Raw genomic sequence first — 57,819 nt, forward strand, 5'->3', positions numbered from 1 at the left:
AGTCAGTGTCATGGAATAGAAATGAAAATGATAAAGCGGATATGGGATTCCGTACAACGAAAGAGTCAATCATAAGTGCTTGTTCACGGCCGGCAGTGTTTAACGAAGATCTATATTTGGTGTGTACCCTGACTCTTGGTTCTATGTCCTGTGTATCTGGGTATACATGGCCGAAACCAGAGCCGGCATCTAAGGTTACCCCGACACCACCACGTGTACTTAGTATAGCTGGTAACACCGAAGGGGAGAAATCCTACCAATGTCCCAAACCGCTAATCACCACACAAAACGTACTCAACAAAGTGGAATCACTCACACAAAACTATTCTCCGTATACCTATCCTGATTAGTTTATGCAATATCATATTTATAACGTACTAATTGTATAAATGAACTATTTCTTAACCAGGTAGTTATATAGTTATGTATCAATAAAGAAATGATAATGATACATTGGAATTCAAACTTGACAATGCTTTCGTTCAAAAATGTAATTGGCCATTATCATCATGCTGCACACATGCATGTATCGAAAATTATCTCTGAAACAGGTAAATGTTAATGTATTCGAATTCTTTTAATGTACATAGTAAGGCGACATCAGTCAAAACATTACTTTCCCATCTTTAGTGTGTTATCACTTTATCTAATCAAGCGACAAACTCATAACATACAATTTACAGTATAACAGATCACATAGATTATGATGGTATACATGTATATAAAGAAAACATTTAAAGATTTCGTAACTCCGGTATCTAACCTTTAAAAATTAAATTCTTGGCAGCCTTCAGATGTACTGCAACATATCTAGTGCATTAAATATGGATTAATATATCTTAATCACAGCAAAAAAAATGTAGGACGTTTTTCACAGCAAAAAAAATGTAGGACGTTTTTCCCCCCGAGTCTATAATTTCATTAATTCATAAAATTTAAGACAAATAAAGGCAAACTTGACTTTCTTTTCTATGCATCTTACAGTGTTAACATCCACACCTAAATCTAATTTTGAGGGAAACAAGCTCATAAAAGGGCTTCAGTAATTCAATTACTTAATCAAAATTAACAGGGAAGCCAAGACAGCGTGTCCTGATTTGATTACATGATTCGAATCCAAATTTTTAGAAATTTGAACTTGAAAGACGGAACAATGAAGCCAAGCTAGTGACAAAACTGTGTCGGTATTCGACTAAGGTATGGTTACTCATTACCTATTCAAATGTATTTTGTATTTGGTAATTCCCTGATCAACGAAGAAACAACGACATTGTTAATGAATGACAGCAATATCATTTTAAATATAGTTTACTACTCGACTGTGCATTAAAGTAAATACAGATTCATAACTTTAAATAATCTAACTAAAAACTAATTCATCACTTATGATAATTCATCGATATATATCAAACTATTGTTTTGGGATTTTTTGTCTCATACTGACACAGCATGGCATATTATGTGTTTTATGTTTTTTCGTTTATTTTTCTTTTTGTGAGATGAAAATGTAATCTTAATGACTTTTCATATTTGTTTTTATGTCCCATGTATTTGTAAATATGTTATATGCAAAAATGGGGAAATAATTAGAAAAAAGATTATGAAAAAATGATTTAATCAACGCTGCTCTTCATATTTGCAATATCTGCGTATCTTATCAAATGAGCTGCAGTTATACACAAAATTAAAATACTTCCTATTGTTTTTTGTCATGTGGCAACGAAAACCGATCGATGGAAGGATTCCAAACTAATTGGCGACTTGATTTTGCCACTTTAATTCGGTATAAAGGAAACCAAGACAAATAATGATGATTAGATTTTCATCAATGATATTGTAGAATTGGGAAAAATGATTTTAGTTTGAATTATAATTACAGCGTATCAATTAATGTATGTCATTAAAGACTTTTGATTATGGCATGTATGGTCGGTGTTCCAAATATCACTCTAGATATCGAGAGGTCTGTGACGCCAAAACACTCTCGACGTTCTATCTATAGGTTTCCCAATGCTATGTTTGACAGCTAAGGCATTGAACCTTCTAAATTATGCCAATATATCACCGTATGAAAACATTTTTATATTAGCTTTATTAAATTGTGTACTCATTTCTTTACGGCGCTACCTTGTATTATCTGGTGTGAGACCTATCATATCTATTTGGATTTTGTTTGTTTTTACAGTGTTAATGTCCTTCTTATCCAAGGGGTCATTGGAATTGGTGTCAAAGATACACCCTAAAGCCACGGTCACACATTCACGGATAACCTCGTCGGATTAGCTACGGATACAATCCGGCATCATTCGTGGTATTCTGTAATGGTCCGCCGATTTCCGTATAGTAGCCGTTGTCTTCCGTAGTTACACTTGGAAGTATTTTCAGTTCCTTGGCAAATTTTGAACATGTTCAAAATTTGGCTACGGTTCAAGCAACCGTGGTATGTCCTTACTTAACCGTTTTGAAATGTACTGAACCGTATTACTCCCTATCACAACCGTATTAAACCGTACATATCAAGTATACAACGGTTTGTTACGGTTAACTACGTGTAAGTGCGGTTCAGCTACGTAATTGATAAGGAACGGTTTGTTGCGGATTGACACGACACAACGCAATACAGTTACGTTGCTTTACGGATAGGTCAGAATCAATCAGGATTGTCAAGGACAATAACGGTAAACTACATAAAATCACGATATAATACGGAATATTAGGATCTACCACGTTACCAGTACTGTCACAAGACTGGCAAGTTCAAACTAACACGATACCAAAAAGGCCTTGTATATATAGGGCCCATTTAGTGATGTGTCATGGCGTAAACGGATAAAAGTTTTGCACTCTAATGCACTTTCTTATATAAATCAAGGAGGAAATCTTTCAAACTTCTTTGAAGTCAAAAGAGGCTGTTGTCAGGGTGACCCTATTGCTCCCTATATATTTATTTTATGTGTCAAAATACTTGCGATTAGAATTAGAAAGAATAAGAATATCAAAGGTATAAATATAGAGAGTATTCCAATAGTTCTTTCCCAATATGCGGATTATATTTCCCTTATTTTAGATGGTAGGAAATATCTTTGAAGGAATCGGCGAACGAGCTTAATAACTTTTCAAAAATCTCTGGTCTGAAAATAAACAAAAGTAAAACACAAGTTGTGTGGATTGGTAGAAAAAAAATATAGTGATGATATATATTTCCTAGAATAGAATTTGCAATGGGGTATAACAACATGTACAGTTTTAGATATAGACTTTAGTGTTGATTTACATAGAATCCCCAGACTTAAATTTGATAAAAAATTTGTTAAACTTAAATCTTTGATAAATACCTGGAAGAGAAGACATCTCACACCTGTTGATTATTACATTATCAAGTCTCTTCTGATATCTCAATTTAATCACCTATTCATAACATTTACATTTACATTATAACTTTTTATGGAATGGTAAGTCTTAGAAGATAAAAAAGATATAACTATTAAAAGTTTTCATGTGGGTGGACTTAAAACGATTCATTTAGAATCTTTTATTGACTCCCTGAAACTAACATGGATACGTAGGTTGTACACATCAGAGGGAAATGGAGTTTGTATTTTAAAAGGTTTGGTAATGAAAACATTAGCGCATTGTGGTAGTGATTATATTTCAAAATGTCAACAAAACCTGTTTTGGAAAGATGTTTTCAAAAGTTGGTGTAAACTAACTATAAAGTCTGAAAACATTAGAAAGAAAAATGATAATGTTCTTAAAGTTCCTATTTGGCATAATGAATCAATAAAAATTAACAATAAAAGTTTTTTTTATAAAGAATGGTTTCAGAAGGGTGTTGTAGTCCTGAATGATATGATAAAAAATAGTGAAATTGGTGTGTTTTACAGTTTATAAGAGTTTAATCAGAAATTTAATATGCAGACAGATTTTCTTGCATATCAAGGTGTGATCAATGCCATTAAAAAAACTTTCTCATCAGATGAAATTTCCAACAGGATTTTAAATTACCCATTCATCCCAAAAAAACATAGAAATATTTGTTAATCATAAAAAAGGAGCAAGTGATTTTTATAAGATACTTTGCCAGAATACTACTGTTGCTACACGAAGAAAAAAAAATGGGATGATATTTTTGGTTTTGACAATCAAAAATGGAGACAAAAATACATTATGCCTTTTATCAGTACCAGAAGCACAAAATTGCAGTGGCTTCAGTATAGAATTAACCAGTATGTTTTAACCACAAATTCATATCTGTTTAAAATAGGCCTAGTAGACACTCCTTACAGTCATCAGTGTAAAACTGAAATTGAGACTAACAGTTCATACATTATGGGACTGTAAAAAGGTTCAGAATTTCCTATCAAAGTTTGAATTCATATTAGAGATGCTTTTAATTCCATTTACGTTTAATAAGGAATCTTTTATTTTTGGACTCTCTAACTGTAAAAATATACAGAAAATGTTGTCATTTTAGTACATGTACTAAAGCAATATATTTATATTGCTAGATGTCTCCAAAATGGTTTATCAATGAATGCGTTTAAAAATCTTTTGAAGGATATGTACAGGACTGAAAAATACATTGCAACCACCAAGGGTGAAACACATACTATGTAATTTGTCAATGAGTGGATAAAATGGGAAAGTTTTTTAGAATAATGTCACTTTTTAAACTTTTTCTCTTAATATACTTAATTTCCTTTTTGCATGATCTTTGTGTGGTATCTAATCTTTTAACATATGATTTTATAAATCTCATTGAGAATGATGAGCCTTGTCAGTCCATTGCCTCTTCTTCTTTCTCTCAGTTCTTTCTACTATTCTTCCTTTTTACTTAATCTCTTTTATTGCTTTTCTAAAAGAGTGCAACTTGCAAATTTTTGTCATTAATCGTTCAATTAAAACTAAAAAAATTACTATTATATTGTGTAGGGAATACCTGGTACTGTAAACCACTTTGTCTACACGGCAATTTTTTTTTCTCCTTTTCAGATATGAGATAATTCAGTCGAGTGATTATATATGTGTGAAAACACGCAATAACTAATTAATATATATAATGCATATATATATATATCTACAGAGAGAGTAAACTTTGTTTTTTCAATGAACACCTTGAGAGTGCCTTATATCTAGCAGCCCGTGTAAATAACTTGGTTTACAGTATTAGAGAAATTCAAAGTTTATAAATGAATATTACGATTTAAATAATGAATATTGAATATCATATGTAAATGCTTTTTGTACCCATGTAAAATCTCTTCAAAAATAAAACAATTACTCACAAAAAAAAACCCAGCTCCTTAACAGAGCAAAAAGACGTTTGATAGATCGTGAATCATAATTAGAAAAAAGTAAAATGGGTATATGTGAATGAGATATCTCAATTTTATTGAAACAATCGGTTTAAGAAGACATAGGTATTCCATATGTGATAAGTACAACCTTACAAATATCCTACATAGAAATTTCAGTTATATACACATGTGAAATTATTTATTTAATATTTGCTTCATTAATTGGACATTTTAATGTTCTTTCCCTCGTTTAGATTTCAGTATTGTGTTACTTAAGGGAAACGATTTTTAATGCCAAGTATGTCATTTATTGTCCGTGCACATTAACAATATGTTTTCACTTATGTTGTCAAATTGCCCACAACATTGACTACCCTCAGTATATTCGTGAAGACCCGTAGACACACTGTTGCAAAACCGTATTGGAACCGTATCGGACATTGAAAAATAGCTTTTTTCCGGGGCCATCCGTGAAATTAAATCCGTAGTGGCACCGTCGATATGATCCGTGAATGTGTGACCGGGGCATATAAAGGTATCACAAAGACTTAAACGGATAAGAAAGCAATGCAACAACAAATAATGACAACAGTTTCGAAAGGAACATATTCAGGCCACAAATGTTGCGAATGGTACGGAAATTTCATTTAAGTTATTAAGCTTAAGATAATGCCATACAATGAAGGTTTCTAGTTGTGGTAAATCTTAAAACAAGCTCAAAACGGATTGAAGCAATGTTCCTCAGGTGTGTTCCCTAGTTTGCGTGGTTTGACTTAGTGTATGATTATTCAACTCTTAACGGATATTTTTCCAGAACTTCAAAGAATGATCTCGCGCATGTCAGGCAAAGATAAATCTGTCTTTTAATACGAACAAAACAACTGTATTTAACCAATGTACGATTATGTAATTCAAATTAAGAAATAATTACATTAATATGCATTTTGGTTGAATTTATCGGTGCGAATTTTGTTTTTCAGGGGGGTGGGGTTATGGGGGAAGTATTCGTCCTATTTTATTCTGATCAACGTGTTGGACATCTAGCATTTATCGATTAATAAGATAATTAAATTACCCTGTAGGTAGTTGTATGTTTTACTATTGGTATGTTATATGTTATGATCTACCTTACTACTTGTTTCGAATGATGAATCCCAGTGTCAGCTTAAGACCCGACTAGTAATTGAAAATATACCTTATGAACATAGTTTTAATTCGATAGGTAAATGGCAAACTATTTACATGTTGCAATATAAAACAGTTCCGGAAGAGTTATCTCTCTTTATTTATGACCAAGCCATTATGAAAAAAGTGTAAAAATGAAATAAGTGTTATTTGAGAAAAGTTCACCCGGATGTCAGCACACAGTTGGTTTCATTGTGAGAATGAATTAGAGTACAAGTGGAAGCCTGTCTGAAAGGTTACTTCCTACTTCCGTCTGATATAACCCGGGTGGATATCAATTCATCGTTTAACTAGTACGCTAACAAGCTTTTTAGCGGTATAGCAGAAACTTCATTTATTTAACTGCACTGAATTACGTTTTCTTAAAAAATCCCGAGTTTTTCCGTTATTCTTTCTTGAGTGTTGTTGCCAAATATAGTGTTCCATAAGAAAGCTTTATTTATATACAATAACGATGCAGCCAAACCGATAGCTGCATATAGCACTCCTTATCTAATGATCACATTGCGATCATCCATCAAAAGTTTAGTTTGGCATAATGGATGATGATGGATTTAACATCAGAAACATTAAATTGTTCAGACGAGCTTCCTATCAAAACCATCGTCATTTAATCACATAAACTTGTTAATAAACAAATGTTTTAACAACAACTCGCACATATCTGCAGGAAAATGCAATCTTATAAACCACAATATACAAGAACGTTCTTTATTTGTGACAAAGTCTAAAACACGTCAACTGCAAAATGGAAGATGTTCGGCTGCGTTTTGGCCTTGAGGGTGAACGCCCATCGATATCAGAGTGTATATCAGATATTAATGAATGATCAGGCGGAAAGAAGAATCCCTTAAGCGTATTCATCCTTTTCCGCCTATCTAGATATATTGCACAAAGCAAAAGTGAAAACTGAAAGAGTAATTACGCCACAAGGAAAGGCAAAGATGATATATTGCATCTACGTCCTTGACCAAAGAAAGGAAGTGATACCTTATAGAACAGATTACCTGTCAGTAAAGGAACATATGAAAACTATCGGTGGTCTGGTGTTAGCAACAGTCCTGGCTTAATAATCACGTACACATATACTAGAATATTTTTTTTTAATTTTACTTACATGTATGTTCATTATGTTTTAGAATGATTACCTTGCATATATTTTCTATGTTACTTAAGCTTCAATCAAATTACTACACTGGATACCAAAAAGATCCTTTGCGACTCCTTATCTCTAAAAGAACATAACGGCCGTGTAGTCGCCAATTAACAACGACGTTTAATGAAACTCACGAACATTAATTTATTTTTATAATAAAACATCAGTCCCAATCCGGCAAGGTTTAAAAACATAGGTATGTGTCATCTTCTCTGTATTAATGTGTATGTATCTGATGGCCATTCTTGGTAATCGCACATACTTTTTTGTGCTGATATGATTTAGAATTTTATTATCATTTGTTATCATGTTTGATATGTAACTGCATTAATTATTCCCAGTCACCTCTTACAGATTTATCATGCACTTTTTGTTAGCCTCATATTGATATCGTTCGACGTGATTGGGTTTTTGTCACGGAGAAGTGTTACTTAAAGACGTCTTTTGGCAATTGCCGACAAGGTGTAAAGCTTTTTTATTCGTTATTAACCAATGAATCAAATAGTTTTGTGGTTATGACATTATAGGACATAAAGTAGGTCATGTTGACATTGTTTTCGAATTGGTATCTATGTTTAAGATATACATTACCTCAAATATATGGCTACCCCAAAACTATGAAATTGTCTTTTAGCCCACTTGTGAAGTATCAATAGGGAAGACCCTTTAGGCCCCTGGGCCTCTTAATTTTCAAGCTATTTTGTTCAAGCTACATTGTATGCAGGAATATATTTTGGATCTTTATAAAAAAAAAATGGTTTGAGATATGCACTTGAATTGAGTGACATTATGTAGATGCATTAAAAACAATGTTTAGACAACAAAATAGGTTGAAAATATCTTCCAACTTTTCATTTTCAATGTAGGGAAGCCACGATTAATAGTACCGTCCATGAAAATGTCAAGTCCGAACAGGTAAGAAAATTTACTCAACCAATTGTTTGCAGTTTGGTGTACCGTAATAGCATCCAATAAAATCCTGGCTCATGCCAACAATTGATCATAAACGGAGACATAGATACAAACGTGGTTGTTAGTTCTGCCGTGTACATTTCTCTACGAGTGTATCTAATGAATCAGGGTTGGCCGGAAAATAAACTACTTTAGAAGAAATCAATTTCATGAAATATGACGAATGTTATTGCGGGTGCAAAGCACCCAATCTCTCTCAGAAAATATTATTTACAACACATTTTCTTACTTGACGCGGGACATAAATTTGCCATGTACGATGCGTTTTCGTCACATAACTTCGTTTATACTGATTTTCATTTATATTTTTCTACATTCATTGATATTATTTTCCCTCTTAATAATCAACTAAAAGTTACAATGTGGGTACCTATTACCTGTGTAGGTCTTGACGTATGATGGAATGTTTCACTTCTGTAGGATGGATACATGCTGTGTCAGAATTGGTTCTTCTCGTTTTTATTGTTATCTAAAAAAGTTTCCAGTCTGTAGCGAATACTTGGTGAAACCTGTATACCATGTATCCCTTTTATTTCGTTTTTATTGTTATCTGAAAAAGCTTCCAGTCTGTAGCGAATACTTGGTGAAATCCTGTATACCATGTATCCCTTTTATTTCGTTTTTATTGTTATCTGAAAAAGCTTCCAGTCTGTAGCGAATACTTGGTGAAATCCTGTATACCATGTATCCCTTTTATTCCAGTCTGTAGCGAATACTTGGTGAAACCTGTATACCATGTATCCCTTTTATTTCGTTTTTATTGTTATCTGAAAAAGCTTCCAGTCTGTAGCGAATACTTGGTGAAATCCTGTATACCATGTATCCCTTTTATTTCGTTTTTATTGTTATCTGAAAAAGCTTCCAGTCTGTAGCGAATACTTGGTGAAACCTGTATACCATGTATCCCTTTTATTTCGTTTTTATTGTTATCTTAAAAAGCTTCCAGTCTGTAGCGAATAACTGGTCAGTTAGGACTATGGTTCCGGAAAATTATGATGATTAATGAAGAATATGATTTTTTAGTTGTGATTTGAAGATATTGTTTTGGATATATGGTAAGTTCTAAATATATTTAATTTCTCACAACACGTAACATATTACTCCCTAAACAAAAGATAAACCATTGCGTTATTCGTTTTGTTTTAAAAATTTGTTTGCAAACCACAAATGCAATTAATTGTATATTGATACAATTAAAGATTGAATTTTGCTTTGGTCGATTTCATGGGGCAATGAATTGAAATGAGTTGCTCTTGAAACAAATTGAATGAACTGCGACTCCTAAATGAAATATATGTTTTCATCGAGCTTAAATAGTTATATTTCTCTTTAATCATGTTAGTTTCTACTAGCTGTCAATCCTCATCATTTTCAATTATCCATTTTCCTTACAAATGATCTTATCATGCGTTCGTATAAGTCTATAAGAAATTTATGATATATGTGCTACATTATGTATTTAGTGAACATTGGTTAATATTTTAACTCAGTATTATTTAATTTGATATCCACAAACTTTTGTAACTTTATTTTCGTCTTGTGACATGATATTTTAAAGCTACATTTTGTACATATATATCTATTCACGTCTGGTTCAGTTAATTACTCTATATATCACATTTGGTTAATTGTAATTTATCCATTGTGTTTTATCACTCATCTACCCTTTGAAGTTATTTATCCAAACTGGTTTTACAAGTACTATGATACTTACGACTCGGACAAGTTAATTATCTCACCTGTCCGAGTACCGACCAGCCATAATAGAGTCATATACATGTCAGGTGTCGTCCATTGTATCAATTGTACATTTAATTACATGTCTCATATTCTGGAGTCAGTTAGGATCTAGAGCTCGGTCTCTGCAGTTCTATTTTCGGACACTCCGGAAATCGCCTACTGACTCATAGAAAAGTGATTTAATAAATACTTATTTGGACAACTATTCAACGTCTTTGGATTTTATACCGTGACAAGAAAAATATAGCGACTACCGGAAATTTCGTTGTGATATTAATACAGTCACACGTTATGTATCTTTTCGAATATCTAACATGCATTTAAATAATATAAATTAAATATTTATATTACATTCCAATTTACCATTACCGCTCAATGTTGCCTTGTTTTATATAGTCTTCTCGGTCTTTTTAACATTTATTAGAGTTACTTGTGAATGTTCTTGCTTATTTAGTCTCTTGATATGAGCTATCATACACTCAAAGTCTAACCGATTCGATAACATTACCGTAACAAGTAAATTTTACATAAAGTCAGACGTGTTATCTTAAATAACTATAAATTTAGCAGTTGTGGTGTCGTTTATCCAGGAGGCAACGTTGCAACTGAAGTCATCTCTCACTGGCTTCAGTGCTGTATAAATGGACATCTTAATGTACAGTAATCATAGTCACTCAGCAAACACCGACGTTACCAACAATCATTCAATCTTTCCTATAGAGAATTTTTTCAGAAAAGACCTAGACACAAAACAGAATGCGGATTATTTTTCAATATTCGATATTTGTATGATTGTAAGTAACGTTGTTGTCCATATCGAAGATTATCTGACATGATTGCCGTACCTTCGGCAACGAGGCCAGGGATGATATACCAGTCAACACATGATAAAGCCAGCAAAAGGCGTTTATTGTGCATTCAACCAATGAGAACAGATGTTTGACTTTTATTAAATTCAATTATTATTTCATTCAATCGATGATGACACACATGATATTTCTGATGTATCCAAAGACACATCATTGCAGTCTCACGACCAATTAAGCTGGCATGTTTTATATCTCTCTGCTAGTTTACTACATACGTATTTGTGTTTTCCACATTCAGCAAGTCCACAGATTACACATGTATTTGAGTCTCTCTTTCAGTACAAATAATCATGATACCAAATATGCCATTTAAGTGTAAAAATTGATGTTTACCGGGATTGCGCCGTAATATCGTTCTTGGACGTAAAAAATACGCCAAAAGGCGTCTATTATCGACTTCAGTTGGTATGTATTACTCTAAGATTATATCTAAGTAATCATCACAATTTTGATGGCTTGGAAATGAGATCAGTTAAAGAGGTAGGCATTTTTTTAATGAAGATAAACTAACAAGAAAATCCTATCAAGATATCAATATGATCTCAAAGATCTTGTTTTGTATTTGTGTTATAATTTCTATTACATTACATAGAGCACAAAATTATGATGAAGTATATTGACTTCGTGCTACGAATATCATCTCAACAAAAGCAATTGCGCAACCAATACTGTAAGCAAAACGTAAATACAAATAGCCATATGTATCCAGTGTGTGAAGGGCTTCGGAGCAAGGAGGGGTTGACAAAACTACCTGTACTTACATCTCAACAGAACATGATGATTCTAAATAATTGATTCTGTATATAACTTTGAACTTAGATTCTACCTACCATATCGTGTAAAAATGTCGTATTTACGCATGTTAAATGTATTTGTCCTTTTACACGGCCGCTAAGTCGTTAGTATATTTGAATTGTGGTGTCATCTGGAATGCGTTTGCATCATTCCGGGTGTTTTGCATACACACGTAGAGTGTGCCAGAGGAGCAAGTGACTTGGATGGATCCAATGGAATCACCAGATCGGGCTATATTACAGTTAAGGTATTTCAAGTTAACACTTAAATTGAAATGTTATGTCTGAAACCGCTCACAGTAAAATCTGAGCCGAAATCACGACACCATTTCTTTCAGGACGCATTGGACTAGTAACCGAGAGGTATGCATATATATAATATATTAATCTATAAACCTACGATACTCATAACACTTCAATCAATGAAAAAGCACAAAACCACTGACAGATATAAGCTCTAAACCTACTTATTCGTAGCGTTCATATTTTAGTGTGCATTTCGCGCTAAACCATGGCCATGAAATGTCAATCGGGTGATTGCTTTTCCCATGTATCTTTATAAGGCAATCATTGCGCTCAAGCTAAACGAATTGTTGCACTTATCTTTACAAAATTAATCTTTGGGCCAAAATATGTATATTGAACAACGCGCACATACCGTGCGGAGATATACTACACACAAATTGATAATAATCGTATTCCCTTACCTAAGATATACTACATTAACGGAGGAATATGATTTCTGTCTTCATTATGAGTGTAAAAGATAACTTTTTATGGATTAAAATGCTTACTTCCTTTCGATCTTTCACACTTATGTGTCACTTCAGATATTTAATCTACTTCTGTACCGTCTGCAATAAACTAGTACAGAGATATAATCTTTGGAGACATGATCTTATCATCGTGACAAAGATGCCGATGATTGAACAATGACTTAAAATGCGTGTATGTAAAATGTAAGTTCTGTATGTCTTCTTCACTTTTCTTCAGATTGTTGGTTTTGTTAAGCTTCACCATGTGATGTCACATCCGTAAGAAACTTGATTAACGATCCTCTCCTACTTTCCACAGTATTGGGAGATTTCAAACAAATCACAGTCATGAACGCAACACTCACATACGACGCCCCTTACCCGTAAGGTAGATATGTACCGAAATGCACTTCTCTTCGTTAGGGATACCTTGTTTAGCTTGGCTATGTTTTTTCGCTTAATTTTGTCTAGCTCCTTCACTTTCTCTCTCCAGTCATCGTTGTTGTCGACCAAGGCTCGCTCCGTATCTCTCTTCCCAAGAACGATGCTCCGGAACCTTGACCAGGGGTCTGCAATGGAGTAAAATGAGGATTCTATTTATATTTAGTAGGTTTTATTAAAATAACATAAATGTGAATAATGATATACGATAAAGTGTGCTGGACTGCAGAAAATGGTGAAATACTTTATTTACCTTTTATTGCTAAATAATATGTTCTTAGGATATATGTTAAAAATATTGCTTGTTCACAAGGGAATGTCGACAGCAGTTCCCTACACTAACTAAATACTGACTGTGTTTGGTATCTATAGCAAAACATCAAGAACACATAACCTAAGACGATTTACGAAGACAAACCATTTTTGGCAAGATTGTTATTTTTTCTTTATTTGTTTGGTCTTTGTTTATTATAAGCTTTCTCAACCGTGTTGAAGACCCTGGGTTAGTTTTTTTTTTTTTTTTTTTTGAGAAAAAATGTTGTAAAAAAAAGCATTGTTCCAGTTTTACACTCATCTCGTAAGAGCCAGGACGTTTGTCAGAATATAATGTGACCGAGTGGGGAGTATTGAGTTGCATCATCGGTAAAGTTTTTCATTGATGTAGTAATATAAATGAGCAAAAGTTCCTTCTAGTAAAATGTTATGATCATAAAATACACACGCAGTCACCGTTTCTTTATACATATCATACAAGTGCTGCCATCCTTAATTGATCGTTGTCATGTACGGAGAGTTGAGCAAAGTAATAACAAAATCAAATCAAATTCCATCATTAAATGACAACTTTTTGCAATTCATCGAAAAATGATTAAAAAGTAATATAGCATGTACCTTCCAGGACTTACTTAAAAGTAAGAAGATAATATGATGCATATCTAATTGCCCATGTTTATGAAAAGTTCAGTTTGAACAATTTGTGCCTTGAATGCAAATGTCAACAAAAACCGAAAACAACTTCTTCGGCCTAATAAGTATGTGTTGATGGTAAGTAAATAATTTTCTTTCATTCTCAATCAACTTATTTTTCGGAAAAATCCCAAAAGTCATCGTTTCTCTATCAAGGTAGATTTAGAAAAATTGCCCGCAAGAAAAATTACGTTAATTCACATTAATTTAAGAGAAATTTTCTCTTTGGTATTTCATCTCCTGCAGTGTAATTGAATCTGCTATCTCTGTCCTCCGAAAAATCACTAGCCTGCAGGTAATGTCATTTTAGAAACTCAATAGTCTATTTGACATCGTTCCATGAGAGATGATATGACAGAATCGATGGTTCATGAACAGTCAGTTGCCAGAGATAATAGCTACACAAAACTCTTACCGCTCTATAGACATACCGCGATAATAATGTTCTTACTAAACATTTATCACTTTTTTCTTGATTTAAAAACTTTCTTTTTACTATTTAGACATTCAGTCATGATAATAAGCATATTTTACTAGGGGTGTTTTTCTAAAAAAAAAAAAGGTTATCAGGATATTTTAAAAGTGCCCCCATTTCGTTTTCGGTACCAACAAAGCAAGTTATAGTATTATATCATTTCTACCTTCCGATAAAGTGTAAAATTTTCCGAGCTTTCTTGTTCTTTAAATCCAATTTTATTATCATATTGGTATATCAGTATTCGTTGATGTTCAACAAATACCATATCATACAACACAATGGTCTACAAGGAAAGAAAAGTACCTCGTCTTGCGGGTCTGTCTCTCTTTTCCGGCATGTTGTACACACCCCCGCAGATGAGTGATATTGTATCTGCTAAGTGGGATCCACATGTACCCTCACGTTCTGTATCGTCTACTGAACACGAGAATTCTAGATCCGCCAGTGCACTTGGCAGGCAATATATACAGATGGCTGCAATTGTTAGATTTACGGTGCCATACATCTTCTGAGAGGAGAACTGCAACGAGAAATTACAACTTTAATTAGTATAATGATGCAAATTAAATTAACAAAAACATAGCAACTGGTTTTATTCAAGATAAAAACAATTTCGTACAAAATTATGAGGCAATAAAGTAATTAAAATAATACAATGAAATTAATTAATTAATTGTCTGTCCCAAATCTTACATGGGCAATTCTAACATACAAGTCCTGCCGCCCGCGTCCTTTACAGTAAAACAAGTTAAGACATTGAAATAGCTTTCATGTTTGCCAGGAAAACAACTATTTTGTTGGTAGTATAAAACATAATGCTACTTTGTAAAACAGAATGATACCCGAAGAAACATGCATAGGTTTGTTGGAGTTGGTCCGACGTTATGCTTTATCTATTATTATGCCATCATGCATATCCGTAAGTAGGATGTAATGCATAATCCGTTTGACCACATAGTGAGTAATCATGTACATGTATGTCTAAAGAAGAGGACCTTCTCATCTATCAATCTGTATGCCGTAATGTAAATCGCGAGGACAATCATTTAGACAACCTGGTGGGTTCCTAATAGAAGAATGCAATACATTGTGTTGGTTAGGTGCTAGGAAAGATAAATTGCTCTGCATGATATACCGATCCATTCATAGAAGTTGTCTTTGTATATTTATAGATAAAGGGGGATAACTTAGATTACTAGAAAGAGATCGCTATATATACGGCATTATATATAAAAACGATACGCGAATATACGTTTTCCTTCGATAGTGTCTTTTTCAGGTAAGTGCACTATATGGTAGGATGAAGGAAATGTACACAAATGCTGAGTGTTCAGCTTTCTTTTATAGTCTTAGTTTCTTTGATAAAAGTTCATTAAGTATTTAATATTCAATTTAATCCTTTTTCAGAAAATGATTTCATATTAATGCATGTGTTACTAATTACCCTCACTGAACCAGAGTATCAACGTAAAGAACGATTTACAGCAACCGAAAGTTTTCCATAGAGCTAAGCGCAGTACATATATAAAAAATAATATTGTGTAGGATAGAAGACACCGCCAATAGATTCCTATGAACCAACGAGATTTCCGGACACTCATTATAAGCTCTGAATATGCAAAGAGTCTGATGGAGGTACGCTGAAATATAGCTTTATCACTACAAGCTACACAACAATAAATCTGTAACGTTTTCATTAGCAGCAATGACAGATGTAAGATGCAGTAGTAAACTCGACGTATTTGTAAATCAGTAGCTTTACTAAAAAAATCGTTTGGAGCACAGGTAAGGTTAACTCTCAATGATTGAGGCAAGTTTGTAAACCAAACACAAAATACCAGTACAGTTTGAGACAGACAAAAGTCTGAGAAAACACTTATATAACATTTTCGTTAGCCTAAGCTGAAAGTAAAAGGTTTGGTTGGTTGGGACCAAATCTAGATATTTCGTAACAAATCAGAGTAAATCCCAGATCGGAAATGAATCGGTAAACTATAAAAAAAAAAGGATGCACATGTCCTGATCATGCTGGGAGATAGAAGATGTATAGTCTTGATAAATATCATCAGCTTCAAATGATTCTGTTCATAAACCGAATGACATTCGTATACATTTTTATAGTACAAATAGGACTTGACGTTTGCAACCGGATGAGGACGATTTCCTGGTTTGTCACGGAGATGATACTTCCGACGTGTAACAAACAGTAAAAATAACTTGAGGGTCTCAAATATGTGCAAACGGCATGCATGTTCATGGTAAATAGTGATAAAGTTACTCCTACACCAGGGTAAATATTATAGATATGCAAAATATCCCTATATTTCCATCAGATATGAACCTAAATGGTTATTAACTGAAAAAACTTACCAAACATCCCCAAATACCCAAAACGTTAAGAACGTGCAAGATACTTGAAAGTGGACACACATATTCAAACACCTGATACAGACTCCAGGGTTATCAAAAGGTAGAAACTAATAAAACTAGCATACTTAATATTCTACTACACACGAGTATCATAGTTCCTTTAGAATATTTGTTTTGATTTCTATCTTATCGCAATATTAACCTCATTTTATGTTCCTTTTTTCGATAATTTACAAAATGTGACAACTTATAAATACATGTACATAAATCGCACACTAAATACAAAACAAACACTGCAACGTGACGTTAAGGTTAACCATTTCTAGGTAAAATTAGCATAATGATGACTATCGATTTTAGCCTACTTTTGTTGTCCAGAAGGCAAAATAGTTGCTAACGAGTTAAATGTAGGTCAAAAAAATCATCGAACTGGAGTACAACCCGATCATTAACTATCACAGTAGCCATAGGTCACGTAGTTCTGAGGATGACTCGAGCATTATGTCGTTCATTAGAAAATAATTGGCGTAAAATAGCGGTTTTTTGCTCTAGGTAGCAATGAATAGCTTTAGCTAAGTCATTCAGTTCAAAACTAACCCTATCTAATCGTTATAAGATTAACCAAAGTGGACTTTTCATATGTTGTAAATAAGTTAAAACATATACATTAATTTTATTACATATAGCTATGTCAGTCAGTCCGGGCACATAGTTGTAAGATTGATATAATTGGAATGTCTATATGTTATAAATAATACTAATTTTATTACATATAGCTATGTCAGTCAGTCCGGGCACATAGTTGTAAGATTAATATAATTAGAATGTCTATATGTTATAAATAATACTAATTTTATTATAATTAGATGGGTCAATCAAGAGTTATAAAAAACGAGTTATAATAACGAGTGGAGTGGATAGCTATAGTTTTTGTTGGGTTTTTTTACAACACGGAACATACGGAAAGACGAGAATTATTAAAATGTGATACAAAAAACAGGCTTTATATCTTTTTGAATACTTTTACATCAAAATGCAACGCAACATTAATTGCGGGTTTTAAGAGCTGTACCAAGATAAGGCGACACTTTCTTTACAATAAATAGCAAGGTTATTAAAGTGCAATTGCATGTTGTCAATTCAAAAATCTATTTCAGATATATTACGTAGCCGTTTCTAACCGTGGTGTAGTACACATACGTGTTTGCAAATATGTCCGCATGATGCCGAGGCGGTGATATGGCATATAACGCCGGAGACATTTTGCTCACTTAACTGGACTGATGATGACTTGCTAATTGACCACTGGTCAGCACAGGGGTCTCAGGTGCGAATGTCGGGTTATCATTATCACTGACCACGACTGACCATCAGACCACGATGGTATTACGTGACAGATGAAACTGCTGACCAATAACGATTTCATACCACTAATGTTGGTTCCTCTGAAGTTCGAACTACACGACCCAATGTTAAACCCTATCAAATTATTGCAATAAGTAAGTATTCAGGAAGGTCAGCTAGACAATGGTTGGACTAATTAACTCAAATTGACCTTCATATTTAAAATTTCACGAAGATGTGACCTTCAACTTTTGTACATTTATCAAAAGTACTTTTTCAAACAATGTTGATTTTCATCAAAATTGTATTATTCTCAAAAATGCAAATACTCGCCTTTCATTATTTAAATCCTGGCGATGATTCTAATGTTCTATTAATACCAAACGGAATGGTTAAGGATTGAATAACAGCTGTTGTCAACGACCGTTCAAGGATTTAAGGACGGAACACAATTCGGGTCGTAAAAGGTCAGGAAACCACGACAAGAGGTTGTTATAGTTCAGAGCAATGATCCGTAATTTACTCTCGAACTTAAGCTTTGTAAAGATTTGGCCATTGAATAAAGATGGCGTTTAACTACCATAGCCCTAACACTTCCCTCATTTTTTCTTTATTTAGGGAAGGCAAAGAGTATTTACATGGTAGCCATTACTTTGATGTTTCTAAACATTAGCAAAACATTACGAAAACAAAATTTATCATTAATGAGGGCGTCACCGATATGGTATGTATATGTACTGGGGTATAGAATATCATGTCAACGAAACAATTTTAATTATGCCATCCTGTAGATCAGGAAATAGATGCAAATTAGCATCTACATATATATTCCAAAGGTAAAACGCCTCATCTACAACCATCACTGTCATGTCGTCGTCAACTACACCGAAATGCTTCCTGAAGGTCTTACAGAACGCACTAATGAGCAGCGCTTTCGTGACACGAATTGCTGGCGGTGAGAAACAGCTCAAAGGAGCAGCTTCATTGAGTTCCGCTAGATCCCACACAATTTGGCAAGATCAGGTGTATGATGGCGACATTGCAAGTGATTACTGTTTCCTGGTCTATGACTTTAGGAACAGTTACAATTACCAACCCATAACATAACCGTTTAGTATAGTGTGTTTCCTGTCATCAATATCTGAAATAGACACAATGCTATTCCATGTACCGAACAACTAGGGTGTAAAACAAATTGATAGAAGTATTTATAGAAGCATCCATACAATTTATGCTTTTCTTGATACCAAATATTTCAGCAAAACACGTCACTGTACGTATAACCCGTCTAATTAACTTTGAAATATCTTTCATTTCATAATGCAATAAGAATATCTGTCATACTTTTTTCCAAAAAGAAATTCTTAGCGAATAATTTATTTTTGCGATAGTGTTTCCGAGTACTTCCATATGTACAATGTTGATTGAAATAATTCTTCACACGTAATTCAAAGACTCGTTAAGACTATATTTAGATGTACATTGTTCTCTCTGTTCTCTAAGGTTTTTTTATGCTGTATAAGTATTCGAGAGCAAATCCGAGATAGTAATTATTTGTGGTCTAGCCTTAATATAACGAATGCGGTACTAAACTCGTTTATTTTATTGGGAAACTACCTTCAACTTATAGCGGCCTGTCAGTAAGATAATAACCTCTTTCAGCACTCATTTCATCTTACACGAAAAGGTATAATTGTGTGACAGATTTACTTTTGTTTGAAAGGTGAAAAAGTCCTGAGTATCTAGAAAAAAACACCAAACTTCATTCAGTTAACCTCACGTTGGTCTACACTCGAAACTAATTAGGTTGTCAGTTAGTGATAAAATGCTGTGGAAAATGTGAACAGGTCTTTTAGTATTTGCAATGTATTATATAATTCTACTGATCTTAGTGCATACACATATACGTAAATAACCGCCTGTATACTGTTTATTACTAAATGAATATTTTGATATGAGGAAAAAGTTTTTTAAAAAATCATGTCAGATATCTTGAATATCTTAATTCACAACTGTGTCAGGTGATGATGTCACATCGTCAGATCAGCGATATAAAAATAAGTAAATAATCATATTTATAAAATTGTATTGATTCAGAGGTTGCGTTGAAAATCATTTTTTTGTGTTGTCGATGAGTTATCAGATTTTTTAAAGGAATAAATTCGATTTAAACGACATACACCATGAAACATTTTAGTCAAACGTGAGCTTATAGCTTTTGTTGCTCGTATATACAGATACGACGGTGAGAAATATCACTATAGCACGAGCCCCATAGCTTACCATCATTATCACGTAATCTTTATGTCTGCCGTAAATTTGATGTCTTCTTTTGCAAAATAAATGTCATGATGTTTTCGAAAACAAAACTATAAAAGCGACGTGTGTTTAAAGATATGGCGTCAACCAAGTGCCAGTGCTAATGATAACTGACGCCCCGCTGTATTATCTACCTAGTTTATACAACTTTCTGCTAGAATCTATAATCAAAGGATAAAAGTATCATAAAAGTTACAATTTAAGCCTACTAAGTTTTTTTTTGCTCAAACTAGTGTAGACCTTGACAAATCATAAACTAGAAGCATGGAAATTATATTTATGGATAACATCGTTACTTGTAGAAACATAATTTCATTGAAACTATGAGTTAATGAAATTTTCTTCTGAGTGGTCGTCAATCTGAAATTGATTTCAAATTATCATTTTAAAGGATTTCGGTGGCTAAATAGATATAATTTAATTCTCAATGGTTTCAAAAATTATTTGTACGATTGACAATGGTCGGACAGTATATATCACTTTTCTCCTTTATTGAGTACATGAATTTAAAACATTATCACGGCACAACTAACATATATAATCAATAGAATTGTAATGATATATATTGTTTGTTTTGCAATTTCTCAATTTCACCCCTAGGAAAATATTTGGTCGTATCATGAACATATTTCCATGAGACTAAAACAGCTTTAGCATCATTCGTAAATTTTTTTGATAGAATACTCTATGAATTAAATCACTTTTTCATACGATGTCCAGTACTAATTATTATAAAACAACTAACGCCTAAAAAATTAGCATAACTGAATCATTCAAAACGCTTCTCACGCTGAAAAAGTGTACATGTTAAGCTAAATGCTAGAATCACATACCGGTAATTTTGTTGTGACTGATAGAATTGTTTGTGAATATTCCACGTTCAATCATCGGCGACAGTAGTTGATGGAGATATCGAAAATCCGTTTTAGCACATCGGAGCAGCACTTTGATTTTAAAGAATGTCCACAACCACTTTTGTATTTATACCAGTCATAATCCAGTGTGGGCGCTCTAAAAAATATTTGAATTTTTATTCTTACGTTATCGAATTGTATTCAGATAAGGACTTCTTTGTTATCAACAAACCAAAGAATCAAGTAGGAGAGAAGGGGGCTTTAATCAATGCCCATTCGGTACTTATTATTGGTAAATACATGTCCACACTAATTAATTGTGCACAATAGTAATTACTGACGTTGATCATCACAGAGACGTGTGGTAAGTAGAAAACAACCTCCATAATAGATTAAAATGGCATCGATCAGGTAAACAAACACTGCGAATGACATCAAAGATAACCATGGTGATTAACGGGGCTTTATCACTTTAAATGTATTCGATATTCAAGAAGGATTGCCTTATTTGAAATCTTCATATCTATTGAATCGGGTGTACTTGAAATCTTGGGATCTTTGGAATAAATTTATTACACTTTCTTTGGTAGCACTCACTCTTCTATCTCACCACTAACCACTTTAATTCGGAAGAAACGTTTTATGATGCAATCCAATTCATTTTTTAAATTTACTGATATTTGTGTTTCACAAACTGCTTTAAAACGATGCGATTACATAGTAGGGGTGAACAAAAGTTGCAATTGCTAGTCAACGTATACGTATTTCGGTCGGTTTTTTTAAGCTTTTATGTTCAGGAACGTGATGCAATGGGAAAGACATAGCAAATTACAAAGGCTGAGTTAAATATATATCGTATATAAAAAGCGAAATGATAAAGCAGGTATAACAATCTTTCCTTTATCAAAAACAAGAAACTTTCGTACTGTAAAACCAAAAACGCCAGATTTCTCTTCTGATCATATAAGTTGGAACTTGAATTCAAACGTTTTATGGGGGATACAAAAATACGTCATATATCTAGTTGTACCTATTTCCTCAAGTTTTATAAATAATTTCATCTTTTCTACAAGTTATACTAAACAGACGAAACTACACGGTCATTACATTAGCAACACAATCAAAGTACTAAAACAAAATTCGATGTTATCTATATACGTTGGTCAAAACAGGATAAATGACGAATACATCACAAGTGATGCGGTTGTCGTCACTTGTCATTGCGATTCTCCACAGCATTTAAGCTGACTCAGCTGAACGCGATTATCTGTATTGATTTCAATATATTCTCTTGATCACTGACATGTACAACGTCCATTTTTTCACCGATAATAAACGTAATTAAAAACAAAACTTCTCATACAACGTCATTAACTTGATCGAGTTAAGATCAATACATCAAACATTCCCAGTATTAATTAAAGACTGAACCGATTATTATTCTGAAATTATATTAACGGTACACATTTTGTATCAGTGCATCCCGACATATTGATTTTTATATCGATAACCATTGACGGTCATTTTTCACAACCTGCTCGTGACGTCAATAGTACAACAATGCTGATACCGACAATGATCGTCTAGGCCCGTATTGGAATAAGATAAATGATACGGGTCGTTAACGAAACGAGAGGCAAGGGAGAGAGGCGATCATTCCTGATAAATGTCTTACAAAGCTTCGTCAAAGTGCCGTCACTAAATCAAAGGCAATCAACGTTAGACACGCAACAAAAGGTATCAGATGGAGAGCCATGCTTCAAATAAAATCAAAGATACAAAGTTCGTAGCAAACAGACTAATCCTGTCAGGGACAGTGGGTAGCTCACATGCTTAACTTGTAAATAAGGTATAGCCAAGGTTTTCAAAAATTACAATAAGTTCTTTAAGTGGGTATCGATCTTAATTGAAGATAACAGACACTTAATATGAACCCATTTCAAGCTAGTTATACGGAGTATGATTTGGGATTAAAGTTGCTGATATCTAATATGCCTTATCAAAATGTGGAACCTGCAAGACAAGTATATCTGAACAAGTAGAGAGGATTTGTTATATTATAAAGGTTATTGAGATGGTATCGAATGATGATCTGCAGCAAACTATTTACCTAAAGCCCCTGACCTTTTCCAAGCGACAGACGGAATCTGGAACGTATTAGGATAGGATATTTAAAAGATGTACTTAAGTTTGTTCGATATCACTAGTCTCTGAACGAATACGACTTCAGTGTAAAAAAGTAATTCCAGCGTTCAGGAAAATCAATGGCACTAACTAGTTTTCCACTTGTTTCGAATATAATCAATTTCCGGAAAACGACATGTATGATGCATTCCTTAAAGCCTATATACCAACTCATTCGTATTAAGGAAAACCAGGGAACACCTGTAGTAGTATAATCATCAAGTCATTCCCTAGCTTAGGGCGAGATTTCAAGACTTTTCGTTTACTCTCTGCTTAGGGCAAGATTTCAAGACTTTTCGTTTACTCTCCGCTTAGGGCGAGATCTCAAGACTTTTCGTTTGCTCTCCGCTTAGGGCAAGATTTCAAGACTTTTCGTTTACTCCCAGCTTAGGGCAAGATCTCAAGACTTTTCATTTACTGCCAACTTAGGGCAAGATTTCAAGACTTTCAAAGTAAATCTGATGTAGAAATTTGATGAGATTCGCGGTCGCTTTTTATAGCCTTTGTGTGTTTAAAAATTGCCACGTTAATAAACATTGAACATACGAGGCAACGTTACCACCTTTGGAAAATAGCTAGTGTGTCAACATGTTTCAGAAGAAAAATTTCAAAAAATAAAATCAATTTACACAATATTATTAACAAAATAAAGTCAGTTCAATGAAAAGGTATAAAACATTAGAGATTTCTGAATAACAAAATGTATGACACAACTTCCTGGATCAATTAAAACAAAAGATTAATGCATCAACTTTTTTTCAATTCAGCATGGGTATGTTAATTAATGGCCTTTATCTAAATATGACATTTTCTGAATTGAATTCTATTTTAGTGCTTTCCAAATTTAACCTCGGCCCTGTCTGAAGTCAAGACGACGCCAAGTTTAATTACAGATACATGCTAGGGTAGTATCTCCAATAACTCACGTAATAACATCACACAGTCACGGTTCCATTGTATCTCTGTCGACCTTTAATGTTACAACTAAATTACTATACAAGGAGATTATCTGGAATCATCCATCAACTCCTCATCAAAGTGATGAATGAACTGGAACGTGGAAATCAGTCACATAAACCTTGGAGACCAATGATTTCAGTTTCACAATTTACAAGAGCAACCCCGTCAAATAGAATACATGTAAAATTCTTACGAGGATTATAGTCTTTCCTTGGCTAAATATGTTAGGATCGCGGAAGATATGCAAAAGATAGTGTTTAATTGAACACTTTATATGAAATATGTCCACGCTAGATAGTGATTTTGTAAACTACTGCCTTTCATTAACAAGATGATCAAGAAAAGCACGAATAGAATTAATCATTGCTGGACATACATCTTATGAGGAAAGGTATAATTACCTTTAGGTGAAGTAACATATCCAACTACTTCAAATCCACAAACACATTGCAATGCTAATATACTAAAATGACTCTCTGAACATTTCTGATTACTGCATCATTAAATCCATGTTTAAAACTTCTTAAAATGAAGTCCACGTGAAATAATAGCAAATAGTCAAATTAACAATTTAAAAAATGGGTCCTTATTGTCAGATCGAACAGTTTTGGTTTTTGTAAATATTATCCAACCATCCAACCAATACTGTACAATGACGTTTGTTATTGAAAAGTGGAACGGTTTATTTAAACCTTTACATACAAAGTCGATAAAAGGTTGGCGTCACCTTCACAAGATCCGTCAAAGGAGCTTCAGTATCCTACCCATAACACATCCAAACTTAAGAAATTATTGTATGTAAATGATTTCAAAACAAATGTAAAAAATTCCCCACATGACAACTAGTAAAACACTTACAGATACTTTTCAATTATTGCTATAGCATAATAGACGTTTCTTAATATCAACTCGGCCTCATTTAGCAACAATATTATAATCATTATTGAAAACGAAGCCGCGATCCTCTCTATATGAAACTAAACTAACCACTTTTATGATAAATGATTTACAATGAAACATGTTACTTGCTGATTCCACACACAGTTCTGTTCTTTGAGATAGAAATTCTGGGAGTGACATTCGATTGATAACTGAATTACCAATGCAATCACGCGAATATTGAACAGCAAACCTTCCAGACATTTAGAAAATTCTCGCTGCTATCAGCTGATTGTGGGAAATATTTATGACGAGAATTAATGGTGATGAATTATTCACAACGTAGCACTTTTTTTTTGTAAAAATACATAATTTATGTCACAAAAAGATGTTTCACCCCTCAGTGCAATTTGATGTAATTCTGATTAAGATTCTTGTTCATTGAATTTTTGTTGAGCGCCGTCTAAAGTTAAAAAAAATAGCCAATATATGTTCAATCGATGCTCCTCTGTTTAAGTGAATGACACAGTGCATTTTCTGTAATAACATGGATGTTATATGCAATATTAACACTAATATGCTTTTATCGAAACAATTAAAGAAGTCACTGTGAGAGCGGTCGAGTGGCCAGGTGTGGGCCATTTTCTTACCTCGTAGCGACGGTTTCTCCTTCCGAGTAGCGTTATTGTAGAAGCTCCCAGTTCCGGTTTAATTTAGCAAGAATCCAGCCGATTGTTCTTTTTATATTGCACTCCAGTATATAAATCTAGGGGCTGTGCGAAAGCGAACCCCAATAACTGCTTTAATATCCGATAAAAGTCATAAGCGGGGACCAAAACAAGTAGATCGCTTTTGCTGCCTCTAAACCATCTGTCATTTCAAAGTAACGACAGAGTGGCGATGATGACGGGGCGACTGAGGGGAGGAGAAGTGTGATGACGGACGGGAGAAGCGATGGACAGTAACGCGCCCCTCAATAACACAACCCACCTGATGGACTCTCAGTCGGCAGCACAGAGGCCTTAGCACGGCACCGCATCTGATATATATATCAGCCACGAGCGCGAGCCCAGCATCCACTCACAATCGGGTCCAGACAGGGGACAGCTCTACCCTAGGTAGACAGGGTAGCCGACCCTGTCACTTACCTGCTAGTCTGACAGGATAATCAATGGTCAATTAACATCTTATATTAATGATACAGTCTCTATGGTGTGATAAGTATTGGAGTATATTGATATCGGGAGTGGGTGGATAATAGGCGATAAACCTAACAAGGCCAAGTACTCTCCAGCTTTCATTAGGCAGGGACGAGTTTTATCCGTATTGTGTAGCATTTTTTGAAATTAATATGATATTGAAATTGGAATACCCTGTATAAGAGTCACATGATACACCTGGATAACAAACGTACCTATGAATAATTGACATGTAAATGCACGTGGTTTGTTTTTACCTGCATCGGCCCTGCAGTCTAACCGGATACCTGTATTACCTGGCAAGCTTTTGGATTTACACAATATAACTTTTCAAAAAACAGTAATCCTTCATCAGTCTGTTTATGTTTTATTTAAATGCCTTCCCGATCAAAATATCAAATACTATCATAATCCAATAACTAATTCCTACTTCTCGATATTTAATCTGATGGATATGTTTACGAATCATTACGATACATAATGAAACTACATTGTGTAAAAAGAATAAATCAATTTCAATAACAATTAATCAATTAAGATCGAGTAATAGAAATGAACCAGGAAATTCGAAGGAATTAACGTCCTCTTTTGTATCTCATTAGGCACAGCTAGAATAAACCCAAATATTAATTGCCATCAAAGCACTTGAAGAGGCTTTGAATAAGTCTGGTTTCTTGTCGTGATTACAAACGGAATCAAAGGATTTCCAAATAAGATTATTATATCGACTAAAACATCCGCATAATATCAATTATACTGAATCTCTCAACCTTTGCGCTGTTGATTTGTAGGTCTGTATTTGATCGACGTGTGCTGATCAATTATTCGGTTATTACATTTGACCCTCATAAAGCACGTTCATGTACCGGTATTAATTTCAAATGAGGTAAAACGTTACATATCGTTTCTAAAAAATCCCGAAATCAAAGGTTATCATAACTCTAAAGTTTTGTTTCATAAAACATAATATATTAACGATATGTTTCTTTACATAATATCTAATTGCAAGATGTTAATACAAAAAAAGAATGAGCAACATGTAAGCATTATATTAGTCCTTTCACGGTATAATAACATGTCGTTGAATAACAATACATACATTATATGTAGTATAGCATTGATAATAACGATTAAACAATTAATAGTTTAATTTAGTGTCCACAATCCATTTTATGTTAATACATGTTCCCACTAAACATTTGTAATAACTATTGTATCCAAAGAGATAGTTTTCGAAGATGTTGGCATTCAATGCAGAAATTCTACACAGTCAGACAGGAATATCACATAAATAAGAGTTGTATAAATCATAATTTAGATTATTACGTTTTTATTTTTTAAGTGACGTTATATTTCATTGATTTGTCAATCGCCAGAAAATAAATATTTCTGGATATAATGGGAAATAATCCAGGTTGCAGCTTGTAAGCATTCCTTTTTGATGTTTTATGATTATATGGACAATAATAATCAAGTTCTAACTTAATCGAGTAAATTTGTATTATCAAAGTATGAAAACGTCACATTGATACGATGTAATTAAGTCTGGCGCAGTGACTTTGACCTTCTTTTCGAGACGAAAAGTAGATTGCGGGGTTTTGTGTGAGGCAGTCCGAGAGTACAAACACGAGCAGTGTAAGGGAATCAAAACTGTCGTATAATTACGCTACAAGAATGTAACCCAATCGATTTTACGAGTATTTCACGCACTCTGTGCAGGGATTTGCAAACACGACCAGATGTGAAACTATACCTTTGGGGTTGTTTTCATTCGTTTTTTCTTTCTTATCATATAAGAATTAAGTGTTTTACAAGAATTATGTTATTTTTACGAGGTGTCAGTTTTTGTCCCGTGGTGTCACACTTGCTTTGCTACTTTTCTGTACCAAGTAAACTTCTATTATGACAAAATTTCTCATATATATATATATATATCCTAAAGGACGTTCATTGATCCAAATTATTTATGGTCCATATGTTTACATGTCGGCATTTTATATTGACCCTAATGTTATACATTTGGCATTGCAATTAATATGGCTGGGTCACTGACGTCATTTAAAAGGTCATAAGGGTCAAGACGAATAGGGTACAAGATTCCTTGTCAAAGTAACTATAATGGGAAAATCGTCTGATCTGTACCGTGCTATAGGTCAGCTTCGTAAGTACAAAAGGTATTAAATTATAAGACATTGTGTCGTATATACGTTATTGATGACGTATTTCCGCATTTATCAAATGGAAGTATTTAAAGATAAATGAATATAGTATAGTACCCTGGAATGATACTGTACCATGCAGCTATTCTATTTATTATGGACCCTGTTGCAAGTACAATCGCTTAAAAACTGATAAATGAAGGAAACTGTAAAAAAAATCGTAAAGTGATTAAACAAAATCAACTTTGAGCAGCCTACTAATATAGTAAACGAACTTAATTCTGCACGCGACTAATTATCACGTGAGTTGTGCCCAAATAGTGAAATAGTTGTCTTACAGCACAAATAGATCTCTTGGACTCGAAATCCTTAAACAAAGTTGTCGTTAAAAATCGGTGGAAATGAAAATAAGTAGGTAAAGAATAATTCTTTAAATGTAAAGGAAATCCAATTATTTTCAGTATTTTCATTTATTCGAAATTTCAGTATGTCAATATGTATATCAGACAAACCAATTTCTGTGCGTATAATACATACAATATCATACAAGGTTTAACAATAAATAAGATAGTTTGTTCCTTAACTGCTAATCCTGTCAATTCCTACAGTCAGTTTTATTGCGTATCTTAGCTTTTAAAAGATATCTGCGCTGATAACACGCATAAACTTGTTTTGAAAATAGATCGCAACACATATATGCGTCTTAGAGTCGACTCGTCAGTGATACTAAACGGCTGAAGTTAATTAGCAGCCTCGAAATCCGACAATAAAATAGTAAGGTTCAAATTTCTTGCATAACTTTGCGGCATTTGAAAAAAAATTGTTCAAATTTCTTGCATAACTTTGCGGCATTTGAAAAAAAATTGTATACTTACACGAGCACTGAGGTGACAGTACTGACTAATAATCAAGCACTGAGATGACAGTTCAGACTAATAACTAAGCACTGAGATGACAGTACAGACTAATAACCAAGCACTGAGATGACAGTACAGACTAATAACCAAGCACTGAGATGACAGAACAGACTAATAACCAAGCACTGAGATGACAATACAGATTAATTACCAAGCACTGAGATGACAGTACAAACTAATAACCAAGTACTGAGATGACAGTACAGACTAATAACCAAGCACTGAGATGACAGTACAGACTAATAACTAAGCACTGTGGTGACAGTACAGACTAATAACCAAGTACTGAGATGACAGTACAGACTAATAACCAAGCTACTGAGATGACAGTACAGACTAATAACCAAGCACTGAGGTGACAGTGCAGACTAATAACCAAGTACTGAGATGACAGTACAGACTAATAACCAAGTACTGAGATGACAGTACAGACTAATAACCAAGCACTGAGGTGACAGTACAGACTAATAACCAAGTACTGAGATGACAGTACAGACTAATAACCAAGCACTGAGGTGACAGTACAGACTAATAACCAAGTACTGAGATGACAGTACAGACTAATAACCAAGCACTGAGATGACAGTACAGACTAATAACCAAGCACTGAGATGACAGTACAGACTAATAACCAAGTACTGAGATGACAGTACAGACTAATAACCAAGTACTGAGATGACAGTACAGACTAATAACCAAGCACTGAGGTGACAGTACAGACTAATTACCAAGCACTGAGATGACAGTACAGACTAATAACTAAGCACTGAGGTGACAGTACAGACTAATAACCAAGTACTGAGATGACAGTACAGACTAATAACCAAGCACTGAGATGACAGTACAGATTAATTACCAAGCACTGAGATGACAGTACAGACTAATAACCAAGCACTGAGATGACAGTACAGACTAATTACCAAACACTGAGGTGACAGTACTGCATAATAATCAAGCGCTAAGATAGCAGTACAGTCTTAACAGACTAATAACCAAACACTGCGGTAACAGTACTGACTAATAACCAAGCACTGAGATGGCAGTACAAACTAATTAACAAGCACTAGAAGCAAGTACAGACTAATAACCAAGCACTGAGATGACAGTACAGATTAATAACCAAGCACTGAGATGACAGTACAAACTTATTAACAAGCACTGGAAGCCAGTACAGACTAATAACCAAGCACTGAGATGACAGTACAGATTAATAACCAAGCACTGAGATGACAGTACAGACTAATAACCAAGCACTGAGATGACAGTACAGACTAATAACCAAGCACTGAGATGACAGTACAAACTAATTAACAAGCACTGGAAGCCAGTACAGACTAATAACCAAGCACTGAGATGACAGTACAGATTAATAAGCAAGCACTGAGATGACAGTACAAACTTATTAACAAGCACTGGAAGCCAGTACAGACTAATAACCAAGTACTGAGATGACAGTACAGACTAATAACCAAGCACTGAGATGACAGTACAGATTAATAACAAAGCACTGAGATGATGACAGTACAGACTAATAAACAAGCACTGAGATGACACACACCTAGCTAGAAGATAGCGTAAACCCGAACTCGGGTATTTCAGCCGAGCTTATCAGCTTCGAAAGTGGGCGGAGATAATTTACGATCGCACCATCTCCGTTTACGTATCAACAGACACCGAACACGTCGTCAAGTTTATCTCGCAAAATGGGATGGTTGTGAAAATGTTATGCGTCCAGTGGACCTGAAAGTGGTTAATAAGCTACAAGGAATGATTTCTAATCAATTCAACAATTGGCATACAATCATAATATTCCAGGATTATGTCTAGAGGAAGAAAATGTTGAATTATTAAGAAATCATATCAGAATCAAATTTTAACCCTCTGGCTGGTTAAAACCGAGGTAATATTGCAGATTAATAACCAAGCACCTAGATGACATATCAGACTAATAACCAAGCACCTAGATGACATAGAAGACTAATAACCAAGCACCTAGATGACATAGCAGACTAATAACCAAGCACCTAGATGAAATAGCAGACCAATAACCAAGCATCTAGATGACATAGCAGACCAATAAACAAGCACCTAGATGACATAGCAGACTAATAACCAAGCACCTAGATGACATAGCAGACTAATAACCAAGCATCTAGACGACATAGCAGACTAATAACCAAACACCTAGATGACATAGCAGACTAATAACCAAGCACCTAGATGATATAGCAGACTAATAACCAAGCACCTAGATGACATAGCAGACTAATAACCAAGCGTTGGAGTAAATGTGCTGACTCAAATCAAGCACTGATAATGAATTAAGCACATTCGTTGATTCTTAACACTCTTAATGTGATACATTAATCACATTACAGAGTATATTCACGTCATTGGTTACAAAATTGATCTACATTATACTACATAAATATTTAGTCCTGATAAATGACAAGCGTTGCTTTTCGGCCTTAATGATAGAAAGTGATTACCAGTTTTGTTCACTAATATCTCTCATTAATAGTTCTGGTCTATGTCATTCACAAATGTCATTTCCCATGTCACTATTAATTGTTATTTTCCAGGCAAACTTTAGTGATAATAAGCACAAAGGTGATAAATGTACTATTGTAACACTTGCTGGTTCATAAACAAGTTCGAGACATGCCAACTGGACTTATTTTTAGAAATTATAGCAATACAAAATCGGTTCCGATGACACAAACAACCAAGATGATGAATGTTAATACAAAATCGGTTCCGATGACACAAACAACCAAGATGATGAATGTTTGAAGTCAATGTATCCATGTCATGAATTGTCAATCGTTTAAAACCTTTTAAATTTCAAAAGCATTCCATGCCCCAATGCTTACTTGTGTTTATTGCATCTGTGTTGTGAAGGTGTAGATGATGAAAAGGATTTTTTTTCTCTTTTAGACAAAGGACAGTATGACAAGCCCCGTTGTGGTACTAAAAGATATGTTATAATAACATATTATGTGTTATATAACTTATATTATGACACATACTACTATAATTGCTTCTCATGCTAAACAAATTATAACAAACGTAATTTCAATTATTTGCATATGTTTCTCGTATAAGTATATCATAACAAACATCCTTTCAATTTGTAAGCATGAGATTCAACGTTTTATTCATTCCAAAACGTGTAAGTTATGTGAAACATGAGGAAACGGTGATTCCTGTAATGGCGATTGGTTTCAGGTTCATAAAGCTCGTGACCTCGGTCATGATAATCCTGTCAGCTGATATAATCCGTTACCGGGTGTACACTGATGGTCAGTGCCCTAGTACGGTTGACAAGTCAGCACAAGGTCAAGAAAGGGTACAACATGCTTCCATACCGTAAATAATTTTAGCTCAAATGGTAATCAAGTCATCAATTCAAACTAGGTCCACCTGTTAGCCTCTGTACAATGTTGGGCTTCCCTTGGTCCTCTTTGAAGATAATGTAACAAATATCCATATAAATACTCTCATTCCAGTTTTGTTAATGAATGTCCATAGATAATTTCGGTAACTATTTTTGTAGAATTGGTGATGTTGCTTGGAGCAGAATCTGTAATCTAAGTATGACAAATGACACAGATTTAAATAGTTCCATCGACTTTGATAAGCGATATATTTAGATTGAACCTGAGTTCAGAATGGTTCACGGGAGTCCAGCTCACACCAATGTACTTAATTTATCTGCAACATCAAACGATTCATCATAAATGCTGAATAATCACATTGCTTACAGTAGATCTACGCTATTGTTCCTTTTGGATTTCATTATAAAGAGGCTAGTTAAAGAATTATCGCTTTCATTATTTTCGGGAACCAGCCCCCCCTAAACCCATGGGTCGAAGGGGTGAGATATCCTGTTTATTATATGAACATATATCTTAGGGGTCAAGGAAGTAAAATCAACAGGATTTTCCAGATTACACGAGATCCCATCAAACGTAAGTCTGTAGGATACAAAAAACTTCAAATGGTAAATATGGGACAAAGAAGTAATTCCAACAGTGTGAACAAAAACAATGTCAAATTCTAGGCGATCTGCACCTTTATCAAGACACACAAAACAAACAGTTACATAATATGAAATGAACAGTAATACGGGACAATCAAGTATACAAATATTCAATAGCACAATATATAACAATATATATCTTACATATACTGTAAATGTGGTTTATGATGCTTTTCTAAACATATCATTTAAATGTATCATTTATAAATTGCAGTGTCTGACAAAACGTAATTGTCATATAAGCAATGCTTTATCTATGATAACGGACTAACTTTTCTACACTAGGTCCAGCCCTTCAACACAAAAGGAGAGTTGGTTCAAGCTTTATCTATGATAAAGGACTAACTTTCCTACACTAGGTCCAGTCCTTCAACACAAAAGGAGAGTTGGTTCAAGCTTTATCTATGATAAAGGACTAACTTTCCTACACTAGGTACAGCCCTTCAACACAAAAGGAGAGTTGGTTCAAGTCAATTAATCGCTTGATGACTTTTATTTCAACAAAATACTGACCGTTGACGGACAGACGTAAGAACCATTGCGGGCATGTCAAAACGAATATTTACTATTTTCTTGTTGTATTGGTTTTCATATGCAACCATTTCATGACTTTTAACAGTATAATTTGACTTGAAACGGAATGTCGTCGAAACCAACATATTACACAAATCCTAATTACTGTAAATTAAGAAGGATGTGTCATACTATGATGCCGGAATACACAGGAATCTTGATCATAGAATGACCGATTTGAAAAGCTATATTATATCATTTGTATTTCAGTTAAAAGAGGTTTAACACCAGTCAGTAAAACAATCCGAAGTGATACCTGTAGAACACACAAGATCCCAAGAATTTGGAGGAAAGACGATCACTTTATTGAATTTCAAATGTGTATTCTGATTAAAGTGAACAGTCGGGCAAGGAAAGTTAAAGTTAGTAAAAATGGTGAGAATGTATCCGGTATAATTTCTTATGAATAGAAAAATAAAATCTCCCGTCAAAACCTCTTTGCATGCAAAAAAATTAATTCATAGTTTAGGAATCCTAAAACGTCCTCCTGACTGACTATGTTCGTGGTTACATTTCCACACAGCCTCGCTTTTAAAGAGTTATTTCATGGTCAGAACTGGGCAACGTAAGCAGAACTTGACCGTCGTTCTAATATGTGAGAATATTTGGAAGGCCAATGAACGCATTTAGACTGGTTTTCTTTGCCCGACTATTCCCTTTAAGTTCGTTAAACTTTCGATAATTATCGCTTAGTGGATGGATGGATGTGTAATGTTGGCGTACTAAAGAAAATTATTCAGATTTGACCTCGAGCTATGTAGCGGGTAGTTGCGTGTATAACCTAGATTATCAGGCAATAGACAAATGTTTCATTTCCCTCGATATTTGCTGGGTTTTTATTCCACATTGCACTTACAAAACCTTCAAGACAATTTGATATTTGTCCTATTTGGGTGGTCTTCACTCCTTAATATGTCGACTTTCAACATCAATTCATACTTAAGTTCAAGTAACATTATTACAATCAATTGTAGTCAATGCACCTAATATATATATAATAATATCGACATCAAATTATCATATGTAATTAAACATGCCAACATTCTATCGTGATGATGGAAGCCCTATTGTTATACCTGTACAAACGTGAATTCAAAGTAGAAGGAAGTTAGCATGGTTAAAGAACACTTGGAATCAAGAGATCATTGTTTACGTCTATCATTCCATAACCAGTGGTACTTGTGTAACGTTCCAATGACAGGTACAATGCGTACCGTGTCACCTAAGACAAATGTCCAGACAGCATCCGTACACAGTGGTGCAAAAGTGTGTCAGTTATCTTGGAAATGAAAGTATGATGTTCAATAGCATTTCAATGGATTGAAATGACTCGGTCTTGCTACTCTATACTTGATATCATATCTGGTCATATATGTGTGCCGAGAGTCTGTGTGCCCCTTGCCTTGATGTAATTCTGGCATACCTAGCCATATCAAAAGGACTTCCTTTATCTGGTGCTTCGAGAGGTTCCTTTCCCTGTCTATAACTCCCATTCGATCAAGTGCTTTTTTCTGTAAGAGTAGATGTGTTGATGTGGGATTATTTTCTTTCATGTCGCATGGATTTCTTACTTGACTTAGATTTCGCATCATGCCGGTGTTCCTGGAGGCGGACTCCAAACATCATCCCGTCTCTCCTACAATTCAATATGAAGGTACATGCATCGCAGATTCTGTATCCAATCTTGTAGACGCAGTCTGTGTGTCTTTTATCCTTAGGATGGACTAAGATACTGTTGGTTGTCTTGAATGGCCTCATGGCTGGCGTTATGCTATGGCATTGGTTCATTCTCTTAGATTTAGATATACCTTTGATATATGGAATAACGTAAAGACTTGGCCTTTGATTTTATTGTTGTCCTTAGTTGGTTATCATTTGTTTTTCCTTTTATTTTGCCACTTTTTGTGATCGTTTGAGTGCCCGAATATTTCCAAGTTTGAATTGACCTAGACATGTGGTTTGTTATGCTGTTATGTGACAATGATCTGGCATCTATTGAGCAATGTGCGCACTTCTCCTAATTTTGACGCAGAGGATGATGGAAATTAATGTTTTTGTGTTGGACATTCATTTTCATGACAATTTGTAATTTTTTTTTTTATATTTTTGTGTACTTATGCTGCCTGATTATTTGTTTGATGAATGTGACAGTGAATACATGATACAAGTCATCAAAACGCCATACATGAAATTTTCACTTGTTATGGATGCATGAATATCACTACATAAACCATACGTAGAGATTATTTAGTTACTGATTGGCGCACCAGTTTCATGTCAAAACGAACTGGCTCAGAAGAAAAAAAAGCAGGTCAAAACTTACAAAATACATTTACAAAATACAGTACTAAAAGAATACTGACGCAGTAAGCTATTTGCATGATAAGCAATTTATTCTTTGTGAAGAGGCCTGAAAATGATCGGTTCCTTGGGAAATGTTCTACCTGACCTGACCTCAAGTTCCAGGCTATAGTAATGAAGCTGAGAAGACATGTCGTGGTTGTGTAGGTCGATATAGCCATTGTTTTATGAATCTATTGTTAATTATGCCCGTTTAACCTACACAATCATCCCCCTATGTAGTATTAATGGTCTTTCGCACAAAAAGGTCAGCACAATCGTCTGTACCCACTCAAACAGCTGACATACTATCGATTATACCTAGTGTCTGTAGCCACAATCAATTTTGTATTTTTAATTCTTTGCTTAATTTACCTTTCTGTTTAATTAAATGTTTATAACATCCATCGCCCCACACGTAGACCAGAAACAATGAGTTAGTAATATACATAGGGGTGAAACTACGCATGGCTAATGTCTGCCTTTTTAGTGGAAGGTCGTCTCGTCATATTGGATGAAAAAAAGATCAAATATTGTAAATTATTCTAGATATATGAAATATGTTATTTCTATTTCTATCTTAGAAATCAATGTTAACTTTATAGAAATTCCTTCCTTTTATCAGTACATAGACAAATCAATAGTAACGTTACGGAATTAATTTCATTTTAGCGTATATAACATCAACATTTGTATTTTATTCTTAAATTGAGCAACACTACCTCGTTAAATTTTGAGACATACAATTGGATATAGTCGATGCAAGCCCTGGTATTTCGAGGTTTCATCAATCAATGTGTATTTTATTATATCCAGACTTTGAGATGTTGCTTCCTATGTATTCAAACCACAACTAAACACATGCATGTCCAATAACTACGTGACAGTATAATTAATTTGTTTTGTCTCCGAAAGCATATACACTATTTCCATTGCAACTATCGAGCCTAGACGACAGGTTTTCAATACGGTACCGTGTTTTTATAGTGTTTTCCGAATGGAGGAGACAGGTTTGAAGACTTGTCACTTGTTTAACTTGTCCAGTATGGGCAATAGAAGACCAAATATGCTATTGATAAACGCTTTCGTCGACACAGCTTGTCTTAATGAGTATTTTACCAAATCCACGATGTCGTGATTGGTAAGTGACCTTCAGACGAGGTGTACACAATGGTAGGCATGTCGACATAGCAGTTACAGAGACGAGATATTATATATATAATTGTAGCTAAAATGAATAAAGGTTGTATATGCAAACACGAGTTTAATGCAAATGAAAAACTACGTTGTTGGACAGACAATCTATAAATACAAACACACTTTCTTACGTGTTACATTCCTTTTCGTGAATATCACGACTAGATGGTAAGAGTGAATTCATTAAAGTCTCACTCCCGCAAATAAAGCCGATAATTTGACGAATATGGAATGATAATTCTACATAACTCCAATTCGCAAAAGTTAACCTCAGCAAAATTGTTTCAAAGCGAAATAACAAAATTTAGAAGTCGGAAAAGCAAAGTCGCGTACACTTCAGCGGATTGTCTGTCTGAAATACAAGCGTGTTACAATTATGCCAGGCTGACCATATAAGTCATGTGTCTAATGAGGTTTGGCGATGTTCAGAAATTCCATTACAGACGTTTTCCCTAAAATTTCTGATCTAATAGTAATTAAGATGCACGCTCGACATCTCCTGAGATCACGCTTGCTAGACAAGCCTTGGATGAGAGCTTGGTTACCTAGATCAAGGTAGCCTATCATATAGGTGATAACTAGCTTAGTGATCTTCTAATTGTCGCATGACATGACTCTCCCCTATGTCTGAGCTAAAATAATGTGATAATATATCAAAATTATGACAAGGACGATGTGACCAGAGTGATTAAAAACAACTTGACACAGTTCCATCACAGACATTTTATCGATATATAACTGTTTGAAGCAAGCCTGACATTAAAACAATAGTGATGTTCAGAAGGAATTTGAATATTTTCTTACACAAATATCGAAAAAATTACAAAACGAGAATAACCATTGCATGTGTTGAAACATAAGGTCTAGCAACATGTTGAAAACATACATATCATAATGTGACGGTTATAATGCACCTTTTGGTAACGTTTTTGTATAAGGAGTTTAATCGATACTTGTTTAGTAAATCGCGGATGAGATTTTACACTTAAGATATTTTAAGACTTAACTCATGTTTATAATGATGAGTGTAATTTAACATGCCATAATTCTAGTTCGGTCGGCATACAATTGTAGTTTTATCATATAAACGTTCTTAATAATAAGAATGCTTATGAAAGATGTAAATTGAATATCTCTTTAAACTGGTACCATACATAATGCTGTGACTGAAATATTAAGAACCGATCTTGCTTCTTTTGTTTGCTGTTGCACTTGCTTTATGTTTTGTTAAGCGTCCTAGTAACAACCATAACGCCATGGCTTTTGAAGTGAAGGAAAGTCAAAGCACCCATCTAAAATCACCAACGTACGATCATCACCGTGTAAGCACATTGTAAATGTTTAACCTGGGTTTCGAATTCTCGACTCAGAAGTGAAGACGTATTGGTACGCGATACCTGGACAAATTAACATTCAGCACACTGCATTCACATGACTCTATGTTACGATTATAAAGAATCAGTATCGTGTAAGTACAAATTTTCGTCTGGGTATTTAGCACTACGTCTATAAAGGAAGATGGAAAATCCTTGACGACATGACCTCAAAACCGACATTCCAGTCCCTAAGACTTAAACAAAATGGGAAAGAAAATACATTCTAATTACGAAAGACCTTATCACTATTCTATTTCAGCATCAACCTCGTAACTGAGAGATAATGATCTGGTGGCCGAACGTCGGGACATTTTAACCACTCGGTCACCGCGGTCCCTTATTTGTAGCTGGTACATTTCAGTCACATGATATAACGGATTAAAATCAACGATATCAGTACGGATGTACGTAGGCATCAAGTGCTATGTCAATGATATGACCATAAAACCGACATTCTGCCTCATGCGGTTTGAAACAGGAAGGGAGGTATCGTTTTTCAAGCATTACCGCTACACCACTGGTGCAGAAGCAAATACATTTTAATTGCAACTGCATTTTCAAATGGTTGAAATCGGTAAAGAAAATGAGATACACTTCTCCACATTTTGAGTGTTACTTGAAGGCCTTACTTTACTCCATTTTGTACGAAAATAATCGTTTAAATTTTATTTTATTTGTTGATTGTTTCAAGTTATCGCTAGGGAGAGAATACATAAAATGCATAATTATGCAAATATTATTATGTAAAGCATTTTGGCACAGGTCTAAATACTCTGTATCAACTTTCCTCAAATACCACCCCTCATTTAATGCAAATCACATGAAAAGGAAACACGAAAAATAGCATTTAAATACGACATTTGTTGATGATTTCAAGTTACTGCTAGGGCGACATTTGATCTAAAACAAGTTATCGAAGGTTTGAAGTCGAAGCTTGCAAGTTGTTTCAAAGACGGAAGTACGTGCATTCCAAAATCAAGAACTTGTCTAAATATTTCTTATTGTCTACCATGATAATGGGCACAATGAAATGTATTGCACGAAACTACAGAGAGCATGACGAAAACATAGAATACCCAGAGCTGGACATATCTCGATTAACAGACGTTCTGTGCTGTTAAATTAATAATTAAAGCTGCTTATGATTTCTTCTCTGAATCATGTAAAAAATACAGAATGCAGTAATGATTGATCAGACCCGAGATAGAAGAAATCAATACTTTATGTAAGCTTGGGTTGTACCTGTAAGAAAGTACACTGTATAAAGTCTCAGATACTACACGCTTGATTTCTTTAGTCACGGCACTATCGTGTGCTCAAGGCCTGGGTCAAGGTCGGTCAATGTACTGCATTTTAAAGATGATTACGTAACATTGAGGATTCTTAAACGCATTCTAAACATATGTCAGGGATAAAAATATCAAAGGGATTTTATCACAGATATATTTCAAAGTTGTGGTTTGAAAGGAATTCATGAAGGAGACAGAATCACAAAGGGAATACTGACATAATCATGATTTGTGTAAATAGTGGCAATCTAATAACGAGGTCACAGTTAATCTAAAGACAGGTGTTATATTGTGTAAATACTGGTAATCCATTAACGAGGTCAATGTAAGTCTAAAGAGAGATGTTATAAAAGATTCAAAAGATAGTTCAGGGCTAAGAATGCATGGTGTGCCGAATGAGCCGGCATTTACTCCCTTAATGAAAGCCAATAAAATGTATGTATAATGGTAGATTTCCATATGGTTACATTCTATTCAACTTGGGTAGGTCATATATCAAATACTTGCAAATTAAAAGAAAAGATTAAAACAGACCCTGCAGCTTCACTAATATTTTCCTGATGACAAAAAAAAGTATGCATGACTAGCCAGGAGGACCTCTTTCGTTATGAAAAGCAGCTGGATGTATTTTGTTCTTGATGATCTGCTATAACTTTATGGAAATAAATAATAATGGCAGTGCATTACGTTGGTATCAAATATATTTGCACTCTCTAAATGAAAAATATTTTACGCATGACAAGTAAGCGAGGAATGGTCACAAAATGCAAAATAGTTATTACTATGTAAAGAATTTTACCGATATAAAACGAAACTGAAATAGCACCTCTCCCTTAATGTAAATCGTGTGGTTCTAAGAAGAGGTTGTCTGTTGCACAATTCCTTTTGTCTTTAATCATAATTTTTTTATATATTTATAACTTAATCTGTGTTTATAAAACAATTACATGCTGGTATCTACTCGCATTTATTAGTGAATCGTGCATTGCAATCAGTCAATTCATGGTTTTACTAATCATTTGCATGAATATTATTCTTCTGCTTCGTCTCATTCCTAACGTTGCGTTTTATTCTTGAACTTGCATTTTTGCCACATCTAATTTCAGGGCTTTTAAATAACGATGACTAAACAGTTGTTCACCGGTAAGAACGATGTTTAACACCCTTTTTATCTTTTCTGAATTCATCTAAAATGGGTCAGTGTACATTCTTAACTCGTCGCCAGTGTTCACAGTTGAAAGAGATTATACATGATAATATTTAGAACGAGACAAATGACACAGTTTGCCAAACAAAGAGAGCATACAGATCAGCAGGGTTTGTTTATCAAGACAATCTACACAAGGTCTGGCATGTGTTATAAGGAATGTTATGTTTACATAGACATTAAAAACGACAAATGTTTCCCTTTGTTATAATAACGTGATTGTATTATACATTTCAATTTCCTTTTCATTTGTTTATTTCCTTCTTTTTTTCTTTTTCTTTTTTGAGCATATTTATTTCACGCTTTTTATGTCATATTAATCGAAATCAAAGAATGGAAATAAATGATACAAATAAAGTTTGGAAACCATATCACTTTTAAAGCCATCGTGGAATCTATTTCGTATCGACATCTACATTATAACAAAGCAATCAATTGATTCAAAATCAACAGTAAAAGACATTAGTATTTGTTGGTACAACTAATTGACACATTTTGTCACATCATACAATCGCCTTACAATACAACGAATTATGGTGTATCGGGTTCAGATTCATAGATATTTGTTAACTAAAGAAAACTGCCGAACTTTAAAACTGTCCAAAGGCAGCAAAGAAAAGTTCCTTAAAATTGCACAATGTTTTCATACAACAAGTCCAAACAACGAATCGATTATATAAAGATTTTTCTCTCATACCTACACGTATAATACTGGCTGGTCTAGGGCAATATACTCATGTCGCCTGAGGCTGTATTGAATGGCTACCCATGCAATAAAGCCTCGTGACGTCACAACGTCAACAAAATTACTATTTTCTGGGTACAAGTTTAAAAAAATTTCAGAAATTAGGGTGGATAAGCTTTAAAAGATACAAACAACGGAATTTACGTTGAAAATATCTTGCAAATTTCATGTATGGAGAATTGACTTGCAGTTGCGGTTTTTTGCAAATTTATTTCACAATGGTGGAGAAAAATAGTAGTAAAATTGCAATAAAATGTCGAGGTATGAGAGAAAAATACTCTTTCATGGCAAGTCTCGGGTTTTACAACATTTTGTGACCCTCGGGTAGAATATCCCTATCCTTCATATGCACATATGAAAGAGTCTTATAATATTATCGTACAAGGTAGTAAGTCTATTATATATTACAGGACATGATATAAGATCTACTGTTACAATCTATCTGCTGATGCCAATCAAAATCGCATTAGTAACCTATAAATCAAGAAGTACTTACCTATGTTGATATCTACCTTTATGCTTCCCTCCCCAGTTCATTTGGTGTTTTCAAAAATATTGTTAAGAAGGTTCGAGTTCTTATACTACAGAGGGTGTGGCTTTTTATCATTTTCATTACCCAAAGAACTCTGTAACCCAAAAAGTATGCGGTCAATGAGTTTAGCAGAGGGGCCGTCAAAACAGCTTATAAACTACAACAACTTCCAAACCACAAGTCAACTACAGTAATAAAGTGGAAAATATTTCAATATATTCTTTTATAAGTTGAAACAACGTTTCATATTGTGATTTATCACATTAATTAACGTTATGTATCTGCCATTAGAACAACATTGTCATTTACTCCAAAATTATTAAACGTTTATTTATTTACAACAACAAACATCTGTGGATGATCTCTTCCACAATGTGTTTTAACCATTGATGCTTCCGAAATGCAACATTCTGGGCTTAGGTTCGGAAGGAGTGCTCACTTATATTAGCTTTAAGATGATTTTATTTAAAGACTTCTAAAGCTATCATATAAATGGCTTTTATGTCATATAATACACTATCAGACGTTTACCGGGGTACAGTTGTTCGGTACAGGCTGACCTTGCGGCCTTGAAAAGAATGTGTGATATCAGGCGAACATTCTCTGCAATCCACAGGCATTGTTCTTCCTTACGTAAGTCAAGACAGACATTTCATGGCGTTGCATATAATCTACACGGATTAAAATTGACGGATTTACTACTATTCAGGGTCAAGGTCATCCTAGCTGTAACTATGACAATAGAATACCTAAAGATATCATTTCTACAAGAAAACAGTATTGTCTTTTGATTGCAATAACATTGTTTATATTTAAAATGCATTGAATTTTACTCATCAAATATCAAACATAATGACGGTACATGTATTAAATATCATTGATACCAATGCTTCCTGGATAAAATGATAACATAGCCAATATCGCAAAAGAACTTACACTTTCGTAATTGGCCTTGATATCATTACACAACATCCATGGTCAATGACTGATAACATAGGATTTGTTGGCAAAACATTAATCGCAATGTTAGTATGCATCGATAAAAAATAGCCATCCAATTTCCATCTGTGATAAGGGTATATTTCATTTTAAACTGACCAGATATTAAATAAGCTTTGAGTTGATTATTAGCTATATATAGGTTAACAAATTATTCAGGTATGCGAGTAAGAGGAACTCCTTGGCTCGCGACACACCCATCGTGGCTAGCCGTGTGATCAATTCGCGGCGTACTTGGTCGGTGCCCAAGTGTCATCGTGCTTATACTTACGGAATTTAGACTACAACCCAAAATAACGTTAGAAGTGGACACCCAGTAATGAACTTGTCGGCGTGAAGACTGGCTCTCCGGTAATTAGTCGGTAAGATAGTTGTCTATTTGGTAATTAGTGACATCTTCAACAAGCACGGGTTTTATCGGATGACAGTCGGCAGTAAATTGTGTACCGTTCATGAAATGGTCATTATCAGAGATTTCGAATGATCATGATTATCTGAAATAAGACACCTGAATACCAAACCTATGATCAGCAAGGGAATAATCTATATCATTTAATTCCTTACCGGTTACATCCATAAGTACTATAGGTCTCTTGGTGGCATCTTCTGAATGACAACTCAAATAAACTATCAACCCCAATCTAATTTAACGTACACGGGATAAGCTTAGGGAGTGCTGAGCGTAGCATTGCCAAAGTTGGTACCAGAATTCCAGACAAGATTCTCGAGTCTGTACTTTAATTCATACAATATGCAATATGCAATGTAGTATACATGTTCGTAAAGTACTAAATAAATAACACCCACTCACTGGCAATGTACTTTCCCAAGGTCAACACTTTATTTATAGAGAGAAACATCCCACAGGACAATGGCGGATTAGCATGCCTCCCGCGCTGCAAGGTTATAAACCGACTTACAACATAACAAACATGCTGCATAAAATTGTCAACAATAGATCAGCGCACATGGGAGCACTACAAAGCATATCAAACACGTGGCAATAACGTCGATAACATTTCACGAAGTTTTGAAGCATGCAGCAGGGGGTAACGGAAGATTAATGGTCTCCTGCGCAGCCAGGAAATATCATTCGAGAAGCATTTTGAAAATACCGTTTAAAATGGTCAACATTATCTATAACCACGCGAGAATTAGGAACTGTATTTAGCATCACGTCACAATGTACAAAATGAAGCCAACAAAACTCAATTTCAAAACATTTACCGAGGGAAAAGTGTCCTTTGCATTTGATGACTTGATCTTAATTGGATGTTTCCAATAGCAAAGAGTTATGCAAAGCTCTATCATCGATGATAGAAGGAGTCCTTATAGTTGTTATTCGAGTTTATGATATCTTCCCCGTTTATTCTATATGACATTTATATGAAAGAATGTTAACAAGAACATTTGGCATTCAATTTCTTTCATGATTCTGTGTTATGTTATTTGTTAAGTTGCGATTCAGACGGTAACTTTCCGCCAATAATCTCAAACCTTGACCCTGGCCATACCTAAGAGGTCAGAAAGGTTCAACATCTTCAATCCCTAATTATGACTGACCGTTGACGGTCAAATTTTGCATGCGACTTATTATGTCCACTTTAAAACGTCCGAAAAATTTCTGGAAGGAATTTTGTTTGGAATTATGTGTTTGGAATTGACCATGAGCTTGTTTGTGTCCAGAGTTCATCGTTCGGGCTTAACGAGCTTCACATCTGGTCAAAATCGGTCGGATCTGCAAATTGTCTGCACTGCGCTTGTATCTGCAGTACAGAGCAAGATGGTGGCGGGCGGTACCCGTCACGGACGAGTACACATCTGCCAATACAAAGCCTGCGAAAGACATTGGGAGGCAATAAACAACACTGTCTATTGCCGGCAAACACAAATCATCGTGTTTGTCAAGTCATAACATCATGGTTAGAATTCTTGACAGGACAGACAACAGTTCAGACCAACAAATTTAGCTACTATTGGAAATGGGTATCCACATTTGAGCTCCAGACATTCTTCTTGAAACATCAGAATAGTGGTGAAAATAGGAAAAATGAATATTTTACAGTTTGCCGTGCAATAAAGAAAACTCAGTTCGTACACAAATGAAGACAAAGTATCATCATCCCTTATAATAAATTGTAACTGTAATGTAAATGCAAAAGCACCCGGTTACCAAATTAACTATCGTGTTGTTAAGCATCAACAATCAAGGTCATATGACGACGGTGTCAACGCAAGGCAACTGGAGCATGAAGTCAGGAGACAACAGTCTGGGTCATATGAATATGACTTTCTATGGATGTCAAGTGAGGACACGCGATATCTACATGTGTAGGAAAACCTTACGGAAAAGATCATACCAGGACGACTGTCAAAGGTAAACCAACGCACAAGATCATATGTGGATATCAACGGTTAAGGTCATATGAGGACGGTAATCAAACGGACATCAACGGACAACGCCATATGAGGTCGGTAATCAAATGGACGTCAACGAACAACGCCATATGAGGACGGTAATCAAATGGACGTCAACGGACATGGTCATATGAGGACGTAATCAAATGGACATCAACGGGCATGGTCATATGACGAAGGTACTCAAATGGACATCAACGGGCATGGTCATATGACGAAGGTACTCAAATGGACATCAACGGGCATGGTTATATGAGGAAGATACTCAAATGGACATCAACGGGCATGGTCATATGAGGAAGGTACCCAATGGACATCAACGGACAAGGTCATATGAGGACGGTAATTAAATGAACATCAACGGACAAGGTCTCATGATGACGGTAATCGAATGGGCATCAACGGACAAATTGCAAGGTCATATGAAGACAGTCATCAAGTGGATAGCAACCGACAAGGTCATATAAAGACAGTCATCAAATGGACATCAACGGACAAGGTCGAATGCAAATCGGGACGGTGACACGCACTGTGATTGACCGTATAAAGACGCCACCAGTTAGAGCTATACACAGATGATGCCATGTCGAGGAACAAATGAAAACATTTGATAACAAATTAGTGTAAAAACAAACAGAAGTGGTTTATAACTAAACAAGTGTTGCTGTTTAACAAGAAAAACTCTCAGTTTTTACCATTTTTGTCCCCCACCTCTGACATTGCTATAAGCTTGCTTAACCCTTACAACTTCGAACTAATTGTTCCACATTTTGTTTCATTTCTAAAGTTGTTATTCCGTAAAATTTACATACTATACGGAACAATGTGCGGTGTGTGTAGTACGTAAAGGGATACTAATGCTTACATAAAATTTTAGTTTTAATACCATGTTTACACATGAAAGTTTATATATATATACATATCCCTGGTCAATATTAGACGCAATATTATCGCTCGGCTTGGGAGAACTTCTCTTTAGCTCGATCGCTTTAGCGTCAGACTAGTAATCCAGTGGTTTCGAGTTCGATCCCTGGCAATAGCAGAGGCAGGTAGTACCTGCAAAAGAATCATTGTGATCCCTGGAAACTCGAGTACGAGTTGATCCCAGGAGGGGGTATGTAACCCTAGTCAATACTATAGCCGCAATATATCGCTCGGCTAGGGAGAACAAGAGAATTGAAAACAAGCTTTACGTGACATTTAGCCCGGCGAGTGGAAATCCTTTTTATATCGCAGTATGTTTTTGATGTCACTATCAGTCACTATAGAATATAGTCAAGGTGTATACATGTACATGTACAGTTGTGATATCATGAATTGCAAACACGGTCCAATATCACCCACTTTGACCTGTCCGGCCACCTGATTACGTAATCATCAGCTGTTAACTGACCACCGAAGGCCACTGACCATTCACCGGACACAGGCTAATGCCTTCCGTGTTTATTTTTGTTTACCGCTACATTTTCCAGATGGGGCTTTGTTAGGCGAGACTAGTGGACGGAGGGGGTCAGCGTGAATCTGCTTACAAGTCCCGATCAGCTGTTATATCAGCCTACAGCCAGATTAGCCCCTGGTCAGTCTGGGGCCCCGCGAAGGGACAACAATAAATGATAATGTAAAATAAATTGTATTCTTCATTTTCATAAATATCGGTCCACTTCTAACCTTCCACTCTGACAAGTATTCGTTGCTTTGCTCACCAATATGCTCTATATTTAGCTATTACCACACGATATATCACAGCTTTATGTCCGGAGCCCCCCTGGTCACTTAAGGTCAAATCTGATTACGTTGGTCAGATTGCACGCCTATAAAGTAACGCAGATTTTTCACGACCACATCATTCTTTGCTACTATAGCTAGTAATCTAATGAATACGTATGCATAAAAAATAATAATGAAAACGATAACTATTAATTAGCATGCAAAATATAATAATGAAGCTTACTCACCCGTTAATTAGCATTCGCACTTGACTGTTCTGGTATTTTTAGACTTGTTAATGTTTCATTGGATATGTTATATTAACCTGTCGTTGATTTTTATAATAGTTTTACGTGCATTCACTCAACGGGAGGGAGCCGCAACCGATTCCTGCGTCCCTACGACCGGAGTAGCACGAAAGGACAGGGCTAGCTAGTCCGTGGCCATCGCAATGCAGCTTAACTATGGAGAGTCGGTGCTGCCGACAGTCGGGAGCTCGGGCCGGCGTTCACACACTTTGTTTACACTCAGCATTTGTTTACATTCGGTAAATATAGCTCATGTGGAGAAGCATTGATGCTACTTATGTATACAAGGTATTCCTAACGCGTACAGAAATAGCAAAACTGTTTTTGTAGTGTCCTTAACGAAGTTGTAGAATTAAAAAAAAAAGTAATTAACGCGCGATATAGTGTTGTCATCATGTCAATCACACGGCTTTTACACCATCTTTTCTATCAAAAACGAAAAAGTGAATATATTTCATCTGTTTATATTTTGCTTCTCAAAAATGGATGATTTCTTAGTATTATTGACTTTTATTACTACTTTTACTTTTATCACTCGGATGAGTAAATATATTTAAATATCAACGCAATCCGCATATTTAATTAGTTTTTGCATATTCTGTTTGAGGCACAATTGTTGAAAATAAGAACATTTCATAAATGGTAATGTGTTATTTTATTGGAACATTCTTTTAAAAAAGTAATTCGAATGATTTAAATGAACTCTCTTTATGTCTGAATTATATTTTTAAAATAGTATATTTGAAATGTACCGCTATTCATTCGTGTGAATCCAACATAACTATTATAATCTGTCGATACTGATCTCTAGTTAATCGATCGCAGATGTCAGTCCAGTGGTACTTATTCAGGGTATATAAATGTAGGTCAATCAGCTTTGGTCACGTGACATATTTACATTAATAATTAGTACTATTCGTGTCATAACAGCGTGAAACCCCGCGTGCCGTTTAACTGAAATGCTTTTCGTCACGGTACAACTGACTTTGAAGACCAGAGACTGTAAGTCAATTCAGTTTGCTTATTCTTATAAGTTAGGGCTAATAAGATACAATTCAAAATAAAGTGTAACATAACAAAAGTCATATTACGTTCACGATATTTGCAGTAAAACCACTATTTAAACACCTTCGCTGGCAACTCCGACATTTTTTACGATCGACGGATGTTTAACCCCAGTGTGGCTATCCGTTTTTCTATATACTTCTCGACAAATATGCACTGGTAGATAATTTTGATGTGTAAAGAATCTTTAGTGAAATTTTAGATGGTACTGTCACAGTTTTAGATTTGAAAAAAAAAATTGTTTTCACTGCTATACTAACAAAAGAAAATGCACTTCCGGTTTTGACAAAGAAAACAAAAACAAGTAAAATTGGTTATATTTAAACTTGCAAGAAAAAAAATCATATTTAGACATCTTAATCGCGAAATCGCCAATACAGGAAAACAAACTTACAAAGAATTCGTCGTTATAGCGTAGTCATTTTCTGCCAATGTTACTGTAATATATTTCTAACGTTATGTTTATAACGAAGTGATTTTGCTGTCCCTGTGTGTCCGTGATAACCGTGTTGCATTGTATATGGCTTAATCTGACTTTAAACTCTAAAATACTATTACTTAAATTTATGAAGTTAGGCAAGAAAAAATGCCTATAAACCGGCGGTTCACCTGCCTATAAACTGGAGGTCCCTCTGTCTATTCACCGGAGGACCACTATAAAGACAATGAAATATTTTCTAATCAAATTCAAATTCAAATTATATATTACATATTTACAGCTATATTTCTGGCGTACCACAAACAAACAAGGTATCCTGAACTTTTATTTCATCTCGTAATTCTAATTTAAATTTCCATCGATAGATGGTCGTAAAAACCTTTGGATTTAAAGCTTTCACATATATGGTCTTTGTCATAAGTGTTTAAGCTTTCAACAAGGCCGCCATCAGCGAAGCATGTAACTTTAAATAAACCTGGGTTTTTTTCAAATTTGTTGGATGCCATCATGCCAAACATCAATGGTACACATCAATTATAATTATAATGGGAAAGACACATCAGAAAAGAGAGGCTACCAGATTGATTTATTTATTTTGTATATCTGGGTTATATCAATTTCGGTTCGGTTCAACACTTTGCAATATAATTAAGAAAACCAAAACCTACCATTCATCCTTATCCTCTTAAATGGTACATAGAGCAACGAAGTCTTTGCATTTTCACACAGTTTCTTAACTTGATAACGGCAACGTAAAAAGACCCATTCTCCCTGTTAACCATTACGACGAAGCTGGCCAGAATTGTATAATAATGTCTATGATACGTGATAAGTCAGTCAGCTCGATATAAAATAACAATTATATGGCCCCGTCATACGTGAATTAACGCCTTCTCTCGAAGTCTGCTGACGCAAGAATAAGTCCGGATGTCGGACAAGAACATGTCTTAATTGATATAACAAAGGCACCAAGTTTTATTACCACAATAAAATATATTTTTAAACCTTGCGGTACCATATTTAAAAGTTTTTACGCACAAAAAACGCATAATCAGGAAGCTTGGCAGATATGTTTAATTAAGTAAGCTTTTTTGCTACCTAAGTGACCAATTTTCAAGTTCTTTATTTAATTTACAGATATAAAATGATAATGTTTTAAGATAAAAATATAAAATCATCAAATCGATGTTGGATTTTTTTTTATTTTGATATCGATTGCTGTACAACTTTTTAGTCTCCTGTCTGTAAAACCGGAGAAGACTATATAGTGTTTGTTCCCGTCTGTCTGTCTGTCCGGATTTGGTTTCCAGATGATAACTTGAGAACCGATCTATGGATTTTGATCAAACTTCACACAATGGAAGCATATGGGAAAATACAGTTTGGGATTGAATTTGGGGGCAAAAGGTCAACGACAAAGGTCAATATTACTAAAAATAGATTGTTTAAAACATTTCGTTTCCAGATGATAACTTGAGAAAAAAAACGGATTTCGATTAAACTTCACACAATCGTAGCATATGGGTAAATACAGGTAAATACAGCTTTGAATTGAATTTTGGGTCAAAAGATCAACTAAAAAGGCCACTGCTACTTAAGATAGATTGTTTCACAAAAAATAGTTTCCAGACATTCTGATCTAACTTTACCCAATGGGAGCATATGAGAAAATACAGCTTGGATATAAATTGGGGTCAAAAGGTCAACTTCAAAGGTCACTGATACTAAAAATAGATTGTTTCACAAATTTTAGTTTCCGGAAGACTCGAGAACAGATCAACGGAATTTGTTCAAACTTCATACAATGATAACATAGCTTAGGATTAAATTTGGGGTCAAAAGGTCAACTACAAAGGTCACTGTCACTAAAAATAGATTGTTTCACAAAATCATAGTTTCCAGACGATAACTCGAAAAAACAACGCATTTTGATCAAACTTCACACAATGGTAGCATATGAGAAAATACAGCCTCGGATTGAATTGGGGGGTCAAAAGGTCAACTACAATGGTCACTATTACTAAAAATAGATTGTTTAGAAAATTTCGTTTCCAGACGATACCTCGAAAAATAAAGTGAACGGATTTTGATCAAGTTTACATAATGGTACATATGGGGAAATTACAGCTGTAATTTGGGGTAAAAAATCAACTAGAAAGGTCAATATTACTAAAAATAGATTGTTTCATAAATTTCAGTTTCCAAATGGTAACTTGAGAACACATCAACAGCATTTGTTCAAACTTCATATTATGATAGCATAACTAAGCAATAATAACTTGCCACGGATAAGAAAATGTAATTGACGGCAGGGGACGTGTGTTGCTTGCAACACTTACTGTAAGCTTGTTTTACAATGGGCTATGATTGTACTCCCGAAAATTGTTTAATGTGTTACTTAACTACTTCTATACAGCATTCAGATTAAAAACATACCCTTATTCTTATCCAGTGATTTTCAAACTAACCATTGTGTTTACTACATGTACATGTACCTCCAAATGTCTTGTCGTGGACAAAATGGTTTGTAAAAGCTGTCAGAATGATTTTCGTGTTTGTAACCATTTCCCCCAAAAGTTAAGCATAACCACATGCAAGTAAAGGTTGGAACGAAATGTCGTTTTCAGCTAATTTTGCTAGGGGGAGATAATACAGTTGAACTGTAGAAGAGGGAATGCAATGGTCACCAGAACGTGAACCCTAAATTTGTTATATCTGCTATGAAACGGAATGTGTATTAGGATATGTATCTTAATCAATTACACTCTAAAAATGGTTGTTTTAAATATTCCAGTTATTGACAAAACATTTCGGATTTTTTTCATGATTTGTTTTGAGTGCCACTGTGGTTATTTTGTAAAACTTCTTAACAAATTGCCGTGGACTATTTAATTAGAAATTATTACGCTAGTGCGTTAGCTAATTCAGTATATCAACTTAAGCAAACTGTTATATTTCAACTGATCAAAATACGTATCTCGCTCACACTTTAATAAATAGACATATGACACTCCGAAGCATTGATGCCTGCCAGGTCATTCTCCGAGAAGATAGGCTCCATTCATCCCGATTAACATTGAAACCATGCTTAATGACATCTAATCAGCGCTAGTCGATAACTAGTGAAGCTTTGAGGTACGTGTACCTACTCAATCATACCCCTAATCGCCACTCTGCTGACACATGGCCATGTTAGGACTATCTGACCGGGGCAGCGGAAACGACTATGTATATATGGTGATACGAAGGCGCAATCACTGAATCCTTGACCGGGTCAATGATCTATGTGTCACGTCATTCCATTCATAAGTTGTTATAATACTATAACGCGCAATGATAATTAAGTTACACGTGTGTTGAACAGAGGTCTTGTCATGTGATCAACTTTTATAAATATCTGCAATTGTAACGTTTTCCAGTGCTCCTTTTTATCAAAAAAAGGTAATCATGTGATACACGTAGTATGCGTTCAAGTATGTCAGCTAGCAAGTTACCAAGAGTAATTTTAGACACTGAATAAAAATATTCACTGAATAATAATTGTATTTTTTTCGTAACTCTTTTAGCAAAATAAAAAAAAATAAAAATACCGATTCATTGTGTTGTAAACATCTTGTCTCATTTTTGGCGTGTTTAATACAAATCATTGCCCTCTTTTTATACATTTTGAGTTGAGCAATGTTTTCTTTCTATATTGATAGTTTCTGGTTAAGGTACGCGGAGACAGGACTACAGTGTACTAGAACAAGGAACAAAGTGCAAACGAGATACCTACTAGTGTTATCTTTGACGGAATAACTAGATATCAGTATGTACTTATAACTGTGGACTTTATATATCACATCAATCTATGATTATGTAAAGATAAATATTACAAATACACGCCATTGCAAGCTTAGTACATGCGTCAGAACATGAAACAATTAAAAAGGAACAAAGTGCGCTTATCACAAGTAATTACAAAACATGTTGATTCCGGCAGAAATGTGTATACGATATCAGAGAGGGAAAAAGGCACAAATATTAATGATTTTCTTTGGAAATGATCGTCTGGTCGAATACCTAGCATACAATTTGTGCAAAATTGTCATTAAGTCTGGTTGGGGAGACACAAAATTTAATGTATACATATTCTAAAGAATAATAAAGATATTGATCTTTGTATTGATACTGATATGCATGTGTAAATATATATCTAAATGAATAGAAAACGCGGATTAGTTCATATAAATTTTAGTGTGTCTTATTTCCTGTTGATTGTATTTCCGACAATAGATATCTGTAAAAATCAGAAGAAAATGGCTAGAAGCTCCATCAGGACACTAGGGGTCAATCGGAATTATATTATGCCATCTTATCCTGAAAGTTCTAACACAGTTTACTCAGTTCTTATGGAAATTGAATAAATATTACTAAAATATTCATACACTATATATATGTATATTAAAGTAAACTTAACAAAATCCACAGACAAATCGAAGCCCTGCAGGTAGGATGCTAGAATTGTATCTGCTGCCTCCATTATCGTAAAAGGCGACTAAATTTATGATCTTATCTTATCTCTTTTTCCTAACTAACTTTGTTCTTACTAACGTCTCCTTTGACAATGCCTCACTTTTAGCCTTCTCTTGAGGGCTGGCCCTTGTGAGGAAGACAGAAATGATATGTATGCTGTTTGAGCCTGCAAATCATGGGTTTGTAAAGTTATGTTTTAGAAAACAGACGAAAAATGGAAGAAGTAGGTCACAGTGACCTAGTTAAGCATTTGTTCAGTTTTAGCATTACTAATAAAACTAATAATTAAAATAGAAATTTTACAACTACAATTATTTGATAGCTTGAGATTGGAGTTGTTCTGATATTGGGGTAGATGAAGTGTATAAATTAGGTCTTATTCAATTAATGGTGTCGTCTGTCAACTAAACATATTCTTATATTTTCCATATCTAAATCAGGTTTTTAACTTTTTTATTTTTGTTTTATAAGATAATACTAGACAACACATACACTGAAGGTAGTGTTAGAATAATATTCCTGCTACCCTAATGCGTTAAAGGCGTTAAAGGGAGTGGGGCCGCGGTGACCGAGTTGTTGTGATGTACCGACATATTACCACAAGCCCTCCACATCTGGGATGCGGGTTCGAATCCCATGTGGGGCAGCTGCCAGGTACTGACCGCTGGTCGGTGGTTTTTTCCTGGTAGTCCGGTATCCCTCCACCAACAAACCTGGCGTGTCCTTACATGACCCTGGCTGTGAATAGGACGTTAAACTAATACCACCATATATATAGCGTTAAAGGCGAATACTTTTCGGATCCTAATCTCGTACTAACCTAGCTAGATCAAATACATATATTTTCATTGTTCACCAATTGATAGCTTGACTTTGATGTAAAGCACTTCATGTTCTTTGTCCATATCTAAAGCAGGTGTTTAAGCTATTTAAGTTCATCTGCATGGGGGAAAATATCGAGGAACATTTAACACTGCAAGTAGGATGTTAGAATGTTGGGCCTGTTACTATTGCATAAAAGTTGACTTAATCTCTGGTAACTTAATCCGCGTGGTAACCTAGATCCAAAAATATATTCGATTTCTATCTCATGCCCAGCAAACATAGATAAGGTATCATTAAAACAAGAACAGGATACAGATCCTGGGTTTAGTCGCCTTTTACTATCATGCATTGGGACAGCAGTCAAAAGTATAACATCCTAGTTGTAGTCTAGATATTGTTGGTGATTCTGTAATAAAACAAACTTAAATAACTTTAAACATGTTTAAACATGACAAAACCAGACGATGCATGCTGAGTTGACAGGCGACACCATTAATTGAATATAACCTGATTTATACCCATTACTTACCCATCTGTGACTCATCTTATGCAGACCAAGCCAAGATCCACATGCAGTGTTAAACACCAACCACAAGCTATCAAATGGTTGAAGAATGAAAGTCTTTTGGTTTAGATAGCCACGACAATAAGAACCCAAATTTACTCGCCTTTTACTTTCACGGAGTGTGACAGCAGGCGCAATTCTCACAGTATACATGTAGGTGTAACTTACAAACATATTCTTTTTTTTAATTTGCAATAACCAGAAGATGCTCAATTGACAAATGATACTATTAATTGCAGATAACCGACTTTATACCCTTTATCATCCAGCCCACGTGACTCTAGAATGTAATTATCAAAGCAGATAATGTAATGATCCATGTAAAGCACTGCTAAAATAGAACAAATACTTAACGAATTAATTGTGACCTACTTCTTAATATCTAGCTTATCCTTAGGTATCTTTGCAAATTATTTAATATATCACTGGATAAAATGGCCCGAAATGATATTCCTCCCAACCATCAAAATCCAAATGGCTGCCTGTCGGCCATCTAGTCGATCGATCTAAAATGAAACACATGTATGGATATTAAAGGTAATAAGAAATCTTATGCATGAAAGGGAGAAAGATCCCTTCAGTACTATCTGAGTGTGACAAGAATTGTTTATGGACGATGGAAGGACAGATTCGATGATTGTGGGCAAAAAAGATAATTTTAGTCAAAATATTCAAACTTGTAAACATTACATACGGTAACTCCGATAAATGGTTAAAGGTATCGTAATGTAGTAATTCACTTGTGAATTCGATAATACATTGTGAAATAGAATTGTTTTCCATGACAGAGTTGGCGTTGTCCTCGTTTCAGAATGGCGCCGTGATGTGTTTTGGTCTACAGATTTTCTCCACGGTACCAACACAGCTACATACTATTACTGACATAGAGTATACAATAGTGAAAGTGAGATAAAGATGAAATGATTCGTTACAATCTCATAGCGCTGACAGTGTAGTAATAAAAACAAGGTACGGATTTGTTTTGAGTTGCAAAACTGTTTGCGGATAATAAAGCCATATGGTCCGGAAGAGCAGTCGTTCTCTGCTTCATAGACGTCACCGATAACACAATGGTTCATTCATGTAGAGAGTACTTTTAAATTCAATTAATTTATTCAAAATAATAAGCACCAAACACGTCCGAGATTTTTTTATTGAAGCAGGATGATATCCTGATGAGAAGAACATAGACAACATAAACCTTATCAGTAGTATTTATCATTCCATCAATCTGAATATCACAGACCATTAAGCTGGCTATTTCTTTTTCTCCAACAGATGTCGACATTTATCACGATAAAGAGAAACTGTATAAAATGTCAAATTAATTTGAACATGAGTAATGGTTTCTTTTTTATATAATACACATGTATCAGTGTTTCATTGAGCGTGTCTTGTTGATCATTAAGTGTTTTAACAGGTCGTTCCAGCTCTGTTCCGATATGTGCTCAATATAATTTTATTCCGTGGGATGTTATCGTAAATAGGACACGTAATTATTTCGGGTTTCAAGTTATTGTCACCTATACTTCACTGTAGAATCTCAGAAAATATCAGTGTTCCCACAGACAAAGACGTCTTGAAATGGTGTTAAAATTGCCGATGAATAAAACATGACATTTGAAACTTGTAAATTGGTAGGCATAATAAAATGTAATATTATGACCAGTGTATATTATTTCAATTTACTCCATTGATTCCATCGATTGAATTTATGCCCATATAGGCATTAAGTTTATAGTCGTTTACTGAATTCAATTTTACTCCAAATTACAGTTGTACATGGTAGCTGCTGTATCCATTGTTTATAACACATTAGGTAGATACGCTGTATAAAAT

The 57,819-nt window shown here is 34.7% G+C and overlaps 1 long non-coding RNA gene across 1 annotated transcript; it reads right to left on the reverse strand.

Annotated features, from left to right (window-relative positions):
- Positions 1 to 11,238: 11,238 nt before the first annotated feature.
- On the reverse strand, positions 11,239 to 48,729 carry LOC138331903 (uncharacterized). The gene is made up of 3 exons (XR_011209747.1): positions 48,512 to 48,729; positions 14,957 to 15,173; positions 11,239 to 13,337 (listed from the first exon to the last, which is right to left on the reverse strand). It is a non-coding gene; the product is annotated as an uncharacterized lncRNA (long non-coding RNA).
- Positions 48,730 to 57,819: the final 9,090 nt, after the last annotated feature.

The sequence above is a fragment of the Argopecten irradians genome, chromosome 1 (genome assembly GCF_041381155.1).
Source record: "Argopecten irradians isolate NY chromosome 1, Ai_NY, whole genome shotgun sequence".
Taxonomy (NCBI): Eukaryota; Metazoa; Mollusca; class Bivalvia; order Pectinida; family Pectinidae; genus Argopecten; species Argopecten irradians.